Source organism: Spermophilus citellus (assembly GCF_964194105.1).
Source record: "Spermophilus citellus genome assembly, chromosome: 12".
NCBI lineage: Eukaryota > Metazoa > Chordata > Mammalia > Rodentia > Sciuridae > Spermophilus > Spermophilus citellus.
The window spans coordinates 15,970,661-16,040,826 of NC_138198.1; the positions used below are offsets into that span (position 1 = coordinate 15,970,661).

The 70,166-nt window shown below is 51.4% G+C and overlaps 1 protein-coding gene and 1 long non-coding RNA gene across 2 annotated transcripts; one reads left to right on the forward strand and one right to left on the reverse strand.

The window, feature by feature from the left end:
- Positions 1-2,126: 2,126 nt before the first annotated feature.
- LOC308631894 lies at positions 2,127-12,833 on the reverse strand. The gene is made up of 3 exons (XR_014018379.1): positions 12,582-12,833; positions 10,965-11,032; positions 2,127-2,612 (listed from the first exon to the last, which is right to left on the reverse strand). It is a non-coding gene; the product is annotated as an uncharacterized lncRNA (long non-coding RNA).
- Positions 12,834-13,011: 178 nt separating this feature from the next.
- Positions 13,012-56,391, forward strand: IMPA2 (inositol monophosphatase 2). The gene is made up of 8 exons (XM_081263444.1): positions 13,012-13,251; positions 29,716-29,849; positions 36,551-36,655; positions 38,876-38,921; positions 41,108-41,216; positions 53,725-53,833; positions 54,500-54,651; positions 55,894-56,391. The coding sequence occupies exons 1-8, from the start codon at positions 13,156-13,158 to the stop codon at positions 56,007-56,009; spliced, it is 867 nt and encodes a 288-aa protein (XP_081119570.1). The 5' UTR covers positions 13,012-13,155; the 3' UTR covers positions 56,010-56,391.
- Positions 56,392-70,166: the final 13,775 nt, after the last annotated feature.

The following is a 70,166-nucleotide window of genomic DNA, read 5'->3' on the forward strand; positions in this document are numbered from 1 at the left end:
GAGCCCCTAGGATTACAGGGGTGCTCCACCATGCCTGGCTGGTCCCTGGCTTTCAGTCACCTGAGCAGGTGCATTGGATCATAAGGAAAGATAACTTAACCCCTCCTACTTGCAGAGAGGGCACGAAGCTTGTCTTACATAAAGGGCAGCAGGACTGGTGGGCAGCAAGGCCCATAGGACCCCAGAGGCCATGCTTGAAGGATCGTAAGCCATGGTCTTTGAGCTCAGTGCCACCCTCCTCTGCTCCACAGCTTGCTGCTGAGGCTGACTGAACACGCAGTTCCCCTATGCCAATGGCTTCTGCTAGGGACAGGCAGCAGGGACAGCGGTGGGAGAGCACAGAGATGACAGGGCGTCTGGAGCCCAAGGGACCTGCTTGCCCTGTCCTCATCAGCACGCCTGGCCCACCTCGCTGTGCCCTGTGGACGTGTGGCACCAGCCAGCAGCACTCTTCCTGGAGGACCTCGCCTGCGCCTGCCCGCCTGCCCAGCAGCGTCCTCTGTGGGCTCTGGCTCTCAGCTCCAGGCACCGTTCTCCCAACCTCTGCCCTGAGGTTGGTGATGGCAGGAACTGGTTCCACTGCTATCTTCACGGCCTCGGTTTCCTGCCTTTGCCTTTTTACCTGCTTAACCGATTTCTTGTGTGAGTTCTCTCTGTTGAAATGCTTAGGGCTATTTCTATTTTCTTGCCATGACCAGGACTGATGGCAGATTGGCCTCGAGGAAACAGACTCTCACCGATGAGATTTCAGAACTGAGGTGGGTGTCTCTTGGGCCTGATCTTGGCCTGGAACTCTGTGGTGGGAGCTGGAATACAGATCGAGCACCCAGGTCTGGAATCCCAAACCCAAATGCTCAGAAATTTGAAATCTGGAAGATCAACATGATGCTGCAAGTGGAAAATTCCATGCGAAGCTGTGCTTTATACATTAAATTATTTAAAATATTGCATAAAGTTGCCTTCAGGCTATGTGAATACAGTATATGCAACATAAAAGGATCTCATGTCTAGACTTGGTCCCCATCCCCAAGATACCACGTGATGTATTTGCAATTTTTTTTTTTTTATTTTTAAATCCAAAATCAGAAAACTTTCTGATCCCAAGCATTTCAGAGAAGGGACACTCAGCAGGTATTTGTAACCCACAGCATGTGGCTGCCATTGCTTGTCACTGTTACCTGTCAGTGTGTTCAAGCATTTGCTGACCTGGCTTGAAGGACAGGCTACCCTGGACTGTTGTGGCTGCAATGAGGACAGGGTGGTGGGACAGGTTGTCACTACTTGCACACTGTGAGGAAGAGAAAGCACAGGACAACCTGAGGTAGGAATCCAGTTTCCTACAGCCTGGCTGGAGGAGTGGGAGATAGGAATCAATGGCAAGTTAAATTTGGTAGGTCCCAACAGGCTTGAGTAGTTTGAGAAAAGACTTCTGTAATGCCACATGCTTTTGTACATGCATTACTACTTCATTGTACTGTGGCAACTTAAAGGGGACGTGACTACTGCAAGTTTGGACTTGGGGTGTCAGGTATAAGGCACAGCTAAAAAATATAATTGTGAATGCTCTATAGCTTATCGTGGAGGTTAGGATTCCTATAGCTGGAGGAGGGCATTTCCTCTGCAGTCTCTGCAGGAGACCTTCTGCCCCTCCTGAAGGCGCCCAGTGCTGTGCTCCCCTGAGTGCTACAGCCCTGCCCAGGTTTGAGTAGCACTGATTGGGTGAGTTCCCAGACCCTGAATAATGTCAGGCCTCACTGCTCTTCTCTATTATTAGCCCTGATGCATGCGGCGGTGTGTGGACTCATTATGGTTCTGGGGAGGCTGTGGTGGTTGTGCCAGCCCCATTCAATCCCAGGGCCTCCTTCAGAAGAATACCAACCACCATGTGAGTTAGATGGAAGGCTGGGAGGAGGCAGGCAGGGCCTGGGAGCTTCTGTCCCAGAAGAGCCTTAGCAAAGGCAGCTTGCTGTGGCCCCTTCTCCTGAGAGTCCTTCTATCACCCCACACTCTACCTGGCTGCTGCAGGGATGGAGTGTCCTCTCTATCCCCCATGGTTCCTAGGTGGGTTCTTCAACTGCATCCAGGAACCCAGTTTACACAGGAGCTGATTAACAAGAGCAAAGCATAAAACTTTATTAATTTCATATGTACATGCGGACCTTCACAGGACAGTGAGATGACCAAAGCACCCTCGTGGCAAGGGGTGACAGCCCAGATGGCCATCTGGATTCAGCAGCAGTGAGTTCCAGGGGTGTCACTTAGAGCCAGGAGGAGAGCAGGGGACTGGGGAGCTGGGCCAGCCCATCTGCTGCAGCCCAAGCACAGGCTCTGGTGAAGAAGGCCATTTCCCTGCCTTCCCGGCTTGCTGCATACAGACAGGCCGAGCCACCTTCTCCAAGGCTATCCTTTCTCAAATGATATCAGCTCAAAATCAGCAACAGACCAATGTGGCATATTTTGAGACAGTTCATCCTTAGCTCCTTCACTGCTATGTCTTTTCTTTCTCCAAATACGCATCCTGATTCACACCATTGTTTCCTTGGACATATTCTTGTTGGTCAATGGCCAATGGGAGACAGCTGACTGTGGTGGAAGTTTCAGTACCTGCCCTCCTGGGGGGAAAAAAAACTTGCCAGGTGCAAGATTGCATGTTTGAATGTATTTCATCGCATAGTTGAATAAGTAACCCTCAGAGTTTGCCCAGAAGTCATTGGGACACCTCCAGTGTGACCAGCTCAGGCAGGTCTTGCTCCATGTGCTCCAAACATCAGGCCCTTCAACATGCTGACCTTACAATGGCTAGTCAACTCCACATCCCCCTTCCTTGTCCACATCTGAGATCTAAGGATTTAAGTTTCCTTTGCCAAGTTGTCCACAAAATTTCTTGAAGCCTTATCCCATCACTCAGGCCCAGTGATCTCTCTTTAGGTTTGTCATCTCGAAAACAAAAACCTGCTTTTATTCATTCAATTCTAAACTCCCTTGCTGGGCGTGATGGTGAGCACCTGAAGTCCCAGCTACTAGGGAGGCTGAGGCAGGAGGATCATTGGAGAGCACAGTTAGGGGCCAGCTTAAGCAGCACATAGCAAAACCCCATCTTTTAAAAAAATAAATAAAGATAATCATTAAGTGCCAATCAGATTTGAAAACCAAGAAAACCAAATAATTTCCTGGTGTGAGTATTTCTAGACTGGTTGGAATAAACTGGGCTGCCAGGACCCAGAGGCCTGGGGACAGGGCGGAGCGGGGAGGGCTGGGTGTGGAGAAGTATGAGCTCTGGGCTAGGCTGGGAGAGCATCCTCGGGGTCCCAGAGTGCACACAGGAGGGAGAGGAGACCAAAAGGAAGGGGCAGGAGGGTCTCCTTGGAGGCAGCCTCCCATCTTGGGATGGGTGGTTTCTGAGTCCTGCACTGAAATCTGTCCAAAAGCTGGGGTCACCAGCGGCACACCAGCTCCAGTGAGGAAGGCAGCACCTGACCCGCTGGGAGTCGCCTTGGGCCAGGTCTGAAAGATCAGAGTTTTTTCTGGAGCCGGGCTCCTCGGTGTCTAGGGCAAAGCTGCTCTGACTACTGAGCTTCCACTGATTAGTCTAAAGAAAGGCATATGTGATTGGGGGTCACCCTGTATTTCAGGAGTTTAAGTTATTCTCTCATTTTATTTGTTTTTCCAGGCTGGGGACAGAACCCAGGGCCTGAAGCCCGCTGGGCATGCGCTCTGCCGCTCAGCTACTCCAGGCCCCTCATTCACATTCTGCTTCTCTGGGGACCTCATTGACATGGTGCTCCCTGAGGACTGGGACCTCACCTTTGTCCCGTGGCAAGCATACACACACACATACACACACACACACACACACACACACACACACACACACACGAGCCGCCAGCCTGGCACTTGGCAGTCGTGCAGAACGTGGCCAAGAGTGAACAGGGAAGGGGGAGGCGAGTGTTTTCACAGAGACCAGAAAATGGCGTGGAATGCATCAGCAGACACTGTGTCCTGAAGCCCAGAGGAGAATTCCAAGCAGTTGTCCCCTAAGTGAAATGCCATCGAGGACGCCAGCAGGAGAGCCATCTTAAAGGGTTCCTTGTGTGCAGCCCTTGGAAGGGCACTGGTGACATTTGCAAGAGCAGCAGCTCACACAGGGCAAGGTGTGGGCTGAGGAATGACGGGGGTGGCATCTATGTGAGGAGGAGGTGCTCCTTGGGAGACATTGGAATGATGGGTGGTGTCTATGCGAGGAGGGGGGCGCTCCTTGGGGGACATTGGAATGATGGGTGGTGTCTATGCGAGGAGGGGGGCGCTCCTTGGGGGACATTGGCTGCAAACCAAAGGAGAGTGGTAGAACCAGAGGCACAAGGTCAACAGGAACATTCAGGGAGAGGAGCTTGAGCGGAAGGGGGACATGGTGCAGGCAGATGGACGGAGGGCATGCACACAGGAGGAACAGGAAGTGAAGAGGAAGGGGGGCAGCAGGAGGAGGCAGGGAGGCCCCCAGCACAAAGGGAAGGGCAGGGTCTGGGCAGAGGAGAAGCAGGAGGAGAATGGGATGGTGAGGCTGCTGCGGTCAGCTTCGACCACGGCAGTGGACGCAGTGTGAGGCTGGGGTTTGAGCAGAGAGCAGAGGGCTTGGGAGAAACCAGTGGAGGGAAAGAGTTAGCAAGAACAAGCAAATGCACCACCAGGCAGCACTAAGGTCAGGCAATGGAAAGAGGCCAGCGTTTAGTGAGCACCTACTGTGTGCAGGTCCTTTCCACAGTTTCACTGACTTCTCCACACACCCCACGCAGCTGTCAGCCACCTCAGAGACAAGCAGTTAAGGACCATTCTTTAAATGCTGGCAACACCTTGAAAGTTGTGTTGGGGTCGGGCGAAAAGTCACAAGCCAAGAGAGACACGAACACACAAGACGCCAGCTCACACAAGACGATGATGGTGACCCAAAAAGCCTCCTGGGAGCTGGAGTTCCCGCCTAACACAGAAGAGCCCAAGAGGAGCCAGAGAGCGGTGGGAGAAGAGGGCATGGCCACCCACACACCAGCCTCACCCCTGCACACTGGCCCTGGGAGTGCCCACAAGCTTCCAGAGGACTCCACTGTTAGGGGCTGTTGGGGTCAGAGGGAAGAAGAGAAACTGGGAACATGTCGGGGCAGGGGACTGGGTACTGCCTGTAGGGACCTGAGGGTGACAGAGGCTGGACGGGGCATGAGAATGAGGCAGTGTGTGAGAACTGGGAGGGGCTTGGGGCCTGGAAGGAGAGTGGCCTTCTAGATCTTTTTTCTTTTCCTTTTTTTTTTTTTTTTTTTGTACTATGGGGATTGAACCCAGGGGGCTGAGTGGCTCTACCACTAAGTCACATCCCCAGCTCTTTTTATTTTTTTATTTTGAGACAAGGTCTGGCTAAGTTGCTGGGGTTGGCCTTGAACTTGCCATCCTCCTGCCTCAGCCTCCGCAGTCACTAAGATGACAGGTGGGAGCCTCAGCATGGCACCTTCTAGCATTTGTGTCTTGGGAGCTGGTCTAAGCTCTGGATACTACTGACTGTGGAATGTCCAGGAACAGACTTCCCGCTTCAGACCTCTCGTCCCTCAGACACGCACGCTTTAGCTCCGTCATCAATCGCACTACCTGAGAAGGATGGTGACGGACTAAGGAGACGTAAAGGGACATCGACAAGGTTCCGAGATGGTCCCTCCTTCGTGTCCTGAACCACGGAGAGGGCAGGCTCAGTGTGCTGGGAAACCCCATCTCTGATACCCTCTTCCCCGGAAGTCACGGGGCATTTGTTCTGGAACAAGTGTGATTTTTAGTGTTCTGGAACCAAGACACAAAGCCCCACCGGGCTTCCTCCAGCATGGTCCTGTAGTGAGTAGGTCAAGTGCAAGACCCCTCCTGGGACAGTGCAGCCCAGCCTCCTTGCATCTCCCCACAGATGTTACCTATAGCTCTGAAGCATCTTTGTGTGCACCAACATACAACTTTCCCCAGGTAAAAAGATTGTTTTTCCTCTCTTTTCTCTGTAGTAAAAATACACCCAAACTGAATGGAATATTGTAACAAAATCTTTTTAGTTGCGGGGATAGGGGACCACATTGCATGCAAATGAACATAAGTCTGCAATAAAAAAAAAAAAAAACAGAAACATTTCCTAGAAAACAACCCAGTTTTAAACTATAGGCAGGAGGAGAGTTTGTCAGTCTGTGCCACCTCCACTCATTTTCACCCCAGGAGTCGGCAGCAGATCTAAGGCTTCAGTTACCCAAGGGACAGGATGCGTGTTTATCACTGAAGAACTCAGAGTGAAGCACTGCCCAGTAGGTCAGGGCCAACAAAGAAGATAGGAGAGATAAGCAGCTGTGTACAGGGGACGCAGATGGGAAATCTCTGAACCTTCCTCTACATTTTGCTGTGAATATGTTATGGCATTCGCTGGTAAATAGGTGGAAATGGAGGATACCATGCTCAGTGAAATCAGCCAGACTCAGAAGGTCAATGGTCTAACATTTTCTCTCCTATGTGGAAGCTAGACCAAAATCAGGGGAAGGAAAGAGGGGGTATCCCAGGAAAACAGATAGCAGATGAGTAAAGTGTAAGACCATGGGGGAGGGAGGAGGGATGGGAAAAGGGAGGGAAGAGGGAAATGGAAGGACTACAGAATGAAATGGACCCAATGATTCACTACAGTGGGTTTCACCATCTATAAAGCACCAATTACAGTGAATAAATACATAGAATAATAATAGATCAGCAGAGTAAGGGGAACAGTGGGAGGGAAGAGGGGAGGGAAAGAAGAAGTACTGGGGACTGATATGGAGCAAATTATATTCTATGCATGTATGATTATGATGAAATGAACCTGCTATGATGTACAAGTATAACACACTTTTAAAAACATTTAAAAGAAAGAAAAAAAAGAAAACTGGGCCATGCCCAATGGCACATTCTTATAATCCCAGTGACATGGGAAGCTGAAGCAAGAGGATTACAAGTTTGAGGCCAGCCTGGGCAACTTAGTGAGACCTTGTCCCAAAATTAAAAATAATTAACTTGTTATTAAATAATTAAAATTAGGGTTGGGGATGTAGCTCGGTGGTAGAGCACTTGTCTAGCTCATGTGAGGCACTGGTTTTGATCCTCAACACCACATAAAAATAAATAAAGGTATTGTGTCGTGTACAACCAAAAAAAATGTTTTTAAATAATTAAATTAATTATTAAAATGTAGCTCAGCAGCAGAGTGCCTCTGGATTCAATTGCCACTACTAAAATATAAAATTAAATGAAAAGTAAAAAGAAAATTGGGGGAGAGGCTGGGGACATAGCTCAGTGGTGTCACCTACCCAGAATGCATGAGGGTCTGAGTTGGATTCCCAGCACTGAAAACAAACAAACAAAGTTCTTTGAGGGGGAGGGGAGATGTGCTGGAACATAGCCAGTGTCCCTTTCTCTCCTACAAGGGCACAGCTGCCTGGAGAGGGGGAGGAGAAGAGGCAGGGTTACCTCCCACAGGGCGCAGAAGCCCTCTCTCCTGCAGAGGTGAGGAGCCAGGCGACAATGAAGGCTTGGGTGCCTTCCTGTGGGACCTGGGGAACCAGTGAGCTCCTGGGTTCTTCCACAGACACCAACACAGAAGAACTGCATGATAGCAAAGTTAGTGTTCAGGCTCTAGAGGCCTCCTGGAGCAAACAAGAGACCCACATGAGCAGGCCCAGAACGGTCAGGCTACCCAGGAGAAGCCACAGGGGCTGGGGCAAAGCCAAGGCACAGTGGGCAGATGGGGTCTCAGCTTGGCCAATGTAGGACTCAGCCAAGGCCAAGGAGTATGGGCCTCTCTGGCCAGGTCCATTTGTGCAGACCCACACATGGAAAAAGGAACAGTTCGAGGTGGAATTGATTGAATTTTAAACCTGAAATGTATGAAAAATCACTAAAGTGTGAAATGAAGCATTTCCCGAGAAACTATTGCAATAGAGTTCTTTAGCAAGCACCAGTGAGATAACTTCTTCCTCCCCAGAGAGATGAAGCCCAGGCAGATGGACCTGCAGGACAAAGTACCTGAGGCCCTAAGATAAAGAAGTCATGGTTCTGACCTGGTGTCTGGCCTAGCACTGACAACTAGGTAAAAGAACAGACCCCTGATTTTCCAGTCTTCTCCTAAGAATGCAGCAAGGTACCGTCCACTTTATCAATGTATTCCCTGAATGAACTGGTTTGTGATTAACTTTGTTCTCTGCCCAAAGGGTCCTTGCAGGTCTTTGTTCTTCAGAACACGCCTTCAAATAACTCGAATCTGTGTTCCCAGGCCTAAGCTACTTATATTTGGTTCAGAACAATCTATCTTGTTTTTCTTTAAAGCAGAATTGATATTTTGCATCGACACAGGTGTGAAGAGTCTGAAAGTAAGTAGGTGCAGTTTTCTGCTATCAGGCGGGAGGTGAGGCAAGAAAGTTCAGTTATGAGGAAGTGAATAGAGTTGCATGTTGTACAACTGAATGTGCAGGTTGCAAAATATGACCTCTAGTCTAGCCTGCTAATTTCCACTCAGGCCATCAGGCTTAGAATTGGAAGTGCTGGACATTGATTTCATAGGTCAGAGGGGACATCGATTATTGAAGTACAATTCCTTACTCTCCAGAATCTATGAATGTGGGACCCTGAAAAGTGATTAAAAGGCAAACCAGGAAGAAATGTGAGTCTGTGAATTCTCAGAAGTTAAAGGTTCGGCTCAGCAAGAGAAGAAGGACTACCACATTAACCCCTTCCTCAAAGGCAAGTAACCATTTAGCAGATTTCCCCAGAGTAGGAAAAAGCACCTCCAGGGTTATAGTGGGAATAAGTGAGCAGTGATGTAACCTGGCGGTTAACAGCTCTGTGGGCACACAGCTTTGCAAGGATTACTAGAGGCATGTGTTGCTGCCTGTCCATGTGCAGGTCAGGTGGCACCCAAACACACAGCACTTGTCGGCCATCACCCACCTGACTCTGTGCACTACTGGGTGGTGCTGGCTGGCTCCCATCACTGCAGAAATGACCCCTCACTGCGGGGCCAGAGATGGCAGCAGGGTTGGCTCTGGCCCTGTGAGCTCTGTACTCCCCACTCCCCTGCGTGGTCTGGGCTGAAAGGAGCTCCTTGTGGTCTGTAGTATTGGGGTGCACAAGGTAAATCCCCTGGGTTCCCATTGGAACATGTAGCTTGGGATTTTGTAACAAAGACCCACAGCCTGCAAGGTTTCCATCGGGTGTGGGCAGGGCTGGTTTCTCCTAGGGTCTATCTCCTTGGCTTGCATATGATTGTCTTCAAATGATCTTTGCTGGTTCATGACCACTCCCAGTGTCTGTCTTTCTTTTCTTCTTCTTTTTGGATACTGCGGATTTAACTCAGGGGTGCTTTATTGCTGAGCCACATCCCTAACCCTTTTTATTTTTTTTTGAGACAGGGTCTTACATTGCTTAAGGACTCACTAAATTGCTGATGCTGGCCTTGAACTTGTGATCCTCCAGCCTCAGCCTCCTGAGTCACTGGCTTGACAGGTATGTACCATCCTGTCAGGCTCCCAGTGACTTTCTGTGTGTGCAAATTCCCTCTTCTTATAAGGACATCAGTCATCTTAAATTAGGGTTGGCCCTAACAACCCCAATTTAACTTAACTACCTCTTTAAAGGTTCTACCTCCATCTTCTCCTTGTATCCGATTCTCTAGCTTCCCCGAGTTGCTCTGAAACCTAATCTTATTCTGGTTTGTTTCATGGACTGCTACTGGACCCTGCACATGCCCAGAAGGCATCGCATGACTCCAGCAGTGCTTGCAAAGCTCTGTGCCCATAGAGCTGTTAAAAAGTTCTCCACCAGGTTACTTCACTATTCATTCTGGGGTCAGAACTTCAGCGTGTGGATTTTGTGGGAGGGGCACAGTTCAGCCCATAATATCAATCTTCTACAGTAAAGTTAACACTGGACAGAATTGTCCTGGGACTGCTTCTAGGGACTTAGATGAGATGAAATAAACCAAAAATTTATTCAGTGTCCAAGTCAGCTCTGGAGAATAAGATCAGATTTCAGAACAACTGGGGAAGCTAGAGAAACCGATAGAAGAAAACTCTGCCTGAGATTTTGCTTATTTAGCCTTTGCTGTGTTCCAGAGAAGACCAGGGGAGGGGCTCCTAGGACAATAAGGACATGCAGTCCATCTTGATGCCCCCCACCCTCCCCTGTCACCCCCGGCCTACACACTGTGCATGTGATCTCCTGAGGACCAGAGCACCCACCAGGCTGTAGGTGGGAAGTGGGAAGTTAGCAGAGCTCAGGACTCTGAGGTTTGTCCTGCAAGATGCAACGTGCAGAGGACATCTAAGGCAGGGTGGTGAAGGATCCTCATTAAGGCAGGAGAGATTTGCATTATCTGTTAGAAAAAGATGATGTTGTTTTCGATGACTAACAGATTTATTAAGTACCTATTATGTGACAAGCAACATGCTGATCTTGGAGGTCAGTCACATTGGTGCTTGAGTGACCAGCCTTTTTTGTTTTTTGGAACTGGGGATTGAACCCAGGGGCTCTACCACTGAGCTACACCCCTCCCCCCTTTTTAAAATAAAGATCTTTTTATGTCTTTGTTTATTTTTATTGCTGTTGTATTTATTATAGTAATATTTTTTATTAGTTTTTTTATGGTGTTGAAGATTGAACCCAGTGCCTCACATGTGTTAGGCAAGTGCTCTACCACTGAGTCACAACCCCAGTCCCCCTTTTAACCTTCTATTTTGAGGTAGGGCCTTGCTAAGCTGCTCAAGCTGGCCTCGAATTTGGGATCCTTCTTCCTCAGGCTTCCCCGTTGCTGAGTGCCAAACACACGTATATTCCCTCATATAATAGCTACAGAGACCACTTTATAGTTGAGAAAAGGGGCTTCGAAGGCTGGGGATGTGGCTGGGCTGGGGATGTGGCTCAAGCGGTAGCATGCTCACCTGGCATGTGTGCGGCCTGGGTTCCATCCTCAGCACCACATACAATAAAGATGTATGTCCGCTGAAAACTAAAAAAAAAAAAAAAATTAAAATTCTCTCTCTCTCTTAAAAAAAAAAAAAAGGGGGCTTCGAAGGCATTTGTAACTTTCACACAGCAAGGAAGAAAGCACCTCAATTCAGGCAAGTCTGGCTGCTCCAAACTTAACATCTTTAAAAAGTCACACTATTGTGCCTTAAGACATTTGTCAGTTAGAAAAGGAAGTTATCAAGTCTTTCAATGTAGATGTTTAGATATGCTGAGATCCATAATAAAAGTTTATCAAAAGATATAAAGAAGCTTCCTGGTTGGGTCACAGTTCAGAGAGGAAGGAGAGAGATTCAGAAAAGGGAGCTGAGAAGAGGCCAAAGAGAAATTTCATCACTTCCTGACAATGATCTCTAATGAAAACTTGTAGCCTGGCACCCTGGCACATGGCTGTAATCCCAGTGACTCGGGAAGCTGAGGCAAGTTCAAAGCCAGCCTCAGCAATTTAGCAAGGCCCTAAGCAACTTATCCAGACCCTGTCTCAACAAAAAATTAAAAAGGATGGGGATGTAGCTCAGTGGTAAAGCATCCCTGGTTTCAATCCCCAGAACCAAAATAAATAAATAAAAAATAAAACACGAAAAGGACTGAGGATATAGCTCGGTGGTAGAGCATCCCTGGGTTCAGTCCCCAGCACAGCAACACACACACAAAACCTGCCATGAAGATCAACCACTGAGCTCATTTCGTTTTAAAACGAATCACTCGCAGAATACAACAATTACTAATAGGGCATTATGTAAAATTGTGGATGTGTAACCGACGTGATTCTGCAATCTGCATTTGGGGTAAAATTGGGGGTTCATAACCCACTTCAATCTAATGTATGAAATATGATATGTCAAGAGCTTTGTAATGTTGTGAACAACCAATAAAAAAATTTAAAAAATAAAAAAAATTAAAAACAAACAAACAAACAAAAAAATAAAACGAATCACTCAGCATAAGAAGGATGGAGTAGAGCACCCCTTTGCCTGTCCTAAACTGGCCAGGGCGATCCTTGGTCTCCTCTTCTGAACCATAAGATGAGCCGGGTTCATGAGATAAGCCCTAAATCTGTCCCTAAGTCTACCTTCCTACTTCCTCCTGCTGTTTGGAATTTTTGTCCCAGAACGGTACACCTAAAGTTTCTCCACAAATGCCCACTCCCATCCTTAGGTTAACTGAGTGAACAACCGTCCCTTCAGGGTTCCTACACAAACTCATCGTCTCCCCAGGCTCTGGGAAGGGCCAAGCCAGAATGCTTCCACGGAGTCAGCAGCTTTTGTAAAAGGGCTGGGCTGAGCTGCTCCGCGTTAAACTCTTGGACACCGCCGTTCCTCTCAGGAAATGCCTGGAATTCACTTTTTCATGGTGCCAGAGGTGGAAGCCTTGCGGTTTAAAGGGTCATCCTCACTACGGACAGGCTGGCCACAGTCACAGTCCAGGCTCAAGTTCCAGTTTTGATTTTGAGCAGTTCCCGCACCCCGGTGACTGTCAAGTGGGTTGGGCTGCAGCCTGAATGGCAGCTCCTGTGCATCCAACCCGCCTACCTGCTGCCCACAAGGGACCCGAGCAGGCGGACGTCCAGCGACCTCCGCGGACAAACAGCGACTGGTTGGAAGGTGCGGGCCAGATCGCCGCTGCGCGCAGAGGCGCCCTGGGATGGACGGTGGTGGGCAGAGCCGTGGCCTGGCGCCTGCGCTCACCCGGCAGCAGCCCACCGGGACCCAGCCCCGCGTCCCCAACCCTCTGCCCGGCCAGCGCCCACCGGGGCGCGGGGCCCTGTGAGACCGCGCGGGGCCCTGCGGGAGGCGCGGGGCGGGGCCTTAGGGGCGGGACGCCCGGCTGCGTGCGGGGGTGGGGAGGGTGGGGTCGACGCCCAGGGGCGTTCGGGGCACGCCCAGTGGGGCGGGCCGGGGGCGGGCCTCGAGGCGCGGCTACCCGGGCCACGGCCCCCCACGCTTCCCTTCCTGCGGGCTCGGTGGTGCGGCGTGCGGTGGTACGGGCGCGAGTTGGCGGGAACGCGAGGAGGGCGTGCGGAGCCTGGCATCCGGGCGGCGGGAGCCGGGGTCCCTCTTGGATCCTGGAGGACGGCCGGAGGTGGCGGGACCCGGCGAGGCCGTGATGAAGCCGGGCGGCGAGGACAAGGCGGCGCTCGCTGGGGGCCCCTGGGAAGAGTGCTTCGAGGCGGCCGTGCAGCTGGCGCTGCAGGCGGGACAGGTGAGCGCGGTGGCCGCGGGCGGGCGCGCGGGCGCGTCACCCTCACTCGGAGCTCTGGGCGTCCCGCAGAAGTCCCGCGGGGCGAGGGCCCGGCTCCCGGAGCGAGGCGTGCGCTGGGGTCCTGTGCGCAGCAGTGCGCGCCGCACCGGACGAAGTGCTGGGACGTGATGGGGGAGCGAGTTCTTTGTGTTTGCTCCGGGGACACCTCCTTCCCTGCCCCTTCTCCACCCAGCAGCCCGAGGCAGTGAGGACCTAGTGGGTGCGTGGGGCGGGGGCGCCCCCTCTCCTTTGCCAGTTGGATGGTAGCTGCAGCGTGCTTGACCTTGGCGTTCGGGAGAGTCACTTTATCAAGGCTACAAGACCGCAGCTGCTGTTTTAAGGACCTTTGAATTGATCCAGTGGCCAGGTCAAGGTTACCCCAGCTTTAAGCCCCAGGCGCTGGCAGAGCTGGCGGGGCTGGTGCTGGGTTGTCTTTCTCCAGGCATCCGGGTCCAAACTTGCTCCGGCCCACAAACTGAAAGTGGTTTCACGCAGTGATTGGCCCAGACTCAGCCTTCAGGAGGAACTTGTTAGGATGCCGAAAGGATGAAAAACAAGCCATAGGACTGAAGAAACCCAGCCACGAGGATTTAAAACAGGAGCGGAGCTTCTCTCCTTCCTCCTGTGCATTTTTGTATTCGTTTCCTGCGTGGTCCCCGGTTCCTGCAGTGCAGCCGCACGTAGTAGGGAGCGCCGGCACGCAGTAGGGAGCGCCGGCAGTGTGGCAGGGATAAGGGGGCCTCCCGCTGGGCCTAATTTGAGTAGGAAGAAGCCTTGTCCCAAGTTTAGCTTGTTAAGGTCTGTGCTTGGGCTCGGAGGAGGGGTGTGGGCAGATTGGCCTTCCAAAGAAAAGGCGTTTTTCTTTTCGTTCTAAAAGTCCGAAAATGCTCTAAAGATGCTGGAGTTAAAAAGCGTTTCACTTTGCTAAAGGAGAAGTGGGGACCCCAGTCCCAGCTGCACAGGCGGTAAAGCCAGAGCTTCAGGGCAAACATTCTTCTTGGAAAGCAGATCCACTTGTGTCTGCAAGCCAGAGCTGGCCCGCCCTCCTTCCCCCAGCCTCACTTTGCTTCCAGATCCCGCATCCTCAGAATAGTTAGGAACTTTAGGATTTTATTATAAAACTTGGCTTCCTTGGGGCTTTGAGGGGATGACAGTTTAGGATTCAGTCACTGTAGTGTGAGCTGGTGAGTTGTTACAGGTTTCAAATTTAGATTTTGAAGAACAGAAGTCTTTTTTTTTTTTTTTTGAATTTTATTTCACTTTATTTTATATTTTCATACAAAGTATATTATTTTTTTATTGTTGGTCGTTCAAAACATTACATAGTTCTTAATATATCATATTTCACAGTTTGATTCAAGTGGGTTATGAACTCCCATTTTTACCCCGTATACAGATTGCTGTATCACATCAGTTACACTTCCATTGATTTACATATTGCCATTCTAGTGACTATTCTCTACTCTCCCCCTTCCCCTCCCCTCCCCTCCCCTCCCCTTTTCTCTCTCTACTCCCTCTACTGTAAATCATTTCTTCCACTTGTATGATTTTTCTCTTACCCCTCCTTTCCTCTTATATGTAATTTTGTATAACCCTGAGGATCACCTTCCATTTCCTTGCGATTTCCCTTCTCACTCCCTTTCCCTCCCACCTCTCATCCCTGTTTAATGTTAATCTTCTTCTCAAGCTCTTCATCCCTACCCTGTCCTTGGTTACTCCCCTTATATAAAAGCAGTCATTTGGCCTTTGTTTTTTAAGGATTGACTAGCTTCACTTAGCATAATCTGCTCTAATGCCATTCATTTCCCTCCAAATTCCATGATTTTGTCATTTTTTAAAGCAGAGTAATACTCCATTGTGTATAAATGCCACATTTTTTAATCCATTCATCTATTGAAGGGCTTCTAGGTTGGTTCCACAATCTTGCTATCGTGAATTGTGCTGCTATGAACATCGATGTAGCAGTGTCCCTGTAGCATGCTCTTATTAGGTCTTTAGGGAATAGACCGAGAAGGGGAATAGCTGGGTCAAATGGTGGTTCCATTCCCAGCTTTCCAAGAAATCTCCATACTGCTTTCCAAATTGGCTGCACCAATTTGCAGTCCCACCAACAATGAACAAGTGTACCCTTTTCCCCGCATCTTCTCCAGCACTTGTTGTTGTTGGACTTCATAATGGCTGCCAATCTTACTGGAGTGAGATGGTATCTTAGGGTGGTTTTGATTTGCATTTCTCTGACTGCTAGAGATGGTGAGCATTTTTTCATGTACTTATTGATTGATTGTATGTCCTCCTCTGAGAAGTGTCTGTTCAGGTCCTTGGCCCATTTGTTGATTGGGTTATTTGTTATCTTATTGTCTAATTTTTTGAGTTCTTTGTATACTCTGGATATTAGGGCTCTATCTGAAGTGTGTGGAGTAAAGATTTGTTCCCAGGATGTAGGCTCCCTGTTTATCTCTTATTGTTTCTTTTGCTGAGAAAAAACTTTTTAGTTTGAGTAAGTCCCATTTGTTGATTCTAGTTGTTAACTCTTGCGCTATGGTGTCCTATTGAGGAATTTGGAGCCCGACCCCACAGTATGTAGATCATAGCCAACTTTTCTTCTATCAGACGCCGTGTCTCTGATTTAATATCAAGCTCCTTGATCCATTTTGAGTTAAGTTTTGTGCATGGCGAGAGAAAGGGATTCAGTTTCATTTTGATGCAAATGGATTTCCAGTTTTCCCAACACCATTTGTTGAAGATGCTATCCTTCCTCCATTGCATGCTTTTAGCCCCTTTATCAAATATAAGATAGTTGTAGTTTTGTGGATTGGTTACTGTGTCCTCTATTCTGTACCATTGGTCCACCCGCCTGTTTTGGTACCAGTACCATGCTGTTTTTGTTACTATTGCTCTGTAGTATAGTTTGAAGTCTGGAACAGAAGTCTTAATTAAAAAAAAAAAAAATTTACAAATGTTCCTATAGAGCTTGCAGTATCACAGGCCAGTTCTCCACGGTCTTGTGAATTTTAACTTATTTAAAAGGTCATTTATGTTTTTACAGCATGTCAACACAACAAAGAAGCTTTAAAAAAACAAGGATGGGGGATAAAGATGCTGCCATTAGGAGTCTGGTCAGGAAACCCTGAACTCTGGGCCTCCTTGTGGGCATTATGCTGATGCTGCCCGCCTGGCTGGCAGCGGGTGAGAGAATAGTCTGACAGGGCCAGACATGGCCACACAAGGTCATCATAACCGGTGCAGAGAATGAGGGTCTTTAACTCACACTCCTATAGTGATCTGGGTGCTGGCTGGAGACACAGCCTTCCAACAGACCACCCAGGGAGGAAGGAGAGCAGGCCCCACTGCCCACCCTCTCACCTGTACCCAGCACCCTGCTGTCCTGTTAGGGGCTTCTTCTGAGGCCAAGAGTCTGATGCCAAAAGGTAGGGGAGCAGAGAGACAACCTCCCAAGAGGTGGGCTTTGTTGCTTCTGGTCAGTGGAGGCTGGTTCCAGCCAAGGCGCCCTGGGAATCTGCCAGACCTCTCTCTACCCCATCCCTTGCCCCTGTTCCCTCAGCTTCCCTGCCCTCCTCCCTGGTTTTCCACCTCCCTTTCCTTCAGCAGCTCTGGGAGCCACCCTGACCCTCCAGTCCCAGCCTTTATGCCTTTGCAGGAACCTCTTCCTGGCTGGTAGGCCACAGCCTCCACCCACTCCACTGCTGGTTCAAAAAGCAACAGTCACTAACTTGAGTGTTTATCACATGCAATGTACTTTATGTTTTTTTAATTCTCCTGGGGGTGGTGGTGTCAGGTTTCTTTAGGCTTGAAGCTTAGGCAACTTAGGGGGCCCTCTTTAAGAAAATACTAATTTACAAATTCCAATTTAGATACAAAAGTCATTTATTTAGAATATGAACAGTCACAAGTGGTAGCCCATGCTTAGCATCCCAAAGACTCAGGAGGCTGAGGTAGGAAGATCTCAAATTTGAGGCCAGTGGCAGCAATTTAGTGAAACCTTTGGCAACTTAGTGAGACCCTGTTTCAAATTAAAAAATAAAAAGGACCAGGAATGTGGCTCAGTGGTAAAGTGCCCCTGAGTTCAATCCTCAGTACCCCAAAACAACAACAACCAACCAAACAAAAAATCAGCAGTCACAACTATGCATTTTAAGATTAACAAATTCTGCCAATGTGTCAAAACATAAAAAAAAAAATTTGTTTGCTGCTTCTCATTATTCTATGTTTTTCATCTTCTTTTTGGCTTCATATTCTTTGCATCTTTGAATGACTATGATTTTTTTTCCATTTTCTTTTGTGGTGTTGAGGATGGAACCCAGTACTTAGAGCATGGTAGGCAAGCACTGTACTACTGTTACACCCCAGCCCTTGTATTTCCTTCCTCCCTTCTTTTGAGCCAAGGGACACTCTCCTCCTGAGCTATGTCCCTAGCCCTTTTTCCTTTGAGACTAAGTTTTCAAGGTTGGCCTCCAACTTGTGATCCTCCTGTCTCAGCTTCCAGGGTTGTTGGGATTCTAGATGTGTACCATGGCTCCTGGCTGCCCTTACTGTATTTTCTATGGAGGGAGTAGAAAGGTAAACTCAGCCTTTCCTGTAGCATGGCTGATGGAAATTTATTACCAATAGTCTGCAAAAGTCATTACTGGTAAACAAATATGTGTTTAAGGTTGTCATCAAATTGAGAACTTTCTGCCAATTTTCTTTTCTGTGTTAACATTTTATATGCTAGTGTAAGACATGGAAGACTCTTCCACAGACTTGCGCCTGGGTCTTGCAGTGGAAGCCTCATTTCCCCTGCAGTCTCCACTCTACCACGCGGCCTGCGCAATGGTTGCATTAATGAGGTTCTAGGCATAAAGTTAGTTAGAAGAGATCGAAATAAAACACACAGACTCAGTTACCTTATTTCTATTGCTAGGTCCGAGACGGCTCCCCTCTCTGGTTCCCTCCTCTAACTGCCCAGCAGGGCAGCAAGGATTACTCTGGGCTAGCAGGAGAGAGAGAGAGTGAACACGCCGGGGAGTAGCCTTTTATTGGGGAACAAGAGATTCAGGGGAGAATTCCATCCAATGAAGGTTGAGGGGGGGCTGCACTCCAAGGTCAGGGTCAGTGATTGGGTCCCCGGGGTCAGTGGTCAGGCACACCCCCAACACGGATGGGCTCTCTCATCAGGAAAGGGCCGGGAAAGCTTAGACACAGCCAAAGCGCCTCAGGCCCTTAACAGGAGTCACCCAATCACGTGTCAGAATGGCTTCCCACACTCCACTGCCAGCGGCCACACATGGGCTCACGTGCTCTTCTGGGGTCTTGCCTGGTGGTGCTGACAGCACCAGGCAGGACCCCAGAAGAGCCAGGTCAGTCCAGTGGAAGATAGGACAGGCGTTTTGGACACCACTCCTGTAGAGGATGGCTAACGGGAAGTACAGGTGTGGCTGTACACCCCACAGACAGACCCTACCAACCACAGCAAGTGTGCCTGGCCAAAGCTGCCCCTGCCCGGGGAGGTGGGAGGTCACTGTGGAAAGAGGCGAGGTTGGCGCAGCTGTCAGAGCAGCTGATCTGTGCCCATCCGTCCGAGGTGAGCATTCAGAGATGAGCATTGGCACTTGGAAAGGCAGAGCACAGCAGGAGAACAATACCCATGGTGCCATCCTGGAATTCCTGTCTTCCCTGGTGGCCTCACCCCTTAGCAGGTTGCATTTCCCCAGGCCATTGTCCTGATACCTGGAGGGGCTTGGCCAGGCCCACTGGCATTTTCTTTTTTTTCTTTCTTTTTTGGTGCTGGGGATTGAACCTGGGGTGCTTCACCACTGGGCCAGGCCCCCAACCCTTTTTGTGTTTAGAGACAGTGTCTTGCTGAGTTGCTTAGGGCCTTGCTGAGTTGCTGAGGTGGCTTTGAACTTGAGATTCTCCTGCCTTGTCCTCCTCAGCTGCTGGTTTCTTTCCTCCTCTTTTTGTGGGGCTGAGTGGAACTCCAGGTGAGTGCCCAGTGAGCTCCTGGCCCTGCCATTCTTCCTTGTGTCCCGGCTACCTCCACTGGGGTGCCCTCGCTGTGAGTGTGATTCCTGGGGGAGCAGGGTATTGCAGTGTATAGCATTCCTTTCTTTCTTACGCAACTTTTGTTTTCCTTAAAGTTAAAAGAAAGTGTGTGTGTTTTTTCATTTGCTTGGTTTTCTTTCTTTCTTTTTTTTAAAGAGAGAGTGAGAGAGGGGAGAGAGAGAGAGAATTTTTAATATTTATTTTTTAGTTCTCGGCGGACACAACATCTTTGTTGGTATGTGGTGCTGAGGATCGAACCCGGGCCGCATGCATGCCAGACGAGCGCGCTACCGCTTGAGCCATATCCCCAGCCCCATTTGCTTGGTTTTCTATACGTAGAAATGTATGGTCAACTGTCCATCTTCCCGACAGGATTTTTATGTATGGTGGTGCTGGGGATGCAACCTGGGGCCTTGCATGAGCTAGCACAGGCCCCACCACTGAGCTATGCCCCCGCCCCCCAGCAGAGTTTTTAAAATTAATATCCATGAACTATTCGAATTAATGGGTTTCAATGTGACCTTTGCAAGGAGCATTGATCATGCCTTGGTCATGACCATCATCCTACCCTCTCACACCCTCTCTTTCCCCCACCCCTGCCTTGTCTCAGTAGTCCAACTTGCAGGTCACCTGTATTTTTTGGTTCTGCACAAAAGAGAAAACGTGAGACACTTGTCTTTCTGCACCGACTTGTTTCCAGTTCTGTCCATTTTCCTGCAAATGACAGGCTTCCATTCTTCCTCGTGGCTGGACGAATACTTGATTGTGTCTATTTACCATGTTTTCTTTATCCATCCCTCTGGGGGCAGCACCTAGGCAATTCCGCATCTTGGCTGTTGTGAATAGTGGGTACAGGTTCCCGTAAATACAGGCACAGGTGTCTCTTGTATTCTGACTTCTTTTCCTGCCAATATAAACCCAGGAGTGGGATAACTGGATCATGTGATATTTTTAGTTTTTTGTGGAACTTCCATACTATACTAATTTACACTCTAGTAACACTATATAAGTGTTCCTAGTCGGCATTTTTTTTAATGATAGCCATTGTACCTGAAGTGAGGTGTAAAATAAAATTTTAATTTGCATTTCTCTGATGGCTACACATGTTGAGAATTTTTTTATATATTTATTGGCCATTTGCTATATACCCAGCCTCTTTTATATTTTATTTTGAGACACCGCCTCACCAAGTTGCTCAGGTTGGCCTTCAACTTGCACTCCTCCTGCCTCGGCCTCCTGAGGCACCAGGATGACAGGTGTGTGTCATCACACCCAGCTGCTGTTCCTCTGGATGTTAATCATCTGTAGATGAATAGCTGCAAAGGTCTGTGGCTGCAGGAACCTTCCTTTGACGCAACCCCACTGGTCAGTTCCTGTTTTGTTTCTTGAGCTGTTGGAGTCCTGTCCAGGAAGGAGCTCATTGCCTGTGCCGGTGTGAAGAGGTTCCTCTGTTTTTGTCTCATGATTTCAACTCTGGGTCTCACGTTAAGGTCTTTGATGACGAGTGCTGTGGGAGAGAGGGCTCTGGTTTCAGTAGTGTGGACCTCGCTTTTCCCAGCACCAGCTTGCCACTTAGGCTGGCCCCTGTGGAGGGTTGGTGGGCTGGAGACCTGTGGACTCCTTCCTGGGTCTCCGCTGGTTCCTTTGGTCTGTGCATCTGTTGTGTGTCAGTGCCCTGCTGTTTTGTCCTGTGGTGTTTGTTGCTGTTGTTTTGTGGAACTAGAGAAGGAACCCAGGGCCCCAGGCTTGTTAGGCAAGCACTCCACCACCAAGCTACATTCCCAGCCCTTTCTTTTTTTTTTTTTTTTTTTTCTACAGGGTCTTGCTAAATTGCTCAGGCTGGCCTCCAACTCTGCAATCCTCCTGCCTCAGCCTTTGAGTTGCTGGAATTTCAGGTGGGCCTGGCTGTATGTTTTGAAATCAGGTATGGTGATGCCTCCAGGCTACACCTTCTGCTCAGGGTGACTTTGCTATTCCAGGTCTTTGTGTTTCCATGAGAACTGATTTTTTTTTTTTTCCAACTCTGTGAGGAATGCCTTAGTGCTCTAATGGGGACCATGAATGTGCAAACTGCCCTGGCCCTCGAGCTTGAGCCACCTGAGGGGTCTGACTCAGAGGGCCTGGAGGAGCTGGGCACCAGCATTCCTAGGGTTTGCAGCTGGCTCTGGGGCTAGTGTAGGCCAGACTCTGGGGAGCACTGCTCTGTGGGTGCGTGGCCCTTCATGCTTGGCTCTCGAGGAATCTCTGGGTGATGTCCAGGTTGGAGCTGAGATGACTAACGTGAATGACCTTGCCTGTGTCTTTTGATTATGTATGAATGCATTTTGCTGGGGATTGGAATTTCTGTTTCATGACCTGGAATGGAGATTTTGCTAAGTGGTTCTTGAGAGGGGTGTCCAGGTCACGCTCCTTGCCCAGGTGGGTCGGGCGCCCAGGCTCTTTATCCTCCACACTGTGGCCCTGGTGTTTTACTGCGGTTTATTCATCTAGTTATTTAGTGTTGTGGTGCTGGATGGAACCCAGGGCCTCCAGCATGCTGGGAAGCCTGCACCAGCTGGTTATTGTGGTTTTAAATGCTTTTACATGTTTATCGACCTCTGTGATGTTGTTTGTTTTTAGAATGGGGTACAAAAACAGTGATTAGAAATATAGTTATTCACCCAACAGTGTTTGTCCAGCAACTCTGGACTTAGCCTTTGCTCCAAGTGTGGTATGCAGTTTGGGGTTGAGTGCCATGTGGCCCAGAGAGACCTAGTTTGGGGGGCTGAGGTGACAGTTTGCTATTGGATTGGATGTAGGGGCAAGACAACAAGAAGCATCCAGGATGACTTCAAAGGTCCACATCAAACTGGGCACAATGGCACATACCTGTGATCCCAATGGCTTAGGAGGCTGACTCAGGAGACTGAGACAGGAGGATTGTAAGTTCAAGGCCAGCCTCAGCAACTTAGTGAGACATTCAGCAACTGAATAAGACCCTGTCTCAAATTAAAAATGGCTGGGGATGGGGCTCAGTGGTAAAGCCCCTAAGTTCAATCCCAAGTACTCCCAAAACAAACTTTGGTCCCTGAAAATCTCTGGTCGAACAGGTTGCCATGTCCCCAAGATGACCTTCACCTTCATGTGGGAGGTGAAGGTCAGGGTTTAGCTCTGGGAATGGGAGGGAGGAGCTGCTGGTGGTTTCCAAGTGGGGAGGTTGAGTGTGCCCAGAGCCAGAGAAAGGCTGAGAGATGTAGCATGGAAGTCACTGGTGGGTGGCATTTAGGGCTGAGTTTGTCCCTGTGGTGAAGAGAGCAGGCTTGTCCACCCATGAGCTCCACCATAGCATGGTCAGGGAGATTCCCGAAGGCCAGGTGTGGGTTGTCTTGGGTGGTGCCCTTCTCTGAAGAGACTCCCACTGCCCAGCCAGCACTGACTCACCTGTTGCTGGAGGAAGTGGGGAGGCAGGTTGTGATCTTGGGCTCCCTTGTCCATCCCCAGTCCCTGTGTCACCTGTCCCCATGTCCCAGTTCCTGCTTGGCTCTACAGGGTGGGTCTGTCTGCATGAATGTTCTAAAACTTTCCCCACCATTGAAAACATGAGCAAAGAGAGTGTCCTGGTGATGCAGCTGGTCTTCCAGTGTCCAGCCCACGGTCCTAACCTGGCCCGAGAGGACACCTGTTGTTTTCCGTAGATAACGTTGTGAGAAAAGTGACATTTTTATGCCCATTTTGCTAACAAAAGCTTTCCGAGGAAAATGGCAAGGAGTGCCTTCCTTCCCAAGGTCATCGCACCTGCGGCCTTCTGCCCCTTGGGCATGCCAGGTGTCCTGGCCTCCGTGGGCCTGAGAGGGGCACTTGGTAACCCAGCTGAAGGTCTGCCTAGTGGAGACCGTGCCTCAGGGGTGGGGAGAGGCAGTAGTAGCCAGGGGAAGGTCGTGGTGAGCTCCAGGCCCCGCTCCCCAGTCCTAGGATAGAGGGCTGGGTGGTGGCCCAGAGGCCCTGGGACCGGAGGGGGGAAGAGGATAGGAGTTGGCCCTGTCCTGTCTGAGGCCTCGTGTTGGGTCCGAACCTCAGGCTGGCCTGGTTTGCAGCTTCTTTCCTCTGGAAGGCGAGGGAAGGATTCAGCCGGTGAAGGTGTCGTGAGCTGGAGCTTGAGGCTAAGCCAGTCTCAGGATCCTCCTGTCACTGTCCCAGCTCCCTCCCAGCCTGCTGGGGCCACCACAGGTGTCCCAGAGGTGGAAGCCAGTCACAGCAGCAAAGAGGAACATGAGGGTAGGGGTCACGCCAGGGCCTGGGAGGTGGGGACAGCTTCCTGAGTTGTGCCCTGTCAAAGGCCAGTCGGCTGGAGAGCTGGCAGTGGGCTCGGGAGAGCAGAGGGGAGGAGGGATCCAGCAGGGGCATAGGAAGACAGGATGGGGACAAAATGCCCTTCCAGGAGTCGCATGCCCTGTCTGAAGCCCAGGATGGAACAAGGAGGCTCGGCCCTGGGCAGGAGAACCTGGGGTCACAGGGAAACCCGAGGTTGAGGGTTGAGACTGACCGAGGTCTGGAACTCAGTGATGGGTTGTGGGTCAGTGGCCTTGGGACGAGCTGTGATCTGAAGGGGCCTTGGAAGAAAGAGCTCCGCGTTTCTGTCTTGGCAGGAGGACCGTTTCACTCTTGCTGTGTGGCCCTAGGCAACCTGCTGACGAGTCTGCCTCAGTTTCTGCCCCCCTCTCGTGGGGCTGGGGTGGATCCCAGGCCCTACAGGTGTAAGCAAGTGCTCTGCTGTTGAGCTGTACCCCAGCCTGTTTCCTCATCTTGATCGTGAGCCTTCTTCTCCATGAAGTAGCGGGGATTAAATGAGTTGGTACGTGTGAACTCTCAGGATGGGGCCTGGGACACAGCACAGTCAGGATGAGCCTGGCCCTCTGGGGAGCACAGCTGCCCAGGGCAGGCCCAGGCCTGGTCCTAGGGCTTTTCTCCCTGTGGTGGTGTGATCAAGTGGATAAGGGACAGTGTGGTGGGGGTAGGAGAAAGCTGCAGAGGAGGACTGGCCAGAGGGCCTGCTACGTATGGCTGGACTGGGTGAGGAGTGACCCTGGCCCTGACCCAGGAGGTGGAGGTCCTTTAACACTGCAGAATTCCTGCTTAGTCTAGGGAAGTCTGGTCTCTTTGGGCCTTTAATTGATTGGGTTCCACCCACCCATGGGAGCCTGCTTTATTCTGCCCATTGAAATGCTGATCTCATCCGAAAATACCTTTGCAGAAGCCCTGGGAATAGTAGTGTCTGACCAGGTATCTGGGCACCCTGTAGCCCAGTCAGGTTGGCACATCAAGTGAATCATCACACCACACTCATGTGTGTTCAGGGCACATCGCAAGGGCCACGCCTGAGGAAGCAGCAACTTTCCAGACTGACAAGGCGAAGGTACAGTGCCCCCCTGGAGGTACCCTTTGGCTGAGCTGTTCCACATGCTGTAGAGGAAGGAACCTGAACCCCAGGGCAACGTTCTAGGCTGCGCAAGCTCCTCCGTAGTGACAGCGTGAAGATTGCCCAGGGCCAGGAGCACAGGACCACTATGGTGTGCGGGCAGGAGCAGGATCTCTGGCTAAACATGTTGGCCCTGGGTGTCTGGTGCTGCAGCCAAGGTGGGCCTCTCTTCTAGGCCTAGAATTCAGATGGAAGGCCCGTGTTTTATGAGCTAAATGTTTACCGAGTGCTGTTTGGAAGGAGACCCAGACCAGGCCTGCCAAGTGCACGCTGCATTAGTGAGTGGCTGAGGGCACCAGTGGACCCACAGCCCACACTGCCCATTGCCCCAGAGCAAGAAGGTCTTAACCTCCACAGCTGAGAGAGGTGTAGTCACTCCCCAGGGGTCACCATTGTCCCGCCCCTTCCCCGGGCTGGAGGGCAGGGCCCTGGGTGTGTGAAGTGCAGCCCTCCGGTTCTCTCCTTTCTCAGTGTAGGAAAGCTTAGGAAGCAAACCATTCTTTCAGCATCCTGTTAGGTTTGGGGTTTTGTCTGAGGTGTCACGTTTTGTCAGATCAGTGTTCTTTCAGAACTGGCGTGGTGACATGCCAGTCGAAAGTGGTTTGTGTGGCAGGACCAGGATTGAACCCAAGACCTCGCACACGCTGGGCAAGCGCTCTACCTCTGAGCCATGCCCCAGCCCTTTTTTATTTTTTATTTGGAGACAGGGTCTTGCTACGTTGCTGAGCCATGGGGAGGTGATGGGGCAGAGGTGCTGCCTGCCGCGGCCTTCCTGAAGCTCACACACAGCGGGATGTTCTAACAGAGCAGAAATGAGCAACTAAGCTCTGAAAAGCCACGACAGAACGTTGCTCCTCAAGTCTCATGTCTCCTGCCTTCGCAGGCCTGTGGCCAGGCCCTGTCCCTCTGGTGGGCACTCCTGGATTTCAGCAGCTGTCCCCAAGCCGCCCACTCACCCTGAGCACCTACCTCGCTGTCACACAGGAGCCGAGTGTGGTTTGGAAGCTTGGGGTTAGAGATGGCTCTGCAGATGCCCCTGTTGAAGGGTCTTCCTGGTTTGTCAGGGGGCATGGCGGGGGGTGCTGGCCTGGCCCGTGCAAGGCCCTGGTCCGTCCCCAGCATCGCCAGAAATAGTAAAGGAATGTGGTGTCTCTGGAGTCTGCAGCGTCGTGGCCACTAGTGTGGCCATCAGAAAATCCCTGTCTGCTCATTCAGCGGACACTCACGGAAACCCTCCATGTCTGTCCTGCATGACTGCACGTTCACCTGTGGGCCATGCACCCAAATGAGTAGACCCCAGGGATTCCTAGGTGACCATGCTCTGGCAGCCCCTGGGCTGGCTCATGCACTGCTGAGGTCTCCCTCTGGGCGAGCCAGGTTGGCAGGAGATGGCTCGTTGAGGGGGACGCTTCAACTAAGTTGAAAAAGAGGACAGTAGGCCTGGAAAGGCTGGCGCTGACCGTGGCCCTGGAAGGAGACTCTAGGGCGAAAGATGCCATGGGCAGGAGCATGGATGTGAGGTGCGGCGGCAGGTCATGGGGCCGGGTTGGAGGCTGATCCTCTGCCTGCCAGGCTCACAGGCATCAGCGACAGACGTCCGTCCAGTGAGTAGGAGGCAGGGTGCAGGTGGCTGTGCTTCCTGGGCCCCTCTCCTGGTTCTGAGGTGGTGGCATCTTTCTGCAGTGGCCATGGCTGCCCTGTCAGCGCCACACATCACAGACTTGGGGGGGGGGGAGCAGGGGACATAGGAACTGACTGCAATGTCCTCTGAGGGTGGGATTCAGTTTGCAGGTGTGGCCACTGTCCATCTGCTCTTGGGCAGCATTGAGCCCCTAGCCACACCCAGCAGCACAGGGGGCAGTGTGGACCCCCAGGCAACTCCACACCTGGCTACAACACGGGGGTTTTGTTCCCAAAAGGGAAAAGGGGGGGCCTGGGTAATCTGGGGTCAGTTCTCTCTGTCACAAGGCCAAGTCGAAAGCTGTCTGCCTGCAAGGGCTGACTTCCCCTGCCCAGCAGGGACGCTGCAGGGCAGCGTGTGTGCTGAGGTGTGGGAGCGCGTCATGGTGGGAGCTGGCGTGAGGGCCTGCAGCAGTTTCTGGCTGGCTCCAGAGGCAGGGCTCCCTGGTGAAGCCAGAAGATGTGGCTTTAGGCCTGTCGGGACTTTCTGTGTGTGTGCCGTGGTGCCAGGATGGAACCCAGGGGTGCTCTACCACTGAGCCACGTTTCCAGTCCTTTTTATTTTGTTTTGAGACAGGGTCTCACTAAGTTGCTTGAACTTTGGATCCTCCTTCCTTAGCCTCCAGAATTGCTGGGATGTCGGCGTGTGCCACTGCACCTGGCTACTTCAGAGTCTCTCATCCAGACAACAAGAAAGTCAACCACAGGGAGCAGACAGACGAAGGTTGTCAGTGTCCACGTAGACGTGGTGCAGGGACATGCGTGGCCCAGTTCACTCTTACTGTCTGATGTCTTTCATTCCTTCACCCATTGACTTCTGTGCACCCCCTCCACACCAGGCGCAGCTCCGGCTGCAAGGGGAAGAGCCCGCAGCAGAGACAGTCTGCTGGTGGAAGCTTCCAGTGCAGGGAGAGAAGCACAGTCAGCCCCCCACTCATAGGATGATGCAGCTGGGGCAGGTGGAGACAGAAGGCCAGCACAGACAGAATCCCTGGTGCCCTGTGGGAGTGGGACGAGATGAAGGGCCAGAAGGGAGCAGACCTGGCCTGGGCGGGGGCCGTGGTGCCCAACGATGCCCGCAGTCCCTCCTCTGACGTCCTTGCAGTGGCCCTGCTCTCTCTGCCTCTCCTAGTGCTGCCCATCCCACACGGAGCTAGGTGGGCATTGTTCCTCAACTCTTCGTTGCAAAAATAACAGTTGCTTATTATGGGATAGGTAGGATGTAGGCATCAGGAGGGAGGCTGGCACAGCTCTCTACAGTGGAGAGATCCATCTGTCTGAACCCTCAGGCCAGCTTCCGTAGAGCAGCTGCTGATGGCCATGGAATACGTGCCTGTGGCTTTGTGACCGCTTCCTGAAAGGACACACAGTCCAGGTGAATTGCCCGATGCCTGCCTGCCAAGTGACCATCCCAGCTCCTGGGCACCCTCCTCCCTGGGTGAGGGCTGCTCCACCCACTGCACCCAAGTGTGCTCCCAACACTGGTGTCCAGCAGAGCCTGTCAGAAATGTTGCTCTCCAGCCAGGCACCGTGGTGCTCATTCCTGATCCCCACAACTTGGGAGCCTGAGGCAGGAGGATCACAAGTTCAAGGACAGCCTTAGCAACTTAGCAAGAAGAGCCTGTCTCAAAAATAGTAAAGCGCTGGACAGGTAGCTCAGTAGTAGAGCTCCCCCGGGTTCAACCCTAGTACCTCAAAAAAAGAAATATGGATCTCAGACCTCAACCCATTTCAACAAGATCCCAGAAGCTCTGGTGCCAAATCCACTCAGACCACATCCTCTGGTTAGGGGCCTTTCTGACTACACACATGCACACACACACTCCTTCTGCAGAAGCAGGCCCCTCCCACACTGAATCACATCACCATACAGGATGCCAGCTGCGTGCCAAAGAGCCCGTGTGGACCAGCCCAGAATTCAAGGTTCCTGGAGAACCGCAGAGGCTATGAGAGTGTGAACTTTATCATCAAAGGATTGTGGCGATGCTTTTGGAAAGAGACTGCCATGTGCAAATTGGAGTGAGAAGGACAGGGTGCTGAGCAGGATGTTGCAATTGCCAGGTGTCAGAGGGTGGAGCTGCGGGGCGTAAGTGGTCCTTGGAATGTGGACTGTGTGCCTCTTGTACTTCCCATCACGTTCCAAATCCATTCTGTGCATCTGTTTAGCAACCAAGATTTGTACCTGTCAAGGCTCAGTATGGGACCAGCCAGCACTAGGAGGGCCTGCTGGGTGCTGTGGCCCTGGGGCCCTTCAAGGTCCCATTTGCCTGCCTGCTCCTCTCTAAGGCCTCTGCTCCAGTGTAGTCATCCATACATGGCCTGACCCCAGAAGGGCTCAGGAGGTGTGTGCAGGTGGCACGGGGTGGGCCAGGTGCTTGAGGCTGGACAGTTGGTGCTGCTTTTGAAAGAAATAAAGGATTTTTGAGTGGCAGCTGGAAAGCAGAGATCTCCTCATTAGGTGTCCTGCCTTCCTCATGATGAGGGCAACATGCAGTTGTGGACAGACAGAAGTGGAGAAGAAAGGTCTGGCCGGAAGCGAGGTCGTGATTTAGTCCCAGCTAGAGCCGACCTTCCTGCAGGGGCTGGGGATGGAGTCACTGCCTCTGGGGCTTCCTGTTCAGGTCTCCTGTGGGTCCCAGGAGCCTTTGGGAGATTCTGCCCCCCAGTACTCACCCCTGTATTTAGACAGGATGTGTTGGTGGCTGGATCCTGCGCCTGAGCCTCCCATCCCTCTGCATGTCTCTGTGAAGTGGGGACGTGGACTAGTGCAGGATAGCTGAGAGGTGGCTCTGCCCCCATAGCTGCAGGCCCCTGCTCCTCAGTGTGCACACGGGTGGTGTGGACTTGGGAACATGTGGCATCCTGTTTGCTTCATCAAGTGAGCTGGACAGGGAAGATTTCATTCAGGTCTCAGGGTAGAGTGCACAGGATTCTCAGGGCCACAGGTGTGCTCCACCCTCTTATTTTGGACAGGTCTGAGCTAACTTTCCTTTTTTGGAAACCATGTTTTTCCTTTCCTTCAAGGAAACCTTGTTTCACAGGTAGGAGAGACATGGAGAGGCAAGTCTGTCTTGTGAGAGGAGTCCTGGCTGGTGGCCCCAGGAGCCTGGGGATGCTGAGCCCCGAGGAGTCTGGGATAAGCGACCGGGTGGACCTGGCAGCACAGAGCTGGCCAGAGGGGCAGTGGTGGGGGAAGGGACGTGAGCTCTGGGTATAAGGTGCCACCTGCTGTTACATTCTCATTTCAGATCATCAGGAAAGCCTTGACGGAGGAGAAACGAGTCTCAACAAAAACATCAGCCGTGGATCTTGTGACAGAGACAGATCACCTCGTGGAAAATTTGATTATTTCTGAGTTGCGAAAGCGGTTTCCTTCCCACAGGTGAGCGTTTTCCTCGGGGGACACACCCGGCACACACAGCCAGGCCCATCCGGAGGTGCTGCTGACTGTCACTGCCCAGTGGACATGAAACCCCTGGCCACAGTCTGTCCTGGGCCCTGCGGAGCAGGGGAGTGAGCCCACCTGTTTTCCTGCTCGTCGCGGTAACCTCGTGTCCGCAGATCAAAGACAGAAGGTGCTACTCTTAAGCGCACATGCTTCTGCTCGGGAGGTGCCTGGCGCCTCCACTAAGCTACCCTTGTTTCCAGAGGCATGGCCAAGCCTGACCCAGAGAGTCCGGGAGCAGGGACATCCCTGGCAGCTGTGCCTACCCTGCCTCCAAAGGAGGACGGGACACAGCAGACATCAGCCACACAGGACCCGGTTCCATCGCCAGTGTATAGTGACACGGGTTCCCCTCACCCAGACCAAAGCACATGGGGACACGGGTGCTCTGTCCCCCAGGTCTTTGTAAGGACACAGTTCTCATGATGGCTAAAGAATTTAGCCCATAGTTTGCTTATATTCTTTGGGAGGAAGGTGCCGCAGCCACCAGCCAGCTACGTCTAGGACTGTATCAGTGTCACCCTGGAGGTTGCTGCGGCCTCAGTCGTGTGTCAGACAGGACGGCAAGGGCCGGCTCCTCCGTCCGGGAAGAGGTGTCGCCAGCAGGGCTGACATGGGCAGGGCCTTGTAAGGTCGCCCCCGGGGTGCCAGGCGGTGTAGCAGGTGCTGCGGGTTTGCTCTGCGGTCCTGGAAACATGGGAGCCCGCCGGGGGAGCCCGGGGAGTCCGCCATCGGTCTGCGCGAGCATGCGTTGCTGTGCACACAGGTGGACATGCGTCTCCATCTGCGGGGCCCCCGGACACTGAAGCCCCTCCGAGTGGAGGATGGTAGAGAGGGCGTGTGGGGCTCCCCGGAAGTGTCTCCATCAGACTCACCCAGCCTTAGTCGGGGTGAGTCGGATGCCTTCACTTGTCCAGGAACTGTGGGTCCCAAAGTGCAGTCCATGGTCAGCACTGCCCCGCACCCCCAAGGTCCCTTGCCACACCCTTCTTCCTGGGCTCTGAGGGCCAGTGCTGATGCTCAGTTTATTTCAAAAATTCAAATTAAGTAAAATGATTTTTAGCATATCTAAGAGGTTTTTTGTTTATTTTGTTTTGTTTTTGTACCAGGGATTGAACCCATGGGTACTCGGCCTCTTTGCCACATCCCCATTCCTTTTTATTTTTTATTTTGAGACAGGTCTCACTGAGTTGCTTAGGGCCTTGCTAAATTACAGACTGGCGCTGGCTTTGAACTTTGGATCCTCCTACCTCAGCGTCCCTAGTCACTGGGATTACAGGCATGTGCCACAGCACCACAAGATTTTTATTTTTATTTATTTATTTATTTTTTAGTTCTCGGGAGACACAACATCTTTGTTTGTATGTGGTGCTGAGGATCGAACCCGGGCTGCACACATGCCAGGCCAGCACACTACTACACTTGAGCCACATCCCCAGCCCTTTTTTTTTTTTTAAACCGAGGTTAAGACATGGCGCTCTATGTCCTCAGCTCTTTTGTTTTTATTTTGAGACACGGTCTCAGAGTTGTTGAGCCTGGCTTTGAACTTGCTATCCTTTTGCCTCAGCCTCCCAAGTTGCTGGGATTACAGGCATGTTCCACTGAACCCTGTAACTACGATTTTCTTTTAAATACCAGAGTAGCTGGGCATGGTGACACATGCCTGTAATCCCTGTGACTCAGGAGGCTGAGGTAGGAGGATCTGGAGTTTGAGGCAGTCTGAGCAACTTAATGAGACCCTGTCTCAAAATGAAAAATAAAAAGAGCTGAGGGTGTAACTCAGTGGTTCAGCACTGCCAGGTTCAATCCCACATAGTACAAACAAAAACAACAATAAAAATAACAAAATGCGAATTGAATTGTTTTAGACCATAGGCCAGTTGATATATTTGCAATGAGGGAAAACTGCATATTATAAGTAAGGTGTTGTTATTTTTCTGCTTTCAAGAACTTAAATAGGGCTAGGGATGTGGCTCAAGCGGTAGCGCGCTCGCCTTGCATGCGTGCGGCCCGGGTTCGATCCTCAGCACCACATACCAACAGGGATGTTGTGTCCGCCGAGAACTAAAAAATAAATATTAAAAATTCTCTCTCTCTCCCCCTCTCTCTCCTCTCTCACTCTCTCTTTAAAAAAAAAAAAAAAAAAAAAAAAAAGAACTTAAATAACATCCCTGAAGCAATATGGTAGTGTAAGGTTGCCTGTCATCCTTTCTTAGGAAGGACTGGCAGTCTGAGCTTTGATCCTTCCTCATTTCTAGTCTTTTGTGAAACATTATTGAAGATTTATTGCAACTTTCTTGTTTTTAATAAAATAAAAGAGAACCTGGAGGTTCCTGGAAGTTTTATCATTTTATTTGACTCATCTGTGAAATTTTGAAATCTTGGGTCCCTGACCTGGAAGACGAGTGCACACCCACTCAAAGAACAAGAAGGTTCCAACTCGCCTGTGCCCTCAGCCCCAGCAGCTCCGACCAGTCACTGCGCTTCTCAGGGCCCTGAATTCCTCACCTGTGAAGGAGGAACTGACCCAGGTTGTCCCTGAGGTGCGGTGGCACCCTTTGACACGCCGTGGTGATGGCAGAGGCAAGCCTGCAGAGCACAGCCAGGAAGCAGCTGGGTCTCTGGAGACACCGGTGACATTGACCTCGCTAGCAAATCTCAGGCTCGCCCTGGCTTTGTCGGGACCCCTGAGCCTGCTTTTGGTCTGTGATTTGGGGTGAGAGCCAAGCATGGCTGCTTTGCAGACATACTTTTTGTTGGTTGGGCTTTTTGTTCTTTTTCAGGACTGGGATTGAACCCAGGACCTGGTGCTTGCTATGCAAGTGTAGCTCCTTTGAGATATCCGGTAGCCACGTGGACCTGTTACTGGTGATAACACTGCTGTAACTGCGACGTCGTCCCCTCCTGAGAGCTGGTTCAAAGTCACCAGGTGGGTGGCTCAAGTGGAGGAAGAAAATGGAGGCTCAGACTGCCCTGGCTGGCCAGCACCTTCTTTGCCTCTTGCAGGGGCGTGCACCCTGAGCTCTGCAGAGTCCCAGCATAGTGCCATGTCCACTGAAGGCACGTGTCAGGCAGAACGACTGATAGTCCTCCACCTGGAGAAGACGGATCCCCACCACCAGCAGCTGGACGTCACTTCCTGTCGTTCCCATATGCTCTACCCTGGGCTCTCATGTTATCCCTGGGTCAGAGCAGAACCAGGCTGCAGCTTGAGAAGATGTGGTTGAGGAGCATCGGTTAGCTCTGCAGTGGATGGAGACCATGTTGACCCTCCTGTCACAGAGGGACACTCTGGAGGAGCCAGGGAACAAGACACTCTTAGAAGCACTCAGCTGTCAAAATCACAAGGAAGGTTTTGTTATGGCTATTGGAAAAAGCAGGCCAGTATTTAAACTGGGCTGCAGCAATTGTGGCTGTAATTGTAACTAGCCTTCCAACGCTGCTTGGTGCTCCTCTCCTGTCTGTCAGACTGGCTTTCCAGAGGGTCTCTGAGCTCCCTAAGTGAAGTCACGTGCATTGGTTCTGTTACATGGAGGTCCTGGCGGCTTCTAAGAAGGTGTCTCATGTCACATATCTGTCGAGAGCAGACTCTCCCAAGTCCTGCAGAGAGTGGTAGAACGTTTTTTCCCATTCCATAGACATTTGCTTTTATGAAGAAAGTCAGGGTTAAGTAAACAAAATTCCACTTCTTCCCCCACCTGCTGTGGCTGCCATGGAAGTATTCTGGTGCCTTCAAAGATGGGATGCAGCCATTGTTGCTATCAGCACTAGGAGCCGAAGCCAGGCTGCTGCACCCCTCCTGGGAGGCCAGTAGGGAGGCGAGGGGGCTTACGAGTAGAGTGGACAACAGGTGGGCAGAGGGGGACTCGAGGGCCGAATGATTGACTCCTGGAAAAGCCCAGGGCTCAGGTGGGTACCTCTAGTGCTCCATCAAGTGCAGAGTGGAGCATGATTAGCAGGCATGTAGTGGGCCCCGGCTGGGGTTCTATACATGGGCTTGCAAGGGGACAGACAGGCCTCCTGGTGTCCTGAGATGTGCAGGGTGCCCAGGGCTGCCCAGGCAGTTCGATGCAGGGCGGACACTGTTGTACGTAGACATGCACGCCCTCCTTCAGGGGCCATCAGTTTCCTCTCCAGTCTCCTACTTGAGATCAACTTGGAAAGAAAAAGAAGCCGGCACCCTCCCACTTCCTGGGAACTTGTGTATGTGAGTCTTTCCTGCTCCCTCTTCTCTTGAGCCACGTCTCTGTTGCTTTTGTCACCCTCCGTCACCCTTGAGCCCAGTTTAAGTTTTAGCATTCACTCCTTGTATTTTTAGGGTGTGGACCATTTTCTTTATAACCATAATTATAAGCCACTCCAGGAAAGGAAAATCACGCAGCAGCAGCAGCAGGAGTCTTTGACTGAGGGAGGTGGCAGAGTGGATGCCACCTACACAGTCCCTGCCTGAGATCCTTCTTGGCTCTGCTCCTGCCTGTTCCCTTCGCTCAGGCATGCAGGCTCCTGCACCAGCCCCACCCTGCCATCGTTCCATCTAGACCTGTCTGGGGATACCAGTCCCTGGCCATGGGCTCTGGTGGGTGCACCCACACCTGGGCCAGAGGCAGTGGCAGGATGGGAGGGCTCACCTCCCAGGTAGAGGGGCACGTGATGCCCACGGGAAGCACGGAGCCCGAGCCCCAGGGGAAGACCATGCCAGCTGCGTTACCCAGCTTGGTGTTCATGTCCCCATGCCTTGCCTGCTCACTGCGGATTTCCCCAGAGGCCCAGAGGGATGGTGGACACAGCCAGCTGAGGTGACGTGTGTGTCCACGGGTTACTGTCAGATGCTCTATACAAAGGGGGCCAGGGTGCAGTGTGTACAGAGCATGAACTTGGTGCCTGTGAAAGGGTGATGCCAGCCCTGGAGCTGCAGGGGCCTGGAACATTGCAGTGCGTGTGGACAGAAGTGATGTGAGAACACAGGCAGGTTGCCCTTGTCTCAGGCGCTGCCGCTGAGCACAGCCCTGGCAGACGCGGGCTCTGTTGGCATCACTTACTGTGACGGTTGCTGTGTCTACCGAGCACTTGAAACGCTGCTGGTGAGAACTGAATTAAAGAATGGAATTTTTTTTTTTTTTTTTTTAGTGGTGCTTCATACCTGGTAAGTAAGTGCTCTACCAGGAGCCACATCCCTGCCCTTTAATTTTAATTTAAATTCAAACAGCCCCCTGTGGTGAATGACTGGCGACTGGGTGGAGCAGCCACTAATGGCATCCTGTGCATCTTGTCTGCAAGCTCACTGTGGCCAGACCTTAGGGCACAGGTTCCTTGGGGAAAGTGACTTCCTCCAGGGCCCAGCAGCCTGCTGGGCAGAGCACCAGATGCCAGCAGTCCATGAGAAGCTTCTGACTCCTTTTCTCTCTTTGTAAAAATGTTTTGTCGGCAACGCTCCTTCTCTGATGGTGAGGTGGACAAGGCCTGAGAACCTACTAGAAAACAGCAGGGCTCTGCATTTCCATACAGACCCAGTGTGTGCTGGTGGCTGCCTTGACCGCAGCCTGGCACCAGGGCCCCGCCCTCAGCGCACTTGGACAGTCTGGACATGCCCCTGCATGCCCAGTGCCAGGCTGCCTCGTGTGCAGCGGGACACCTCTGGGAGCTTCAGGAAGTGCCAGAGGCTGTGCCGTGAGGCAGACCCCCGCTGTAGGAAGGTCACCGCGGGGAGGGTGGACAGAGGGGAGCAGGAAGGGTGAGGACTTCTTGGTGTCTGGACCGAGCAGCTGGGTGCCATTGGAGAAAGCCGAGTTCCTTTTGGTGCCCGTTGACCCTGAGGTCTCGATTTTCCTGTTGGGTTCCTTCCCTTGTGAGGACAGCTTAGGGGCCTCATTTACAGAGGATCTCAGTACCCCGGCCCGCTGCAGGAGGCTGGAGCAGGAGGCTGGAGCAGGCGGCCATGTCCCTGAAGAAGGAGTATTGGAGGGCACTTGGAGTAGGGGGGACCTTGCTGGGCACCTCACAACAGCAGGCAACGGGTGTCCTGGTAACCACACCCTTGCCAGCCCCACTTGCTTTCTGGAGGCCAGGGAGGGGAGAGTGGGGAAGGTGTCTGGGTGAACCAGGAGGTGCAGGCCTGCGGAGCTGGATGGCAAGGACGGTTGTCACCTGTGCCCCAAGGCACAGCAATGCCAGAAGGAAAGCGGCACCTGGAGGCCTGGGCCCGGCCCTGCAGGCCAGTGCCTCTCAGTCTCCCATCTCCCGCACAGGCCTGCTCTTTCTGGACTCAAGTGAACACGGTTGAGCGTCTGCTGTGGGAGGCCTGACGCCAGGTCCTCACTGTCAGCAGGTCTGCTGGGCTCTTGACAGCTCCCCTGCTGAGGTCAGTCTGGTGGTGTCTGGTGTGTGATTTGCAGCGCTGGGCCCTGAACACAAGCTCTGCTACTGAGCCTCACCCCCTGACCCTCACCCCAGCCCTGTTGCTCTCAGTCCCACTGAGTCAGCAACTGACCGGTCTTTTAAAGGCTCTGCCTCCATTTGACCCTGAAAAACCCTCATGAAATCGAAGGAGCCCTCTTTCTAATAACAGAACTGGAAGCAGTCTGACGCCTGTCCCCTGGCCTTTTTGGCGCATTTTCTCAGGCTGTGTTCCCCAACCGCAGGTTCATTGCAGAAGAAGCCACAGCCTCTGGGGCCAAGTGTGTGCTCACCCCGAGCCCGACGTGGATCATCGACCCCATTGATGGCACCTGCAACTTCGTGCACAGGTGAGTGCGACTGGGAGCACCCCCACAGGGCTCTGCTTCCTCGGAGGACCTGTCTTCAGTAGCAGGCTTTTGAAGTCGGGGTATGTGGACAGACCTACGAGGGTTCATAGTCTCATAAAGGTTATTATCAAACCCTGAAAAACTTAAAAAGGTTTTCCATTTGTGAGACACTTGCAGAATATAGGTAAGGAATTCTTGTTTTTAAAATGTTGTGTTTGAATCAAAAGGAGCTCAGTAGAGGAAAGGGAGGTGGGAGGGGAAGTGCTGGGAATGGTACTGGCTGGCTAAATTATATTATTATATTGTGTGTATGTACAAATGTGTACTACAAATCCTATCTTATGCACAACTATAGTGCACCAATTAAAAATGTGGAAAAAAAGTGTTTGCCAGGTATAGTGGTATACACTTGTAATACCAGTGCCTCAGGAGGCCAAGGCAGAGGATCTCAAATTCAAGGCCAGCCTCAGGAACTTGGCAAGACCCTGTCTCATAATAAAAATGGGAATATAGCTCAGTGTTAGAGCGCTTGCCTAGCATGTCTGAGGCCCCGGATTTAATTCCCAGTACTAAAAAAAATAAAAGTTTTATTTAATGTTGGCTGACTTTGCAAAGTGCCACTTAAAAGCAGGTGGGTAGAAGACAGAGCCACCCAGCAACTTTCAAGCTGAGGTGCAGAGAGTGGCACACGCTGACGAGATTTGAGTCACCTTCAGGACAGGAGCAGAGCTCAGGTTACAGAAAGCAGGAGATTCTGGGAGGTTGGGAGCCCAGGGGAGGTGGGGCAGGGAACAGAGCTGTAGGACTGGGGAGGTGACAGGTGCAACCTTGGGAGCTCCCTGACGTGGCGGTTGTGGGCCCTGTGCTGCTTATCAGGGTCAGTACAAGTGGCCAATGACCCAATGTTATGGAGCGTGGTGTGGCTTCTGCAGAGGCCGGTCTCCCACTGGGTGGTGCCTGGAGCCCCTGGAGAGACTCCCGTTCCACAGGTTGGGCCAGTCCTGAGCTCACGGGCCACACCTGGGCTCTGGGCCACAGTTGGGCTCTGTTGGAAGCATGGGCAGAGCCAGGCCACGGGGCGCCTGGCTACTGGTGCTACCCCAGGTTGCCGCCGCAGTGTTTATACGTAGCGTCCCTCTGAGCACCATGGCAAGCATGACTGCTTTCCAGATGGGGTTACCTCCAGAGCTCAGTCACCCAGACAGGGTCACCCTCTTCCTGTCCATGGAGTCATGCTGCCTGGTGCCATTGGGCTGTCATATCAACTCAAGCGTGGCCCCTGCAAGAGTCCCCACCTGGGTGTCGCACCCAGCAGAGCCTCGTTAGTCCTGACCAACTTGTCATTCAAGGTGCTTGTGAGGGATGCAGTGGCTAAGCCCTGTCTGTCGTGAGGGGTGGACCCTGGTGGCCCTGTGCTCTCCAGGGCTTCCCTCTGCATCCTGCAGGGGGACCTGGGGCCAGAGAGGCAGCTGAAAAGAGGCTCTCATGTTGGTCTGGCAATTCCAGAACCCCAGGACCGTAGCTGGAGCAGTCATAGTGACCAGGTAGTGGCCAGCATGGCCTTTTAGTCAGGCAGCAGGAGGAGTTGCTCATGTGTACCTGCAAGTTTGTACTGGCCTTTCCCCGCTCCTTCTATGTCTAAGCTCTGGGAACTCCAACATCACATCAAGGAGGGATTATCTGAGCAGCAGCAACAGAATCGCCAAGTAAGACTGCAGACGCACTGTGACAGAAATGTCCCTCTACCTCTGTGGCTCACCCACCATGAACTGAGGGGGACACAGTTAGGGTGTTACTGGTATTAAAAAGTAGCCTATGGCCTCCTCGTGGAGGCTGCCACCCAGGGCCCATGATGTCACCTCCTGGGACCTCTGCACCTCACTGGGAATGGGGGCTGGCCTTTGGGAGGTCTCTGCTTCTCTTTAGGTCCCTGAGAACCAGAGGCTGATTGTTGAAGGCCTGGTGGCTGTGTGTTCATAGGGCTGCTGGCTCGCCTGCTTCATGACAATCTCCTCCAAGGTCAGCTGTCCTACAACACGGCCAGCTAAATCCGTTTTTCTTGGCAGCAGTTAGTGAAATTTTGAGAAGTTGTTTTTAAAAACCTAAGTCCAGCCAGAGTGTGGAGAGGGCCTGTGTGCAGGGGAGCCGCCTGGCCCTGGGGCTTCAGCACCTGGGGCTGGTGCTCCCGATCGGTGCGTAAACCCTCTGTTTTCTCTGTAGGTTCCCCACTGTGGCCGTCAGCATCGGGTTTGCCGTCCACCAAGAGGTACGAGGCCCCAGCCCTGGTCTCCACTTCTGCAGTCCTGCCTCTTGCCATGTGCCTCAGGCATGATTAGTGAATCCGAGTGTGTGTGTCCAGACCTCAGGAAAGAAACGAGCACTGACCATGGCGGTGGGTGCATTTGGGTCTCTGTATCCCTCGCCGCTGCAGGTGGCCGGCCCGTGCTTCCACCCAGGTCCTTTTGTGGAAGGAGATATTCTGAAGCAGATGATCCAAGCGAGTGTCTGTTTGACCCCCAGAGCGTGTGACCTAGTCACAAGCCAAGAGGAGCTCCTATTTTTGGACAAGGTTTTGGATCTCAGTATTCTGTTACTTCTTCCTTCTCTTCCCCTGGCTACTAGTATGAGAGCGTGGCTCTTTCAGGGTTCCCAGAGACCTTCTGAACTAAGCAGTGTCAGGAGACCTGCCGGAGAGGCCTGGGTCGCACTTCAGCCTTTGGTAACGGGTTTAGGCGGCAGCGCTGTGGGAGCCTTACTTTCCGGTAGTTAATTATTTGAACAGGGCTGGGAACCAAAGCCTTTTCCTCATCTCCTATTAGAAGGTGTTCTTCTCAGTGTCAACACGGCTGCCCAGCAAACAGAAGTTTGCATACACCTCGGACACCTAAGTTGGAGATCAGTGAGGATTTGAATGGGGGAATTGGATAGTTCCCGGGTTTCTCTGGTCAGTGTCATCACTGAGACCAGCGAATGTGGAGGCCTAGCAGCACCACAAGGGTTAGGGCTCATGGCCTCCAGGTTGCCAGCAAGTTGAGAGCAGGCTGCTGGAAGGAGGTCATGTCCAGGAGGATGACCAGGTCCTCTGCCCATCTAGGTCTGCTGATTGGTCCTGTGTCCCTGTGGACAGCAGGAGGTGCCTGCTGGTAGTGATAGCTCCTGAAAAGGGGAACCGCTCCTCCATTCCTGAGCATGCCAGGACATTTCCCTGGGTCTTGGGGCCTGCCACAGGCTGGTCTTCACCAGCACCTTTCGAGGCTTACCCTGTTAAAGCCAGTGCAGGAGGCTGGGCAGGGAGGGTCACTGGGAAGCTGCAGGCTGTCTGCAGGCACTAGCAGACTGGTCCCTTTGCTGTAGGGTGGGACCCTTCCATGTGGTTGAATCACCCCAGTGCCAGCCAAGACCATCCTCAGGCATCTGATCTGGAGCTTTCCATGTTCCAGAGAGATGTGAATGTGGCTCACCCTAGACCGAGTGTGTGTGTGTGTGTGTGTGTGTCTGTTTGTGGGGGGGGGGGTGTTGACCCATATGCTGACTGCAGGCAGAGGGAGGAGACAGGTGTGTGGGGTCCCATCACGGGCCACACTGGCCTCTCCTCTGTGCCATTTCTTGCTGGGAGGCTGTTGGTCCTCACTTTAAGGATGCTGCTGCTATTTGTGTTCTGCCCGCTCAAAGACGGGTCCCTCTGGACAGTGACTTGTCTTTCTGTGGCTGCCCTGGCCTCTGTGTTCTGTTGGCTCCATGGGAGTGTTCATGATTCTTCATGCATCAGCCACCTGGAGAGTTTCTGATGGTGTTTGATTAGAGTCACGGGTAGCGTTTTCCCCCCAGGAAAAAAGGCCTTTCTAGCCAGACCAGTGGCATGCTCCTGTAGTCCCAGCGACTCGGGAGGCTGAGGCGGCAGGGTGGCTGAGTCCAGGTTGGGCAACATAGCAAGACACTGTCTCCAGGACAAAAAAGGCCTTTGTAGAGAAAGAAGACTGCTCAATAAGCATTGGTTACTAATGCTCGGTTATGATAATTTTAATGTAGATTTATTACTTTTTAATTATTTTTTTGGCAGCATTGAGGATTGAACCCTAGGGCGCTCTACCACTGAGCTATATCTCCAGCCCTTTTATTTTATATTTTGAAACAAGGCCTTGCTAAGTTGCTGAGGTCTTGAACTTGTGATCCTCCTGCCTCAGCCTCCTCAGTCACTGGGATTGCAGGTGTGTGCCCCCGCACCCAGCCTATCGTAACATATTTTTAAGTGTAATTATTAAGAGAAGAGATACCTTTTTGCATCCAGGTCTGGTTTGAACTCCAGGTGCTGTTCTTCTCCTTTCCCTTGAGAAAGGTGACTCCTGTCCCCTCGCCGTTGCACTAGACTGAGCTCTAGAGCTGTCTTCGTCCTTAGATCTCTCTGACCTCCCAAGCCCTCATGTGCTTTCTTCCCGCCCCTGCACTCTGCAGCTGGAGTTCGGCGTGATCTACCACTGCACAGAGGAGCGGCTGTACACGGGCCAGAGGGGCCGGGGCGCCTTCTGCAATGGTCAGCAGCTCCGGGTCTCCAGGGAGACAGGTAGGCTTCGTGCTACTCGCCTCTAGCTTCTCCTGGAAAGTGCCCAAAGCCACCGTCATGTGACAGGGTGCAGATCTCCTGTTGAGAGCTCCACCTCCTTAGGGACATTGTGTTCCTGATGGAACTGGAAATGGAGCCTGTTCTATGTCTCAAGGTTTGCTGGTGTGGCCAGGAAATTTAATAGTCTCGTTTGTCTTGTGCTCAGATCTGTTATCTTTAAGACTAAAAGAAGCCCAGTGGCTGCTTCCCAGTTGGTTTCTGGGACTGGGTGAGGGGTTGGGGCCCAGGGAAGTAGAGCATCCAGACATGCCTGATGGTCCTCGGGTCCTGCCGTGTCCCCAGAGGCCTGCTGTGGCTCCCTGGGTGTGGAACAGTAGCCGTGGTGTGGAAAGCAGGTCCACGTCTCTGGGAAGGTGACCACCATGGGGACAAGTTGTGTGGGTCAGGATGTTGCCAAGAACCTTAGACCTCCACTGTGACGTGGCTTGCTCTTGTTACTTAAAGCAGAACCTTGTGGACCCCCCAGTGGGGTCCCTGCAGAAAGGGCTACCAGCCCCTTAAGCCACCTACAACTGCGTGGCCCGCCTGCCCTTCACAGACAGTTCAGGTCTCCAGGTCTCTCCAGTCACATGTCAGTCACACCAGGGACGCTTCACTGCACATAGAACAGTCTGTAGGGGACACAATGATGCCAGGCAGAGGAAAGGGTTAGGAAGAGAAGCAGCTAGATGAGAAAAAGGCTTTGGTTAACGTGTGTGTGTGTGTGTGTGTGTGTGTGTGTGTGTGTGTACACATATATATCATATATTTTGTTTTATTTGGGGGAGGCACCAGGGATTGAACTCAGGGGCCCTTGAACACTGAGCCACATCCCCAGCCCTCTTTTGTATTTTATTTAGAGGCAGGGTCTCACTGAGTTGCTTAGCTCCTCACTTTTACTGAGTCTGGCTTTGAACTTGTGATCCTCCTCCCTCAGCTCCCAAGCTGCTGGGATGTGCATCTATATTTATCACAATTATTCATATATTAGTTGTGTAAGTTGATGGTTCTCAGTGTGACATTTTCGTATGTTACACACTGTACTTTGGTCATGTCCACCCTTTCTTCTGCCCTCCTTTACCATCCCCTTCCCTAAAAGCCCCTCTGGGAAGACTAAAAGATCCTGTGTGGTGGCACATGCCTGTAATTCCAATGGCTCGGGAGGCTGAGGCAGGAGGATCACAAGTTCAAAGCCAGCCTCAGCAATTTAGCAAGATCTTGTCTTAGAATTTAAAAAGGGAGTAGGGCTGGAGATGTAATTCAGTGGCAAAGAAATTGCATGCCTGAGGCTCTGGGTTCAATCCCCAGTGACTGACACGCACACACACACTCACACTCTCTATCTCTCTCTCTCTCTCTCTCTCACACACACACACACATACACACACACACACACACACACACACACACACACGCACGCACAGTAGCAAGCACAGCTCCTGCTCATGCCTAACTTCCATGTTTCAGAGGCTGGACATTCAGAGACTGGGTCTCCCAGCCCCAACTGCTGGTTTCCACTTGCTGACTCTGGCCTCAGTCAGAAAGCACAGTGGTCTCCCTTCTGAGGTCTGCCTGCCTCCCTTATAGCCTCCCTTCTGTGCCCATTGCTGGCCTCTCTTCAGACTTCCTTCCTTCACACCCTTCGCCTCTACTTTTCCTCCGTCTCCCTCCCTGGCTGACACCTGTGTGCCTAGGGGGCCTCAGAGGTGACTGTGGGTGGGGGCAGGGTGAGCAGGGGTACAGCTGCCTGCTGGCTGCTCCCTGCTGGGCAAGGATTGTCCCTCTCCTGTGTGACCACCTTGGCGGTTGCCAAAGATGTCCCCAGGTCCTATGCAGGCCCAGGGCAGAAGGAAGGGACAGCCTCAGAGGGGGCCCTACAGGACCAGCTGGCCGGTCTGTGCCCCCCGACTCCAGGGCAGACCCGGGCAGCTGGAACCTTTCTCTGCCTCTCCTCCTGGAGTGTTTTGCTGGACTATGTCCAGAGCGCTGGCATTAATTTCAGCTGTGCACACAGGTGGCACCCGCTTGGGCCTCACTGCAGCTCAGTGGCCAGGAAGCGTGTTAACGTGTGTGGGTGAACTTTGCTCTACATTTCATCTGATTACCGCACTAACCTCTGCCCACACTTGCCTACTTCCTGGCCAGCCGCCCACATCTCTCAGTCCCGTCCTGACTGCATGTCCTGGGGGCTTTCAGATCCAAGTCCTGGCTCCCCTAAGTGGCCCCAGGGCTGCACGTGGTCTGGTTTCCACTGTACTCAGCCTGCAGTCACCTGGTAACAGCAGAGGAGACAGCTGCTGTCCCCACAGAGGTCCTTGCTCACACAGGAATCTCTGAATCACTTGCCTGCCAAAGCTCAGTTGTGAACTATAAAGTCCAGTGTGTCACTTTCGGCCCTGGCCTCCGTCTCCCCAGCAGGATGCAGTGACTCCTGGGCAGCACGCTTGTCAGGCTCCATGCAGACCTGGCCTCAGGTCCTGACTCTGCTCCTGCTGGGCTGGGCCTAGGGTGAATCAGGTGACCTCCTAGCACCTCAGTCCTCCTGCTGAAGGTGCAGATGCCCAGGGAGGAGTGGTGACCGCAAGGACTAAATCCAGCTAGGCACAGAAGCACCCAGGAGTGCTGCAGGGTGGTGCACGCCTGTCGTCCCAGCGGCTGGGGGGGCTGAGGCAGGAGGGTCACAAGGCCAGCCCTGGGGGTCTAGCTCAGTGGTAGAGCACCCCTGGGTTTAATCCTCAGTAACCGTGAAAACAAAACTGAAAAACCACCCAGCACAGGACTTGCATAGCATTCCAGACAAGAGCTGCTGCCAAATAAGGACCTGAACCTCTCCCAAGACCATCAGCTGCGCCCTGGGTAGAATTAGTCAGACACACACACACACACACAAAACACACCGCTCACCTGTCTGCTCTTCTGCCCTCCCCTCCACCTTTCTGGAATGTCTTCAATCTCACAGATTTAAAAACAAAATGGCACCAGTGGAGTTCAAGGGTTGGACACAGGCCAGTGTTTTACTAGCAGCTTCTCCTTCCAGCTCCACCCCACTGAGTCGCAGAGGTGTACACAGGAGATAGGTACACCTTGGAACCGCCCCCCATCTTTACCCCCAGCCCTGCCCCACCACAGCCCGGCACTCCCTGACCCCTGAGTGTCCAGCGCCCTCTCACCAGGGCCTTAGAGGATCTTTGAAGCACACTGACTGCTCTCTGCAGTCCACGGGCAGAGCCAGGGGGGCTGAGTGGGGGAGCTCTTGTCCAGCACACACGGGGCCCTGGGTCTCCAGCTGTCAACAGCAGAGGCATGCTAGCATTCCTCCCTGCCAGAAATGAGTCATTGTTAAAATTGTTCACAGTCCTGACAGGGTTCAAATGTTAAACTTAACTCCTCTCTCTCTCTCCTGCCATGCTGACCCCTAGCTCGTAGGGACACTAGGGCGATAAAATTAATAACATTACACCCCCATGGTACACATGTGTGTTTCAGAATAACAGTGCTAGCCCTGCTGTGGATGAATGGTTATCGAAATATTTTTGGGTTTGTCACTTTGCTTTGTCCTCTGTCCTCCACGGATCTACCGGGAGGATGCAGTTAGGTTCCTGTGGGAATTGCTGAGGCAATCCTCTGGGAGCCCTTGAGTTCATCCACCAATTGAGCAATATTGTAAACCCCCCACCCACCCACCCACCCCACAAAAAAAATTCAAGCTTTTAAGTGAAATTGGAATTTGGGAAAACTTGTGTCTACCACCTTGAGCAGGACACCTTCTCAACAGTTAAAGGCTTCCAAGAAGAGAGGTAAAATGAATGAATGTGACATTTTTAGCATTTAATGGTGAAGTATGTCAACATTTGGAAGAACTGATAATCTCAGTGAACCCATTTTCCAAATGATCAATGTGTGATGTTACAGCAAGATCCTTCCTGGTCCAGAGACCCACTTACAGTACCAGGCAAGGCTGGCTATGGCTGGGTGGCAGAGCCCTTGCAGGCCCTGCGATCCTTCTGCAGCATAGCCATCCATACACCACGACCACCAAACCCCAAAAAGACAAGTACTAGGCAGCCCAAAGGATGTCACCATAACTAGGTGCCAAGACGTCCACTGTGTGCACATCTGTGATCCCAGCTATTTGGGAAGCTAAGGCAGGGGGATTGCAAGTTCAAGGCCACCAACTTAGATCCTGTGTTAACAAAATCTTTAAAAAGGGGCTGGGGATGTGGCTCAATGTCAGAGTACCTCCGGGTTCCCTCCCCGGTATAAAAAAGAAGATTCTCAATTATCTGAAAAGACAATTAGAATGCTCCTTCCTTTTCCAACTCCATAGCTGTATAAGGCCAGGTTTTCTTCACACACCAACCATATATCACCACAGCTTGAGTAAAAGGCAGATAGGAGAATCCATTTGTCTTCTATTTAGCCAGACATACCAAGAGTCAGGAAAAAAAGCGAAACAAAGATACTCTCCTAATTATTTTTTTTGCAAACTATGGTTATTTTCCATAAAAAAAAAAAACATATTATTCATGTGACAATGTAACATGTACTTCATTTTTAAAATAAGTTAATAAATATTTCAACATTTTCTTATTTTAATTTCTAACACACAAACATCCAGAGTGAGCTCAGGGTTTTTCGGCCACCTTCTCAGGAGTGACACTCGGTGAGCCCTGGGTCAGAGCCTGGGAAGTGCCGCAACACAGGAGCACCTCAACAACCCAGGCTGGGACGTAAAGGACAGGCTCAAGGCTGGTGGAGTGTACAGTCCTGTTCACTGGGACCAGGACCCATTGGTGCCAGGTCCTGGTGTCACACGCAGAGCACAAGCCAGGTGGGAGGAGCAGGGCTGTCACTGAGAGGGAAAGGGCAGCATTTAAAAAACATACTGGAACACTAGGAGAAGGCACAGTCTGCAAGCTCAACTCCAAAGAGAATGGATTAGGTACAAAAGATAAAAATGTTAACATAAAGGAATTATTAGGACAAAAATATAAACCTGTAATAAGCCAAAAAATTATACCAGAGCAAAGAATACAGAAACAAAATAGCTGCTAATTTAAAAGACACTTGAAGTAAACACGGGGAGGATGAGCTGCTTCATTTTCCTCAGTGGAGAGCTCTGGGAGCGGAGTGCAGGGTGAAGGGCAGGGCACAGGGCCCTCTGGGCCCTCTGAGTACCTTGCTTTTATAGCCTCGACATTGGAACACTTGTGCTTTTTATAGAAGTATCAGATTCTTTAAAAAAAAAAAAAAAAGAAATCAGATTCTTTAAAAGTAGCCCCTCTAAGTTAGAAACAACACAAGACAAACACGTCTCATGAGGTTTCCTGGTGACCTTGTCGCTCCCAGGTCTGCCTTTCTGGTGACAAAATCCAGCCCACCCTTTCCTGGCCCGGGTGTCTAGAGTGGTCTCTGCTGTCGGCCAGTGAGCCACTGTTGCAAGATCTGAAGCCAGTTTGATTTTCTTTCCAGGGACTTCAGTTTTTTGCTGGGATGCTTAGCGCTTCTCTTTTGCTTTAGAGTACAGTAGCCTGTTGGGGTAAAGTTCAGCGATACTGCTTCATCAGGTTTTTTTTGTTTTGTTTTGTTTTGTTTTTTCTTGTGGTGTTTTTTTGGTACTGAGGATTGAATTCAGGGGCACTTGGACCACTGAGCCACACCGCCAGCCCTATTTTGTGTTTTATTTAGAAATAGGGTCTGAGTTGCTTAGTGCCTCACTTTTGCTGGGGCTGGCCTCCACCTCCAGAGTTGCTAGAACCACAGGCATAGGCCACCCTGCCTGGCTTTTTCCTATATTCTGTATTTATTTTACATACAGATACTTCTGTTTTGTGGACAACTCTTTCTCTCATTCTTTTATTGACTTAGAGATATTATTCTGCTCCTTATTCTTTCTTTTCTTAAAATCGTGTGTGAGATTCAGCCATGATTCTTTCAGTTACTTATTTTTCCTTGGAATCTGTAGCTGTGCTTCAGGCTTGGGGACTGGGGCGGGGCGGGGCTGGAGATGGGCGGGGCTGGGGCAGGGCTTCAGAAGGGGCGGGAGACTGGCTGGGGTGGGCGCACCAAGGTTTCTGGCTCTAGCGCTCCCTCTGCTGCTGTTTCTGCTGCACAGTGGAGAGGCTGGCCTGGTCCTGTGGTCTTCTTGGCTCCCTTCTCCCTCTGGGTCTTCTCTTCCTTTCCTCCGTTACTCTTGTCCTTGTGACTCTGGAATGAGCTCCTGTGAGTGTGTGCTCAGTGCTGAGCCTGCCTGGCCACGGAGCCCTGAGAAGTCTGTCAGGAGAGACCACAGGATCCATCCTCTTCACATCTGCCCACCACCAGGGCCCTGGCCCTGGCTGTGCCCAGCCCCTCTCGTGGTGGCCCATGTGGCTTCCAGGAAGTGGCTGCTGTGATTTCCAGGTTCTCCTGTCCCTGGGTCCGTTGGACACTTGATTCTTTCTCCACTTCCTTCTGTGCAGACCTGAGGCCACAGTCTGTAGCTGTGGGAGTTTTGCCTCGACCCACTTGGGATTGGGGTTTGGGTATACTTTGTGGGGATAGATTTGGTTGGGGGCGGGTGGTGGTGGTGGTGGTCTGTTTCTTTTGTTTAGTAGAGGACATGTAGAGTTTTGGTTTTGTTCTCCTGGTTGCTCTGTTTTTATGAGAGGGTATTTGGGGAGGTTAAACATTATGGGCAGTTACATAAGTTTCCAGTTCTGTTTTTCCCATTGTATTGGTCAATTTTTTTAACTGTGATAAAATACCTGAGATAAGTAACTTAAAAAGAGGAAATATTTGTCTTATCTCATGGCTTCAGAAGTTTCTTTCAGTCCTTGGTCACTTGGCCCCCTTACTTTGGGCATGTGGTGAGGCAGAGCATGATGACTGAAGTGTGTGGCAGAGGAAGCAGCGGGGAAGGGGCCAGAATCCCAATATCCCCCTCAGGCACGGCCCAGTGACCTCACTTCCTCCCACCAGTCCCACCTCCTATACACTGTCCCCTCCTGGTGACACCATAGGCTAGGGAGCCCGCCCTTAGCACATGGCCTTTAGGGGACATTGCAGATCCAACCAACAGCACTCGGGATTCTAAGCAGACTTGCCTTCCCCCCTCCCCAAATTACTTGGTTTTTTAAAAAAATTTATTTGGGCCAACATCAAACAACCGAAAAACCATTGTAAAGTGACCAGTGGTGTTTAGTACACCCACAGCGCTGTGTGGCTATCGCCTGTCAAAACTGGTCCACACCAAAGCTGGCGCCCAGCTTGCAGCCCCCAGCTCCCGCTCTGCTTGGGTCAGAGCTGAGGTGAGTGTCCATGTGAATAGGTCTTAGTGGCCTGCGGGGGGTCTGGAGGATTAGGATGTCTGCAGAGGGCACACGGGTTGTCCGGGTTGTCCGGAGCTGCGCGTCAGCAAGACCAGCTGGTGTCTCCCAGGAGAAGGTCCAGATCGCTGTCCCCGAGTGCTTCTCTCAGGTCTTCCTGTGCTTGGATCTGAAGTTTCTCCAAAGCCTGTGTGCTGGAGGTAGGCCTGGTGGGAGGTGGTTCCTGGGGATGCATCCCTGAAGGGGATACCGAGACCCTCAGCCCTTCCTCTCCCTCTGTGCTCCCCAGCTGCTGAGGTGAGCGGGCTTCTCTGTCATGTGCTGCTGCCATGATGTGCTGGCTCAGCACAGGCCCAAGCAACCTTGGACGAAAACTCTGAAGCCCTGAGCCAAGATATACCTTTCCTCCTTATGAGTGGATGATCCCAGGGTATCTTGTTATAGTGATGGAAGGAGGACTAACACAGTGTTCACACAGCTTTCCTCCACCTTTAAGGTGTGGAGCTTCTCGGACAACAGTAGTACTCTTGATACTCAGTGTTTTAAGTTGGTCGTGCTCAACAGAACAAGGGTTTTCAACCATCAAAAGTCACAAAATCTATTTTAATTCTAAAATATGTTTATTGAAAGAATATACAGAGGTGCCCTACTTCAAGACTGGTCCTGTGTTTTCTGCTGTTGCTAAATGTATATAACATAAGTTTGCCCTCTGGTCATTTCTAAGCCTGCTATGCATGGTATTAATTACATCCAGTGTTGTGTGTCCTTCACCTTGAGGTTTCCAGAATTTCTTACTCCAGACGGAAACATTGTACCCATTAAGCAACAGCTCCTTGTTTCCACCACCCAGAATCACAGAATAGTTTAATTTAATCTGTTTGTGTGTGTGTGTTTGTGTTTTAATAAGAGCTAACATATGGCCAATATAGGACGAAGGGTGATAAAGTACAAACATGGTAGGAATCGCGAGAAACTGGTCGTAAGATGACATCAAGGAGAGGGAATCGTGACACGTGGCCTTTTCTCCCTCGTGTCTGCAGGTGGCTCTGGGCTTCCTCTCACCACGTGCTGTGTAGCGGGAATAAGCAAGAGTGAGTCTGAGCTTTCAACAGACTTTACAGCTGGGTGGGCAAGCGGGCAGCACATGGTAGAGCATTTGCCTGGCATGTGGCAGGCCCTGGGTTTAATCCCTAGCACTGCAAAAAAAAAAAAAGAAAAAAAATGAGCAATCAGATAGAAGCTCTGAGCAAAATCCTGGCTAATTGCATACAAAAACATATTAAAAAGATAGTGCACCATGATCAAATGGGGTTCATCCCAGGGATGCAAGGTTGGTTCAACGTATGGAAATCAATAAATGTAATATGTCACATCAGTAGAATTAAATACAAGAATCATATGATCATCTCAATAGATGCTGAGAAAGCGTTCGATAAAATACAGCACCTCTTCATTTTCAAAGCACTAGAAAAACTAGGAATAGTAGGATCATACCTCAATGTTGTGAAAGCTATCTATACTAAGCCCCAGGCCCACATCATTCTAAATGGAGAAAAATTGGAAGCATTCCCTGTAGAAATTGGAACAAGACAGGAATATCCTCTTTTACCACTTCTATTTAACATACTTGTTGGAACTCTAGCCAGAACAATTAGAAGAAAGAAGTTAAAGAGATAGGAAAAGAAGAACTCAAACTATCACTATTTGCCAACAATGTAATTCTATATTTAGAAGATCCAAGAAATTCCACCAGAAAACTTCTATAACTAATAAATGAATTCAGCAAACTAGGAGAAATCCTTTATTTCACGGTATCTGATAGGACCCTGCATGGACTTCTGTGCCCCCTGCCCCTGGAGCTGCAGGGCTTCCTATAGGGCCTTCCCGTCCGGCAGGACTCCCTCCTGTTAGAAGCCTGGTGGTGGCAAGGCTCCTGGGAAACCTGGGGCTGTCTGTGGCAGAGGTGAGTAAACCCTTGCTGTCACAGCCCTGCTCTTGTGAAATCATCCCAGGCTCTTACTGGAAGTTCCTGCTCCTCCTGCCTCAGTCCTGCCTGGGGCCTCTGCCTGTCCAGGCTGGCCTGGTTACCCTGCCCTCTGAGCAGGGAGGCTGGGCAAGGCCCTGGCCCTGGGGTGTCACTTCCTACATACCCTAGGAACCAGGTGCTTCTCCCCCTGTGGAAAGGGCTTGCAGCTCCAGCTCCTGGGAGCACCGCAGTGTCCTCCTTCCTTGGTGTCTTCCCAGGGCCAGGAGAACACAGCCCAGAGTGCCCTGGTTTTGAGTCTCCTGTCTGGATCTTGCCCTCAGATGAGAGCGGAAGTTGGCTGCTTGGGGTCAGGTCACTACTGCTGTGACTTCTTTTCCCTCCATGGCTTCCAGTACCAATTCTTACCTCTTCCTGGCTAAAGTGACAAGCAGGCTATCTGATTCCCTACCCTCTTCTGCCTCTCCAGTCCGCTTTCTTTTTTTAATGGACTCTTATTTTAGTGTAGTTTTAGGTTCACAGCAGAATTGAGCAGAAGGTGCCAAGTTCCCTGGTGGCCTCTGCTCCCAGGCATGACATCCATCATCAGCATCCCCTGCCCGAGGGATACATTGGTCATAGTCAGTGAACCTACAATAGCTTTCATGAGCACCCTAAACCCAGGGTTTGCAGTACCACTCGCTCTCAGCGCACACTCTGTGGGTTTGGAAGAAGTCTGAGGACGTGTATTCAGCGTGTGGTGTTTTACAGAGGAGGTTTGCTGCCCTGACACCATCCAGGCATTGCCTGTTTAGCCTTGGCCTCATCTCCCACCCCGTCCCTAAACCTGGGGCAACCGCTCATCTTTTTTAATATCTCCACAGTTTCGCCCTCTCTAAGGTATCGTAGAGTTGGGATCATACACTACCTGGATTTTACTTAGTAATAAGCATTTACATTTCCTTCCCTCGTGACTGGATAGCTCATTTCCTTTTGGTTTGGGTACCATTTTGTGGTCTGGCTGTCCATAGTTGACCCATCACCTGCTGAGCCATCTTGGCTGTTCCAAGCCCTGCCGTCAGGAACACTGTTGTGGCCACCTGTGTGCAGGGTCTGGGTGAAAACAAGCCTTCAGTTCCTTTCTGTAAATTCCAAGGAGCTCAACTGCCGGGTCACGTGTTAGAGGATGGATGTCTGCAAAAAGCTGCAAGCTGTCCTCTGAAGGGCCTGTCCTTCCGCATTGCCACCAGCGGTGGGTGACAGTCCTGCATTCGGTGTTGTCAGAGTTAGGGTTTTGGCCCTTCTGAGGGGTGCGCACTGGTGACCCGTTGCTGTGTTAATTCACATGTCTTCTAAGAGGTTTGCTGCAGAGCATTTGTCATTACTTATTTGCTCTCTGAGCCTCCTCTTTGGTGAGTCCAACTTCTGATTTTTAATCTTAATAGGTGCTCTCCAAATGCGATATATCTTTTAAAAGAACATTTTTAACTAATATGTTTTACTTATATAATTATATATATTTGTAATTATAATGTATTAAGTAATTCAGAGTTAATACCCCCAAATAGTGTTACCCATAGTATTGAATTCTTGGACTAGCCAATAAAATCCTATTTAACACAAAAATTCCTCCCATATATTTCAAATACTAGTAATTTAACCAAATAAAAACAAAAAGACTAGTATCAGTGGGATTTTTGTTTTGTTTTGTTTTGCAGAGCTGGGGTGGACCCCAGCACATGCCAGCCCAGTGCTCCCCCCTGAGCCACACCCCAGCCCCAGTCTGTCCTGGGGCTGTTGTTTGAGAGAGAGCTTCTTTCATTCTTCATTCAGGGGCTGTTCCCTGCACTTCTGCTGGGCCTGGCCCTCTGCTGGGCCTTCTCTGCCCCCTGTGCCTCTGCTGGGCCTTCTCTGCCCCCTGTGGTCTGCTGGGCCTGGCACTCTGAGCCTTCTCTGCCCCCTGCAGTTTGCTGGGCCTGGCCCTCTGAGCCTTCTCTGTCCCCCTGCAGTCTACTAGGCCTTTTCTGCCCCCTGCACCTCTGCTGGGCCTTCTCTGCCCCTTGCCGTCTGCTGGGCCTGGCCCTCTGGGCCTTATCTGCAAAAGTCTTTTTTCCCCTTCCAGAAAAGCACCATCTCGGTTGGTCACCAAGTGAGGGTGAGGCTCAGAGAATAGGCAGGGCCAGCGACCTGGACCCCGTTCTCATGGTGGCAGTGACACCTGAAGCCCTGGCCCCGTGGCCCTCTGTGCAGGGCACAGCTGCCAGCAGGATTGATGGTGCTGGTATGACTATGGCCTCCCGAGGGCAGGTGCTTTGCTGTGGAGCCTGTTTCAGGGAGCATTCAAGGTCAACGTGGTTGCTCTGCCAGTAGAGAAGGGACAGGCAGGGTATGGAGGCTCCTTCAGAGGTATCCCCCCAGAACCTGACCCACAGAATGAAGCAGCCTCTTGGAGGCCATTCCCGTCCTGCTTCCTGAGCACACCTGGTGTGGCTCCACCCTACCTGGCAGCATGGCTTGACAGACAAGACAGGACTGGTGTGTGTTGGTGTGCGGCAAAGCAAAGAAACCACCTGAGTCCCCGCAGTGTCCCCTTCATGCCCCCCATGCTCACAAGCCAGGCTTCCCTGGCAGTGTTCCCCAGGCACCAGCCTGTGTGGCCCCTGCACACCTGGGCCCATAAGTGCCCAGCCCGCCCTCCTGTGTGCTACGGCCTTGGCCCCAAGACCATGCTGCCTTCAAAGTGTTTCCTCCACAGGGCACCTCCCGCTGCACGATCACAGCAGTTAGGGAAAGGCTCGGATTAAAGCCTTCTAGAAAGATCCATCTAATGAAGAACGCCCACCCCTGCCCCATGTTGTGTTCCCAGCGTGGACTCAAGTTTGTTTTCGTGTGTTGAAGGGTGGTGCTTTTCATGAGCTGCATTCTCCCAAGGTCTCATGTCACGTCTGTAACATGGAGCCTCCCAAAAAGGGAGGATTACAGAGGCCTCCCTCACACTCCGAGGTAGGAACCAGTGCGGAAGGACGGGGACATGGCCTTAGACGGGGCGGCCACCCCCCACCTCCTGTTTTCCAAAATAGCGCTCGGAGATACCTCAGAGAATCACCACTCACAGACAGCCCAGCTCTGAGGAGGAAAGAGAAGCTGGCGTTGAAGTTGCTTCCGGGAAACCTGCTCATGTGGGGAGTCTCTCTTGCAGATCTCTCGAAGGCCTTGGTCCTGACGGAAATCGGCCCCAAGCGTGACCCTGCTACTCTGAGACTCTTCCTGAGCAACATGGAGCGACTGCTGCATGCCAAGGCTCATGGGTAGGATTTCAGTCCCAGAAACACACTGTGGTCAGAGGGGCCAGAACCCAGCACATGCTAATGTCTCCCCAGGGGCTTGAAGAGGGAACACCCATGTGTAGGGCCTCTACGCAGAGGTCCGGGGACACCATCCTCAGGAGCCTCCCGGAGCTTCTCAGGTCACCAGGCATCAGGAGACGGTGTGGCCTGTGTGCCTTCACATCACTGTTGGAGGGTCCAAGTAACGGGCTTCAGTGCCTCGGCTGGTGAGCCCTTCCAGGGGAAGTGGCTCCGGACAGTCTCTTGCTCTGATTTGTTTCTCATAAATGTTAATTAAAGCCCAAGAGCATCCTCTGCCCTCCCTCTCCCCCAAGTCTGTCCCACAGGAAGGACTCATGTGGCACATGATGGTCAGCTGAATCAGAGCGTCAGGCTTGAGCCCCCTGGCCAAGGTCCGTGCCCAGGCTGAGGTCCAGGTAGCACAGGATGCTGGCGCCATTGCAGAGAGCACTGCTGGACAGGGTCACTGTAGGCCCTGTGTCCCCAGCTGGCCGGCAGAAGCCTATGGTTCATGTTTGTCCCCTGAGTGTGCCTGGCACAGCATAATAGGATAAAGGAGTAGACACGCCATGGCAAGAGCTCAGCATGAGCACTCGGCCCACCTCCCTGCATCTGTCCCCGACCCAGGGTCCGAGTGATTGGCAGCTCCACCCTGGCACTCTGCCACCTGGCCTCGGGGGCCGCCGATGCCTATTACCAGTTTGGCCTGCACTGCTGGGACCTGGCAGCCGCCACAGTCATCATCAGAGAAGCGGGTGGCATCGTGATGGACACTTCAGGTCAGCTCTGTGGCCCTCTGCTGCTTTCCTATCCCAGGGCCTGGCAGCAAAATCTAGAGGCGGTGGCACTGTGGTGGGGCGCTTCCCAAAGTCCCCACTGCACTGGGTCCCCTTCCTGCAGACGCAGCCCAGGGTCTGTTGGCCTGGTAGTAGCAGCACCGCTGCGTGCTGATGCGCTGTGGGGTTTTACAGGCTCCACACACAGCCAGACCCCAGGACCCAGCCAGGCAGACAGATGTGAGCCCCACAGTTGAGGCTAGGCACTTGCCACAGTCCACAGCCAGGAGTGTTACCAGCACCTGTGCCCAGCATGGGCACCCTGCAGGGTTTCAGGAGGATGGGTCAAGAGGTGACCTGCTCTCCTGCCCCAGGCTCCTTGATTCCCATGGTTGACCACTCCCATGGCGTCTTCTCCCCAGACATGAGCTCCATGTGCATCAGGGCTCCCTCCGTGTCAATGTTGCACCCACTTAGCTCCTGCACATGTGCTCCAAGATGTTCAGGAGTCCTGAGGATGTGGCAGGGCTTCAGCCCTCCTTTCCCAGCGTCTGTCCAGAGCTCTTTAGCAGGGGCACCTGGCTTACTTCTGATCACTGGGCACATAGGGTGGCTCTTTTGGAACTTGACTTCTACCTTTTTCCTTTGAAAGGCCTTAACTGAGCTTCCAGAAAGGTGTGGAAGTAAAGCAGTGTTGATCTCAGGTGGTGAGACTAGACAGGCCAGCTTTACGTTAACAAGAGTCCGGCACTCTGGATTTGGCCACTCGAGCACCCGAGGCTCCGTCTGTGCACACAGATCTCTAGCCAGGCAGTCAGTCCTGCTTCACGCACTCTGGAAGACTCAGGGCTTCACTGCCCACGAGCTCAGGGGGGAGTGCAGGCTCCACCCTGCCCAGACTGGCTGAGTCAAGGGGAGCCTTGGCGAGCCACACCCTGGTGACCCATGTGCTCCCCTATTCTGGTCCAACCATCCTGTGGACTTACTGGACTGGACTGGACATTCCATGCCCTCTGAGCAGGGGCAGCTTCAGTCTCCTCACTGTGTGGCCTTGGCCACACTAGGGTGAAGCGGGGACAGAGGCTCGCCTCCCTCCTGGCAGATCCACCACCTGGACACCTGGTGTGGAGGGCCCGGCCTCGGGCACAGTTCTGAGTTGTCCCCCTTGGGGTGCATGTGACAAGTTGCCTCATAGGCTGCCTGGCCCCATCCAGTGACCCTCGTCTGCTCTCTTCCCGTCTCCAGGTGGACCCCTCGACCTCATGTCATGCAGAGTGGTCGCTGCTGGCACCCGGGAGATGGCGATGCTCATCGCCCAGGCCTTACAGACTATTGACTATGGGCGGGATGACGAGAATTGAGGGCACAGATTGCAGCATGGCCCAAGGACCCGGGACAGAGCCTTCCTGGAGGCTGCCTGGGGGCCTGTACCCCAGGCCAGGCATCTTCTCCCCAGGAAGGAGACGTGGAGCTAAAGTGGGTGGCTGGCGTGTTGATCCACGTCTCTCACAGGACTTGGTGTGTGGCTGGCTTCCTGCTTTAATCCCACATAGTTTATTCAGGTCGGTACATGTTCTTCTATCAGGGCTAAACCCGAATCTCAGGAGAGACGAGTGATGATCCAGTCTTCCCTCCCCAGAATGCAGACCTCAGGTGATCTTCAGAAGTGCTGGTGGGAGCAGACTTGTTCTCAGGACTCCCTGCCCCAGCTTCTGCAGAATGCAATAAATAAGAATCACTGCACTCCACGCATCTTCCCCTCTGTGCCGCCTGCTTCCCCAAACGCCATAGACGCAGGCTCTTGGGAAAGGCTTGCACATTGAAGTCCAACGGGGACGGTGAGGGTTGCTTGTCCACATGTTGGAAAGCACTAGGAAAACATCGTCCTTATCATATTGGTATTCAAACTCCAAGATGCCTTCCAGGGCAGAGTGCAGGGAAGCCAGTAGCTGAAAACCATCTCTCTGAAATGCTGACCTGTTTAACGAAGAGAAATTGTAATGTATTTCCTGGGCCTTATCTGTGACCGTCTGGGAAATGGAATTATTGATATGGATAATTCAAATGAACTGACAGGCCAGGAGCCTTTTCTGAAGTTTAAACATTGAGAAAGTCAGAAGGCCAAAAATTTCAACCCACTCCTCACTTTCCCTCACCGTCCTCCCTTGCCATCAATTCACAGAATGGTCCAGACCTCCTTGGAGGAGGGTGGCCCCTGGTAAAATCACCTGTCACTCTTCCCCAGCTGTACCTCTGTGTCTCGACAAGACACAGCTGGCTCAAGGCCTCTGCACCGACACTTGGGCCACGCAGGACCCTCAGTCAATGCTCCCGGGCAAGCCACCCAAGGGCAGCTCACTGCAGACCCAAGTCCTGAGAGGAGTCCTCAGGATGTTCTTGTTGGAGTGAAATACCCCAGTGCCGCCTTACTCCCCCTTCCTCTTGGGTCATATTTTCTTAAATTCACCGTTGTAAGGAAGGATAAGCACTAGGAAAAGTGCCCATGTATGTGGATCATTCTGTGATTCTGCAAGGCCAGCTTTAAAACGAAACTTCTCAGGGAAGAAGCAGGGAGTGAGTGCACCCGGGTGAGGGCACTTTCCCTTTCTGGTCTGAATGGGGTGGCCAGGAGAACCCCCAGTATGTGCCTTATTCAAGGACCAGACGTGTGAGGACTCGGTCTTGTTGGGATGAACTATCCTAGTGCCTGCTGAGTATGTGGTCACTGCTTCTGATTTCCACAGGCACGTGCCCGACACTAGCATAAGGATCTGGGGCCGTGTGGGGTGGTGCAGATAAATAGATGCATTGCCATCCTCTCCAGGTTCCGTGGGTCAGCACTGCATAGAATGGATGCTCAGAGTGCTTACTCCACAACCGCCATTCATCCTGCAGCAGGCACCACAGCCTCTCTGCTGTGCAACCCACATCCTTCCCCAGGTTGGTCCTCCTGAGGTCTTCAGGAGTTCCCTATGGCATCCTGTGCACCAGGTCACCCCCACTGGGCAGTGTGGAGAAGGCCAGTCCTAGGTCAGGGCAGGGCCACAGCAAGCTACCAGTCACATCGTTCCATGGGTGAGGTCAGGTGAGGATCCCGGGTGTGTGGATCATTCTGTGATTCTGTAAGGCCAGCTTTAAAACGAAACTTCTCAGGAAGAAGCAGGGAGTGAGGGCACCCGGGTGAGGGTGGGTCGGGCAGGGAGAGCTGGGGGCTGCACAGCTGATGGCAGTCCCAGGTCTGTGCCAGAGCAGTCTGTACAGTATCTCTCCTCCACCCGTGGCCAATCTCTCGCTGTCCTGGCTACCTGCTGGAGGCCAGGCCAGGAGGAAGGAGTGCTGGCTCTGGGTCCGCAGGCCCCATTCTGGCCCAGACTTCCTGGCCTCTGGTGCAATCTCTCATAGGGTGCTCAGAGGGTGAGCAGGGTGCTTTGCACACCACTGTCCATCTGCAAATGTGAGCCTACCCCAGCATCTAGAACCCTCCATCTTGGTGTTTCACTGGGTGAGATGAACCAAGATCATGGAGTACAGCGGTCAGGACATCTGGCCAAGTGCGGGGCAAGTGCTACATGTGCAGAACCCGTCTGACGTGCTGAGGTTCACTTTCTCTTTTCCTGAATTCTGTTTATGCCAAAACATTAGGATATCGTTAAGGAACGTTTCCTCCGTCCCCCGCTTGGATGCAGGGCACCAGTGCCCCTGCTCCTTCCCAGCCCTATTCTGCTTAATGGTCGAATGGGAAAGTGCCCTGCATCCATGAGAGCTGTGCGGGGTCAGGCCTGCTAGGTGGGATGCCACTGCTGCCCTGCACTTCCCAGAGCTAGAAGAGCCTCCCGAGCACCTGTCTTACTGTGTGGGTCCAGGTACCTCTGGAGCCCTTGCAGCCACAGGCAGAGAGGGAGTTCAGGAGCCTGAAATTCACATGGCGTCTGCAGCCGATGCTCATCTTCTGACAATATTGCGTGTGTGTGTGTGTCATGTATGACGACACAAGGTCGTTTTGGGGGGAGTGACCAAAATATGTAAGCTTTTTCCAAATGAGATTGGTCTTAACATGTTTTGAAGTTTCATGAGTATTGTAAGAAAAGTTGCGGCCAGGGGAGAGAGCCATAGATTCTCACTGGGGGACCTAGGAGGGTGAGGGTCAGAGGATGGAGTGACTGACCCAGAAGGACCTCTCACGTTCATCTTGGGTGGTGTCAGAAATAAATGAGCCACTTTGCAGACCGGGTTCTAACTCATGTCATTTCATGATTCATTGTTTCCAGAAGAAGAAATTTATATATATTTTTTCAGTACCAGGAATTGAATCTGGGGACACTTGACCACTGAGCTACATCCCCAGCCCTTCTTATTTTTAATTTTTTTTTCGTTGTCAATGGACCTTTATGTATTTATTTATATGTGGTGCTGAGAATCCAACCCAGTGCCTCACACATGCCAGCAAGCACTCTACCACTGAGCCATAACCCCAGCCCCCTTTTTATTTTATTTTGAGACAGGGGCTCACTAGAAAGTTGCACAGGCTGGCCTTGCACCTGCAATTCTCCTGCCTCAGGTTCTCAAGTCACTGGGATTACAGGCATGCACCACTGTGCTTGGCTTTTTTTTTTTTTTTTCCTCTGCTGGGAGAGTGTTCTACCACTCAGCAACACCCCAATAATGACCATTTTTAAAAATTGTTTTGGTGAGCCCCTCCCCTGAATGCTACCTCACCGCACTGAGTGTCCCCTGCCATAGTCACAGGGACAGGTCTCTCATGTGAAGTCAGGCACTTAACATGGATGTGAAATGCCAAATATATACAAGAGTGGGGGATTTCTGCCAGTTGATGGGGAGCCTGTAGAAAGGGCTATTTTTAGGCAAGGAGACCGGTGTTTTATACAGAAATGCCCAGGACCCTCTGGTACATTAGGGGTTGTGCAGGGTATGTCTCTGGGTCCCTGCAGAGATCAGGTCCATACTGAGCCTGTGTGAAGCATTGGGGGCTGAAGGCCACCAGAGCCCTCCAGGGACTCCTGGGTGCTCTCTGGAGCCCTGTGGTGTAGGCGCAGCCGCTGGCCCAGTTCAGACGGTGTGGATGAGATTGTCCCCTACTCTTGACAGTGGTAACAATTAAAATGAAATTTAAAATTTTAACTAAAACAAAAATTTTGCCCTTTCAGTCTTGTAATCTGTAGGTTATGTTTTTGAATGCACATAGACCACCACTTTGCATGCTACCTTGAGTGAGCCTACTTAGGTAGTGAAGGTGTGAGATATAAACTAAAATGATGTATAAGGGAGCCATCATTGACACCTACACATCTTGGAAGTAAAAATCTGAAAAGCAATACCAAAATATTATAGAAAACAAATTTATCTCATTTTGAACATAAAATATTTTAGGCATTCACACTTGTGGCTTTGAAAACCTTGATGGGGATCACTGAGCATGATCTTTTTTTCTGGTGCTGGGGACTGAACCCAGGCTTCATGCATGCTGGGCAAGCTTTCCACCACTGAGCTACACCCCTGCCCTGAGCACAAATTGTTAATGCTTAGAGGTCCGAGGGGAATGTGCAGAGAGCAGGTAGCACAGTGGACAAGGATCAGCATTCTGGCTCACAGTCGTGGCTCTGTGCTAATGAACTGCGTGATCATGGGCAAGTTGTTCAAGGAAACTGAGGCACCAGGTGGTCCCTAAAAGGCAAGCATATTAAAGAATCTTTTCCAGATTCTTCCCCTTGGTCATGGACCTGGTAAGTCTTATGCATACCCTGCCAAAGTCACCACCGGGATGCCGAAGCCCTGTGACAGACATTAACTTTTGTTCTTCATCAGCTGAAACGTTGCGTATTTTCATCATTTACCCAAGAGTGAGGCTTGTGAAACGAATATTCCTGTGTCATTCACGGCACCTGCTGCTCAACCCACAACGGTTCATCTTTTTATAGTTGTTACTCAACAGTGAGTGTTGAATACCTTCTGGTACCTCTCATTCTGGATGCCTCAACTATTGGAGGAGACTAGAACATTCAGTCAGATGGGCTGTGGCCTAGATGGGCTTTGCCTCATTAACTCTTCTCTGTCAGCTCTGCAGCCTGCATCCAGACTTTGAATGGAGCCTCAGGAAGTCCTCCCATCCCCCTCCTCTGAGCCATATCAAACTCTGTGCTTTCTACCTGGAGGGAAAGTATAAAAGGATCAAATTTTTAAAAACAAACATCAGTGGCCTAAAAGTTTGGGTAAGTCTTAGAAGCACCAGGTGACCTGAACCAATGCTTGGTGGCTCATGGGGCCCACAGACTGTGCCCTGGGTGCCACTTCACAGCTGGGTGGCCTTGAGCGCCTGTGGAGACTCAGGGCCTCTGTAAAATAGGCTAAGCCGGACTCCGTACAGGGTTGTACAGAGTGGACGAGGAAGTGCACCAAGCAGATGTTCCCAAGGGTGGCAGGCTGCGGGAGGCCCCAGCTGCCTCAGCAGTGCCTTCTTGGCCTGGGCTTCCCCTTCCTCCTCTGGAGGCCACCTGAAGGAGCCTGAGAATATAGAACCTAGATGTCACATAGATGGTGTCAGGGTGCCTGGCCCGGGCTCACCCAACACAGGGGCCTCCCGCGTCCTGGTGTTCACCTGGACCTGTCCCTCAGCACCACTCCGTCCCCACTTGTGCCAACAGCAGCAGCCCCAGGACAGGTGGAGAACAAACAGTGGGTGGGGGGGCAGCATGCGCATCAAGGACTTGGAGGAGGAAAGGAGAAAGGTGGTTCAAGTGGCCCAGGAGGGCAGTGTCTGAGCCAGCAGCACAGGTAGGACATTAAGAGCCTGCAGGAAGGTGAGGCAGGACCACTGTCTGAGCTGCACTGCAGGGGCCCCAAGAATCTAAACTTGAAGTTCAGGGAAAGAGGACATCGAGAGAAGGGGTGGGAAGGAGAAGATGTGGGCCTCCGGGAATGGGAAGGCTCTGTGGTGTGACTCAGAATGTGAAGTTCAAGTACAAGCCGATCCTTAGCTTGCCTGTGTGTGGTGTCACCCGCCAGGCCTCCTGGAAACAGAGGTTTGTGGCTAGTCGGCACATATGTCCTAAACCAGGCCCTTGTCCCAGATCCTCACTGAGTCTGCAGGCTGGTGGCATCCAGAAGGCACCAGGTCCTGGGCAGGTCAGCTGGAGAGGGAGAGGCAGCATGAGCAGGCCCTGGTCAGGATCATGGGGTGCAGGGGGAAATGCATGTGGCTTTGGAAGGCTGTTGCGGACACAGCACTGCTAGTAGGGCCTGGGAGGCGATGGTTAGACTGGACACCTCAGAGACCTGGGTCACTGCATAGCAGCCTGCAGGACACCTGGACTTCCCCTGTCACTAGCACTCCAGCTCCTCTGCTGCTGGGAGCTGCTGGTGACCCTCAAGTGAGGAGAGGGAGTGCCCCACGCGGGTGCCAGGGGATCAGGGAGAACTTCCCCTGCTAGAGGTGCCTCCCTGCTAGAATGATCCAACACACGTCTGCATGAAGTCACAGTGGCACTGTGACAACGTCTCCTGGAGGCTTCTCAGACTGAATAATGGAATACAATGTGTGTGGGGGGGTCCCTTAGGGGTCATCTGATCCACCCTTCTGATCTCCAAGTGCCAGTCATGGCCAATTCCTCAAGGCATCGCAAGGCCATGGACCGCATAGGTCCAGTGCTGGGCCATCTCAGGGACTGCTCTGTCCACACTGCCCATAGTGCCCTGGGCTGCTAGACGATGGATAACCTTGCAGGTCCTGGTAGGAGCAGCCTCACCGGGGCGAACCCACCGCTCCTGGTCATTCTCTGCACCCCGAGTCCTCGGGTCCCATGTGCTGACTCTGGCCGAGGCGCTTCCTGCCCAGGCCGCGCGCCCCCTGCTGTCCACGCCCGGAGCTGCAGGCACTCTCCAGATCACAAAGGTGGACTGTCAATATCCAGAAATCTAACCGATTCTATCTTAAATTTAACCCAAACTGATTAAATGTCATTTCCAAGGTCTTTATGGCAGCCTTCATGAAAAAAAAAATAGCCTCTTGCCAAAGGCCTGGTTAAGCTCTGGATGAACTGCCTTGATTTGAGCAGAACAGGAGTGGGCAGAGAACTTATCCTGCACTATTGAGTCCCAATGCCTTTAACTCCAAGTAACCTATGACACGGGTGGCATGTGGGAGGTATTCAGGGTCCTTTCACATGGAAAGTACTTAGCACCATTCCTGCCCAAGTCCCATGCCCACAGTAAACATTTACTATTATTTTGTATTTACTGTAGATCTTTGGTTGTTGTTTTTCTTTTTGGTACTGGGGATTGAACCCACTGGTGCTTTACCACTGAGCCACATCCCAGTTCTTTTTTTTTTTTAAAGAGAGAGAGAGAGGAGAGGGAGAGAGAGAGAGAGAGAATTTTTAATATTTTTATTTCTTAGTTCTCGGCGGACACAACATCTTTGTTTGTATGTGGTGCTGAGGATCGAACCCGGGCCGCACGCATGCCAGGCGAGCGCGCTACCGCTTGAGCCACATCCCCAGCCCCCACATCCCAGTTCTTTTTCTATTTTTTTGTTTTGAGACAGGGTCTCACTAAGTTGCTTAGGGCCTCACTAAGTTGCTGAGGCTGGTTTTGAACTTTCAGTCTTCCAGCCTCAGCCTCTAGTGTCACTGTTTTCCATTGCTGTAACAAAAGCTCCTTAGGAAGAACAGAGGCTTACTTACCTCATGGTTTTGAAGCCTGAAAGTCCACACAGCATGACCCAGGCTCTGGAGAGGGCTGCCCTTAGTTGTATCACCTCCCAGCAGATGGCAATGTCAGGAGCGCATACAGGGGCAAGTGACCACAAGGCCACACAGACGCCAGCAGGACAGGTCCCAGGTGCCCTCTAGGGCATGGCTCCAATGGGCCTAACCCTAACCCTAAAGGTCCCATCACCAACATCATGACTCCCAAGACCAAGGGCCCAACCTAGGGACGTTTGGGAGGATAAGCTCCAAGGTAGCAGGCTCCAGTTATCAGAGCCAGGGACACAGGGCAGCATGGTGCTGGTGGGGGAGGGGGAAAGGTCTGTGCTGGATCCTGAAGGCTGAGTAATGTTTAGAAGGAGGAAGGGAAGCCTCCAGGGCAGAAGAGACTGCATGACCACACGGGGTCATCTGGAATCTGTGTAGTAAACGCAGTCAACACACAGAACACACAGTGCTCTGCCACTGAACCACACCCCCAGCCTTTTTCAAATTTTGAAACAAGACCTCACTTTTCTGCTGTCCTTAATAAAGCTTCTACTTTGGGGCTGGGATGTGGCTCAAGCGGTATCGCACTCGCCTGGCATGTGTGCTGCCCGGGTTCGATCCTCAGCACCACATACAAACAAAAATGTTGTGTCTGCCAAAAACTTAAAAATAAATATTAAAATTCTTAAAAAAATAAAATAAAAAATAAAGCTTCTACTTTTAATTTGCCAATGCTGGCCTCAAACTTGTAATCCTATAGGGGTGTAGGCAAGGCAACCAGAGGGTGGTCATCATCCTGGGTGACCCAAGGCCAAGCACAGCACACTGGAGGATCCCCATGTGGCTTTGTGAGCCACCTGAAGACTCTGCCATTTATCTTACTGTCTGGGAGGCTCTTCAAGATGACCAGGCAGATCTCTATTGCAGAAGGAGGGAGCGAACTGCAGCCTCCAGGTAAATTCATATCCAATTAAAGTGAACCAGGTGGTTGTTAAAAGACTGTCTGATGGATGGAAAATCCCATATACATATGGAATAGTCCAAAGGCAGTCGATAGCCCAGTATGGTACAGTAACACACACCTGTAATCCCAGCCGCTGGGGAGGCTGAGGTGGGAGGATTACAAGTTTGAGAGCAGCATCTGCAAATTAGTGAGGCCCTGTTTCAAAATTTTCCAAAGGCTGGGGGTGTGGTTCAGTGGCAAAGCACTCGCCTAGCAGTTTCAGAATCAGTGAGCCAGTTTCTCTCTCAGGGACCATGGACCCTCAGAGGTCACCTGTGGGAGAACAAAGCCTCTGTCTATACTTTCTTATTCCAGAGGCAGTGGGAGGAGCCTAACCCCTGGTGTGACAGAAGAGTCATCCTGGGCCCAAAGCTGGTGGGTATGCTTCCTGCACAGACTTAGGACCTGGGGGAGCTTGGAGGCCTCCTTAGCTCTCTGCCAGGACCTCAGCTGGTATGGGACGTCAGGGTGAAGCCAGATTTACAGATAGGTAGGTAATGTAGTAAATCGAGTCTAATATCGAGTAAAATCAAGAAGGAAGGCTATATTGAGAATGGAGTCCAGGAAAAGGGGAATTGAAGAAGTCCCCAAGGCCCAGAGCCCATCCCAAGGAAATGTTAATGAAGCAGCTCCCAGCAAACAAAGAGATGCTAATCCAAAAGCCCTTCCTGCCCAGATTACTCTGGCTCAGCTGTGCCTCACCTTTTGGGCCTTTCCACTTACACTTAATCAGTGCAAGACAACAGAACAAAGGACAGAAATGTGGAAAATCTGAAAGTAAGCCTTAGCTATAAAAGAGGGAAGACCACCCCCCTTCCATGGATTCCAACTCTTGGGTCCCCTTCTTCCTTTGGGGAGGGGAGAAGTCTTTTCTGCTGCCCTTAATAAAGCTTCTACTTTCCACTCTAACCTTGCCTCGGGTGCTTCTCTGGTGTTATACTTCAGCATTGGGGAAGCAAGGACTTGTCACCGGTAAACAGCAGTAACAAGAGCACACAGCATGCCTGGGCACCTGTGCTTCAGCAGGCCCTGAGAGCCCCAGCCCTGGACCACCTCCCACAGCCCATCTTCTCCAGAGCTCAGAGAGCACAAGCTCGCCAGCACAGGCTCCCTGGTGGCATCGCCCACTCCAGCTCTGGCGGAATCCTTACGCAAGTGCAAAATGGGAGAAGGTGGACCAGCGAAGGTGGGGACGAAGGCCAGAGAAAGGCCCCCAGCCTCCAGCTGGTTCCTCACCACGGTGAACAGTTGACACTACCACACTGCACTCACACAGGGTCAGTGGGTTGGTTGGTCCCGGGCCTGTGGCATCTGCTGTCACCTGCTGGCTGGCCCTGGGTGGACACCCTCTCTGAGCCAGCTTCCAGCCTCACCTCCCCCAGGGCAGTCCCAAGGTCATCTGAGGTGCCAAACCGGGCTGGGAGGCTGAGTTGTGCAAGCTCCAGACAGGCCAGAAGGTCTTCTCCCTGGGCATAGGCAGAAGGCGGCCTTTGCTGTGTTTGGGCTTGAAATAGCTCCACGTGTTCCCACCCTCCTCCCAGGCACAGCGATAGCCTCTGGAGGAGTGCGAGCCCAGTGGATGAGGGTCACTGCCAGGATTCCCCGCTTGGCATGGGTGTCATTCTCGTCCCTGTGCTGGCCTCTGATGGATCTCTGGTCAGCTACCAGGTCATCACAATAAAGAGGGGAAAGGTGGCCGAGAGGCTGTACTATTCTTAGGGAGTACAGTGCTGCACTGGCAGGGCCCTGTGAGGTGGAGGCTGCCCAAGTGTCCATGGCAGATGGACAGATAAACCAATGTGGTGTGTACAGCGAAGAACATGGAAGGGGAGCCTGACTGCTCGGCATGGATGACGCCAGGGAGTTCCACGCAGCCGTGGGGAACGGGGCTCGTCACCAGCGGGGGAAACAGATGGAAGTGGGAGCATCACTTTAGGCAGAATCAGCCGGACTCGAGGGTCAGGGTCTTACCCTTTCTCTCATGTGTGGAAGCTAGAGAGGAAAAGGGGCGGGAAGGAGAGAGCTCCTGAGAATAGAGGTGAGATCAGGAGAGAAGGGGAGGGGTCGGAAGGGGGGAGGAGAGGAAAGGGAAGGCACTGGCAATGATGCTGACCAGTCATAACGTCCTGATGTCCTCTCCAGTCTGTGACCCTCCCTACTCGAGGCAGCAGCTATTCTGGTTTTTCTCCCCAAAGAGGAGAAAAACTTTGTTCTCAAAGTCACATAAAGTGAACCAGGCCACCTGCTTCGCGCCTGGCTTCTCTGACTTTGCTGCAGAGGTTTAAGGTTCAGCCACCTGCTGTGCAGATCAGCCCTCTGTTCCTCTGTATTGTAGGGCGGCAGTCTGTTGTATAGATTTGCCCACGTTGGTTACTCTGTCCTGTCGATGGGCAGTAGCACTGTTTCAGTTTGGGCTATTACGAATAAGGGAGCTATGGACCTTCTTGCACAAGTCTTCTTGTGAACAAATGTTTCATTTCTCCTGATAAATTAAGTATGGGGTTTGAAGTTTGGGGTAATTGGATCAAGGTGCATGCAACTGTATTTAAAACCTCTACAGAAAAATGAATCTGAATCCCTTTCTCTCACCATGCACAAAAGTTAACTCAAAATGGATCAAGGAGCTTGATATCAAATCAGAGACTCTGCGTCTGATAGAAGAAAAAGTTGGCTCTAATCTACATATTGTGGGGTCGGGCTCCAAATTCCTTAATAGGACACCCATAGCACAAGAGTTAAAAACAAGAGTCAACAAATGGGACTTACTCAAACTAAAAAGTTTTTTCTCAGCAAGAGAAACAATAAGAGAGGTAAATAGGGAGCCTACATCCTGGGAACAAATTTTTATTCCTCACACTTCAGATAGAGCCCTAATATCCAGAGTATACAAAGAACTCAAAAAATTAAACAATAAGGAAACAAATAACCCAATCAACAAATGGGCCAAGGACCTGAACAGACACTTCTCAGAGGAGGACATACAATCAATCAACAAGTACATGAAAAAATGCTCACCATCTCTAGCAGTCAGAGAAATGCAAATCAAAACCACCCTAAGATACCATCTCACTCCAGTAAGAATGGCAGCCACTATGAAGTCAAACAACAACAAGTGCTGGCGAGGATGTGGGGAAAAGGGTACTCTTGTACATTGCTGGTGGGACTGCAAATTGGTGCAGCCAATTTGGAAAGCAGTATGGAGATTCCTCGGAAAGCTGGGAATGGAATCACCATTTGACCCAGCTATTCCCCTTCTCGGACTATTCCCCAAAGACCTTAACAGAGCGTATTATAGGGATACAGCTACATCGATGTTCATAGCAGCACAATTCACAATAGCTAGACTGTGGAACCAACCTAGATGCCCTTCAACAGATGAATGGATAAAAAAAAATGTGGCATTTATACACAATGGAGTATTACTCAGCACTAAAAAATGACAAAATCATGGCATTTGCAGGGAAATGGATGGCAGTAGAGCAGATTATGCTAAGTGAAGCTAGCCAATCCCTAAAAAACAAATGCCAAATGTCTTCTTTGATATAAGGGGGGTGACTAAGAACAGAGAAGGGAGGAAGAGCATGAGAAGAAGATTACCATTAAACAGGGATGAGAGGAGGGAGGGAAAGGGAGACAGAAGGGAAATTGCATGGAAATGGAAGGAGACCCTCATTGTTATACAAAATTGCACATAAGAGGAAGTGAGGGGAAAGGGAAAAAAAACAAGAGAGAGAAATGAATTACAGTAGAGGGGGTAGAGAGAGAAGATGGGAGGGGAGGGGAGGGGAGATAGTAGAGGATAGGAAGGGCAGCAGAATACAACAGTCACTAGTATGGCAGTATGTAAAAACGTGGATGTGTAACCGATGTGATTCTGCAATCTGTATACGGGGTAAAAATGGGAGTTCATAATCCACCTGAATCAAATGTATGAAAAATGATATGTCAAGAGCTATAATGGGGGCTGGGGATGTGGCTCAAGCGGTAGCGCGCTCGCCTGGCATGCGTGCTGCCCGGGTTCGATCCTCAGCACCACATACCAACAAAAGATGTTGTGTCCGCCGAGAACTAAAAAATAAATATTAAAAATTCTCTCTCTCTCTCTCTCTCTCTCTCTCTCTCTCTCTCTCCTCTCTCACTCTCTCTTTTAAAAAAAAGAGCTATGTAATGTTTTGAACAACTAATAATAATAAAATTTTAAAAAAAGAAAAGCTAAAAAAAATAAAAAATAAATAATTAAATAAAAACCTCTACAGAAATCTCCAAAGTGGCCAGGCCATTTTGTGCCCCTTCCTGTCTTTCATTAAAAGATGGAGGTATGATTGACATTTAAAAGTTCACCCTTGTTGATGTACGTTTTTGCCAGTGTGGAGAGATGCAGTCAGCCGCATAACACCAGCACAGTGGAGCAGCACATCAAGCCCATCAAGCCCCAGGGCCATGTGTCCCCTTGGTGGCCACCCTCCCCCAGCCCCAGCTCCCTGTGACCACTGATCTGTTCCTATATCTTTGCCTTTTCCAGAATGTCGTAGAAATGGAATTCTCCAGGTGTAGCTTGAGTCTGTTTCATCCACTTGGCATGATGCCTTCTGCGTCGCTCCACCTACCAGTTCCTACACGTGGCCAGCAGTCATCCATTTCACAGACCTACCAGTTGGTGGCCCTTCCCCTGAAGGCATACTGAGTGGTTTCCAAGTTGGGGCCATTATGAATGCAGCCTCTGTAGGTACTTACACGTGGGTTTTTGTGTGCCTAGGTCTTTGTTTGATGCACAAATGCACTAGGTGCCTAGACTGGGAAGGGCTGGGCTGGGGTTGAAGGCTGGCTCTAAGGACCAGCCAAGCTCTAGTCCAGCCCACATCCCTGCATCAGGCCGCAGAGTTCCAGCTGCACCTCGGCACTCGGGCTGTCAGGCCTTTTTAGTTTTCATTTCTTAACTTTACACCTCTAATAGATGGTATCTCATTCGAGCTTGGTTTTGTTTTTGGTTTTTTTTTGTTTGTTTGTTTTTTTGGAACCAGGGATTGAACTCAGGGGCACTCAGCCACTGAGCCACATCCCCAGCCCTATTTTGTATTTTATTTAGAGTCCGGTCTCACTGAGTGGCTTAGTGCCTCACTGTTGCTAAGGCTGGCTTTGAACTGACGATCCTCCTGCCTCAGCCTCCCAAGCCGCTGGGATTAGAGGCGTGCACCATGGTGCCTGGCCTCATTAGAATTTTAATCTATATTTCTCTAATTTACTAATCAATAAAGTTGACCATCTGTTCATGTAGATTTGAGACACTTTATATTCTGGGTAGAAGTCAATGTGACATATATGTGATTTGCAAATTTTTCCTACAAATTTGTGACTTTTCATTTCATTCCCTTTGGAGTCCCTTTGAAGAGTAAACATTTTTAAAATTAAAATCATAAAATTATGATTATATAATTATAACTGTAAATTACACAAGTAAAATATTAAAATTTAATTATTAACACATGAATAATTACATTAAAGAATAATTAAATTAAGCATCTAAAACATTCTTAATTATGGATAGTACCTAGTATCATAGCTGAGAAGTCCTTGCCTAATTGAAGATCAAAACCACTTTTCTCCTATTTTTGCTTCTAGAACTTTCTCTAGCTTTAGTTGTACGTTTTGGTTTGTGACCCATTTAGGTAAATGTTGGATGTGGCACAGTTTATCTTCACATGGAGATCCACGGTTCCAGCACCGTTGGCTGAAGACTGCCCGTTTCCGTCCCGGGCTCTGATCTGGGTCCCTGCTCTTTCCTGCTTTGCCCCCCACTCCAGCCTTCA

Excerpts from the sequence above, each read along its gene's own strand:
- IMPA2 (XM_081263444.1), top strand. The coding sequence starts at position 13,156 with ATGAAGCCGGGCGGCGAGGACAAGGCGGCGCTCGCTGGGGGCCCCTGG. Across the intron at positions 29,850-36,550 it reads AAGCGGTTTCCTTCCCACAG|GTTCATTGCAGAAGAAGCCA; the intron begins GTGAGCGTTTTC and ends CCCCAACCGCAG. Across the intron at positions 54,652-55,893 it reads CATCGTGATGGACACTTCAG|GTGGACCCCTCGACCTCATG; the intron begins GTCAGCTCTGTG and ends TCCCGTCTCCAG.